The sequence below is a fragment of the Schistocerca gregaria genome, chromosome 7 (genome assembly GCF_023897955.1).
Source record: "Schistocerca gregaria isolate iqSchGreg1 chromosome 7, iqSchGreg1.2, whole genome shotgun sequence".
Lineage (NCBI taxonomy): Eukaryota > Metazoa > Arthropoda > Insecta > Orthoptera > Acrididae > Schistocerca > Schistocerca gregaria.
In genome coordinates, this window is record NC_064926.1 from 381,455,651 (window position 1) to 381,527,739 (window position 72,089).

General features: G+C 41.2%; 1 protein-coding gene across 1 annotated transcript; it reads left to right on the plus strand.

Moving 5' to 3' along the window:
* The first annotated feature begins 21,238 nt into the window (after positions 1-21,238).
* Positions 21,239-45,029, plus strand: LOC126281257 (uncharacterized). The gene is made up of 2 exons (XM_049980056.1): positions 21,239-22,116; positions 44,557-45,029. The coding sequence occupies exons 1-2, from the start codon at positions 21,913-21,915 to the stop codon at positions 44,701-44,703; spliced, it is 351 nt and encodes a 116-aa protein (XP_049836013.1). The 5' UTR covers positions 21,239-21,912; the 3' UTR covers positions 44,704-45,029.
* The last annotated feature ends 27,060 nt before the right edge of the window (positions 45,030-72,089 follow it).

Below are 72,089 nucleotides of genomic sequence, written 5' to 3' on the forward strand. Positions count from 1 at the left end.
ACAGGTGCATTTTGGGCACAGGTTACACTATGGCTAGCTAACTGTAAAGACGAAATTGTTAAGAGACATGGTAAAAAATTTGCCAAATTGTAGAATCGTGTTAACACCTGTAGTAAGCAGAGCTCTTGTAATAATGCTAAGAACGCTCCTCAATTCTATGAGAGAGTAATCAATATGAGAGATATTAGTTTTACTGTTATGTAATGGTTTCAAGTTTAACGTAGAACCTATGGATAGCGATCTTCGTGTTATAGATAATTTAAGTGTTTGTCTTAAAGTGAGCCTTCATTGCACTAAAACTCGCAAAATGTTCAAACTAGTATAGCTTACTATGCTTGTAAAATGATCGAAAAATAATGTTCTACAACGCAGTTTCAAATATATGTCAAAATTTAAAGCACATCAAACATAAATTCAAAAATACTGACGCCCTAATATCAAAAGCTGACACGGGCAACTCCTTAATTATTGCTATTAAAAATGCATACGTGGAGAAAACAGAAAAAAATTTCGAGGACAATGCCATCACACCGATTGAGACAGAACCCACACCCGCGTTGTAAAAAGAGATTAGATCAAGATTCCACAACACTAAAAAACTAATCAGTTAATTTCGTAAAAGATGGCATAAAATATGAACTGTAAACAGCCTATTTTGAGGATTCAATTTGAGCTTCGGAAGATTCATCGTCATATCTGTCCAGTTTTGGATAGTACCAACAGTGTGTATCATAAATTAGCCAAGTTCTTATATCATAAAACAAAACAGATTTCTGTGTTTAGGGAAAATTACACTGTTAAAAAGTCGGTGGACTTAGCTAGTAAAATGACAAATTTAAACTGTTCTTATCGTTCTAAACTCTTGACTTTCAATATCACAAGTTTATACACAAACGTCCCAATAGACCAAACCTTGGATATATTAGTAGCCAATTTTCGTTTCCACAAACAATTATCCATTATCTAACTAGACGATTTAATGGCCCTTTTACATACCACTCTTAAGTACAACTATTTCTCATTTAATGACAGACTGTATTCAGAACCATTTGGCCTAGCTATGGGTCAATCATTGGATAGTATTTTGTCAGAAATTTTTCTAAAGTCTACGGAGCATACTTTTTTCAAAATTACTCTGATTTCGCGAACAGAATAATGTTTTATGCAAGATACGTAGATGATTTACTTTTTGCAATTGAAGGCATCCACATTGACATAGGTCAGATTTTCACAGCATTAATAACTTCAATGAGAAAAGAAGCTTCACCCAAGAAACTGAAACAGCTAATAGAACTTTGAATTATGTTGACCTAACTGTGACAGTAGCTGACAACAAAATAAGTTTTCAGATTTTCTGTAAAGACATTTTCTCCGATAATATTATTCCTGCTGATTCCACACAACCCCAAGCCCACAAAATGGCTTTCTTACACTCAATCACACACCGAGCACTATCTATTTCGCTTTCTTTAGGCAATTTACAAAGTGAAATTATGAGACTTCAATAAATTGCCAAAGACATAGAAACATTACGAGCCACTCGGGATTAGCCGAGCGGTCTGAGGCACTGCAGTCATGGACTGAGCAGCTGATCCCAGCGGAGGTTCGAGTCCTCCCTCGGGCATAGGTGTGTGTGTTTGTCCTTAGGATAATTTAGGTTAAGTAGTGTGTAAGCTGAGGGACTGATAAACTTAGCAGTTAAATCCCATAAGATTTCACACACACAAACATTACGACCTTGTCTACACTAGGTGCCGCTTATAAAGATAACTCCATTAATTTCATCTCTATCCCGTTTATATGCAAAGCCTCTTACAAATTTAAAGTCGCGTTAAGAAGAAGTTAATCCACTCACTATCGATCAATATTAAACTTGATTCGGTTTCATTTATGACATTCCTTTCTCCTTTTAAAATTGCTGTACTTACTATGACTCCCCCCCCCCCCCCCCCCCACTAACGATAAATTGTCACGATCAGGTGTTGACAAATTTACTTGCAGCGACTGCCCTAGTTACTACATAGGTCAGACATGTAGAGCTTTATTGGCTAGATACAAAGACCATTTACCCAAAAAAAGTGGAGATAGCACCCATGGGTCGACATTTGCAGAACATCTAATCCAAATGACTCATGCCCCTAACCAGCTCATAAACAGAGAGCTCCTTAACCAAGAAGCTAAAGGATGCAGGCTAGATACACTCGAAGAAAGGCAAATTTTCAAACACCTTGTTTAAGATAAAGACAGCTTGCTTAATGACCAACTGTAGCTTAAAAATAAGAACTTCTTCGAAGGATTCCAGCCCTTGCTTCAGCTATCATGAGAATGTGGGACTTTCTATGTCACCTGATGCCATTGCCATCTTATCTTTATGTTTACATACGCATCTCAAGTAATCATCATAAAGTTCGTATATAAATCCACTGGCTACACTGTTTTCATAATGTTTCGTGGTGTTGCAAGCACCTATTATCGGATGAATCCATTACTTTGTATGGTCTTCTACCTATGTCAGTAGCTATGACATACAGCCTACATATTTTCTTATGTATTAATTTCTGGTTACATACTGTATATCTAACCGCTGTTTTAAGAGACAATTGTCCTTATTATCATTTACAGGCGTTAATTCTTAGCTAAGTTCCGCACATTTAAGGCACGCTTAACCTTAACTTACAACCTTTTCTTACTAAAGGTTTCCGTACTTCATATAATATGATTTGCCTCTTATAGAACTGTAACTACAGTTATTATGATTCATCTGCCAGTAACATTTATTAGCTGTGCCAACAAATAATGTAATCAATTAATGTTTATTCATACTTACGGTTCAAATTTCTCTGAGCACTATGGGACTTAACCTCTGAGGTCATCAGCTCCCTAGAACTTAGAAGTACTTAAACCTAACTAACCTAAAGACATCACACACATCCATGCCCAAGGCAGCATTCGAACCTGTGACCATAGTGGTCACGCTGTTCCAGAGTGAAGGATCTAGATCCAATTGGCCACAATGGCTCGATTCATACTTATGTACTGTACACTATTTATATGGATTTTGCATTTTATGGAACGGTAAATTCAGTGACTTATGGACTAATGCCATTAATATTATAATAAACTGTTGTAATAAACTATTTTCCATAATAATCTCAGTTAACATTAACTGGTTTTAAGACTGTATGACTCCACACATGCATATGTGCACCCACCAGCTGAGCTCGCTGAATGCTGCTCGCGGTGCAGAGTTACGACTCAGCATGCACGGCCCACCTGTCTGGCCCGTTGTTGTGACCTATTGGCAAAATATTAGTAAAAGCGATGCAGTCTTATGACTATATACTGTAGTACTAATATTTTAAGTTTGACAAAGCCAATATGTGTCATGTTTTAATTTAATTTTATATTGTAATATTTCTGAAGAAGGCTACATTATTATAGCCGAAACCTAGGTAAAGTTTCTTTCCTTATGCAACTGGAGGGTGAAATTTACTATAATTAATCTTTTCCTTTCCTATTCCACTCGCAAATAGAGTGGAGGGAAAAAATACTGCCTTTCAAATTGATATCAATGACGTGGCACCTGGCATATGGAAGCAACGGTTTAGGTATCACCTATATTATTTGGTAGTTTCTTTCGTTACAGTGATATCTTTCACCGAACTTTGAATCACTCACCTATACAGGTAGAGATGATCATCGTAATAATATCAGATGTATAAAATGATACATAGCACAAATTTGATATTTACAACATCTCTGTGCTGTTACCTACAGATAATTCGTACGTGGCGACACATTTGGGTAGTTTAAAGGAGTTCAGACGTGAGGAGCCACTCTAACAGAGGTAGATCTGAGTACCCTGACACGAGTCAAAAGTGACTTTAACATTACAGTCCTGTGATGAAGGACATAATAGATTCTAAGCTGATTAGAAAACATTTTTTATCTGATAAGGGAACACTTAGAGAAGTCATTGCCTATTCCATACTGTAACAGGATATTCACAAAAAGTAATGGTAGTTTAGCGATGTGAAAGGATGTGTATGGCGCAATTTCTTCTGACTTTGAAAATAACTCCTATAAATGGAGATATCTAGATTTCTCATGAGGAATTTGAGGTGCATGGTCAGTATCGTCTCTCTCTCTCTCTCTCTCAGGTTGGGTGAAGTGCATCTCTTAAACTGGGGGGTCTATGTCAGGGTGGAAATGGTTAGAACTATTGTGTACATTCAGGCTGCTGCTGCTTGATTTGCAGTTTGCCATGGCTGGCAGCAGGACTGATCATGAGGAGTTGGTGACCAGACATCACAGACTAGCCCTACCTGATGTGTGGTTAGCTACAAAGATTGTACCAGCCTGTCTGCTCTTGCCCACAGCAACCTCCATCGGTGAGTTTGGAGACACTCATTTACTCTCACAAACAGCAACTAGCCTCTTGAGAAAGACAGAAACAGCAAGTGTGTCTCAAATTTCCCAATGAACAGAATGAAACCACTTGATGCATTGTTTCAGGCTGCAAGAGCAAAGGAGGCTAATATCTGGTCTGTGGTCAGTGTATTAATTACAGGACATTAGGCAGTTTGTGACCTTAGTGGCAGTGCTTGAATGAAGCACATACATATGCGGGACAGCCCAATTGTGGCTACACTTCATACAATTCCTCAGTGCTTACAATTATTACACATAGGTAGTGGGCATGGATTGGGGGGAGGGTTGCATATTTGAGCTCTATCATAGTCGGAGAGTCCTGTCTCCTGTAAACTGATTACATAAAGAATGTGCATCAACATTTTAATGACACAGATTTGAATTTCGTGTAGTGAGATCCTTCCTTTTCAGCACAAACTGAGTCACTTTCTGGCAAACTTTTTCTGTGAGGGTGGGTGAAGGGGGAGGAGAATGGTTGTGGGTCATCCTCTGATGTTAGCATACTGCATAACTTCAGTTGATTCCTGCCTGTCAGTGTGTGCATAAACACAAGATTTTCATACAAGACAACACCTCTAATCTGCAGCAGTGTAATACATAATTAGAGCACATAGTTGATGGATGTGAGTTTCTCCCACTGAATAAATAGATCCCCCTCCCAGAAGCTGATATTTATAAAAATTAGTACATCCCCCACTATATAATTGACATTGACTGCAATTTTGTATCATGAGATTCTTCCTCTTCACCACAGAGTCCTTGTCTGGCCAATTGCAATATAGGGTGCAGAGTGGGTAAAGGGAGGTGATCTATGGGATTTCCCAGAGGGGATTGGTTAGTTAATTGATTGATTTAATTAATTATTCAAATAAATTGATAGCAAAAAAGTGTTTCTATTGGCAATGGGGAGGAGAGATTGTTGGGAATTTCCCAGAGGAGGAGGGTGGTGGAAAGTTGAGGGTTTCTCACAAGGATGAATTATCCCCAGTGGGTCAAAAGTCAACCCTCATGGGGTCCTAAATCAATTAGCATAACAACAGATCATAAATCATCAAGTTTTCCTCCGAATATATGCTTGCCCTATTTTTATACATCCGCCCCAACAGAACACTACCAGAAATGGCTTTGCCCCACTACTACCATGGAAATGCAGTTTCCGACGCCCTTCACTCTACTACCAAGTGCAGCAGCGTTTCTATAAAATTGCCAGTGGTAACAGGCAAACATCATGTCATGAAATTACAGCGAAAATCGATTAGGGATGTATGATGAATACATCTGTTAGGACAACATGCCGAAATTTAGCATTAATGGACTACAGCAGCAGATGAGAGATGCGAGTGCCTTTCCTAACAGCACAACTTGTCTTGTATCTGTGACCATATTGTTTGGACCCTAGACGACTGGAAAACCATGGCCTGGTTGTAGGTGTTCTGATTTCAGCTGAGTATCGACTGTGGCACATATCCTACCCAGTCATGGAACCAAGCTCTCGACAAGGGATTATGGAAGTGGTGATTGCTTCGTAATTGTGGAGCTGTGTTTATATGGAATGGACTTTGTCCCCTGGTCCAATTGAACGTATCATTGACAGAAACGGTTTTGCTGGGCTACTTGGAGACATTTGCAGTCTTTCAGGAACTTCATGTTCCCAGACAATGATGGAATTTTGGTGAATGGCAATGTCCCATGTCACCAGGTTATAGATGTTCACACCTGGTTTGAAGACCTTTCTGGACACTTTGTGCGAATGATCTGTCCATCCAGATCACCAGACATGAGTGCCATCGAACATTTATGCCATGTAATCGAGTGGTCCGTTTGTATGCAAAATCTAGCACTGTCAAGACTTTCCTAGTTACGGACAGCTGCAGCATGGCTCATTGTATCTGCAAAGGACTTCTTGCGTCCAAGCCATGTCGAGTTGCTGCACTATGGCAGGCAAATATAGATCCAATACGATATTAGAAGGTATCCCATTACTTTTGTCACGTGAGTGTAGATCTGTACGCCTACGTAGATATACTGACGGAAATACAATAATTATACTGTCTAAAATCCTTATAATTGATAGACATAATATTTAGAAATCTGATCAACCTGTTGTGTGCATCAATTTCATTGTTTACCTCGCTTATATTCTCACTTGTGTGTCAGAATGCATGCACTCCTGTTGTAAAATAAAACATATGTCCCATGTGCATCCCCATATATGATATAGTAACAAAAACGTTCCAAAGAACTCTTCACCTACAGCCAGTGTACGGTATATACATGTGCTCTGAAGCACAGTGACTTTTTTCATTCCTTGGGAATGGGAAGATACACAATCTGCAAGTTTAAAATATTTAAGGACAAAAATTCAGTACCAAGATTACAAACTTATTTATTGACCACCGGTTTCGGCTCATTACTGAGCCATCTTATCTAAAATACTGCTCACAATGCGACACTCATAATATATAACGCTCGACAGGAATCGTAGTTGCAACACTTAAGAGTGGGCCATTGCTATCCATTGTCTGTACATACATGTGGCAGAATTGCGACTGTAACAACATAATGTTGACAATTTACACAACCAACTTAAATTTTCACTCTAGGACTTTTTATTTAACTGCAACGTCGTATCTCTAAAAAATATGGCGATGTGTTATCAGTGTGAAGCACTAGTTAATAAAGAAAATTTGCTATCTTGACGTAGGATTTTTATCTCTACATGTTTTTCACAGGGACTTGATATACTCATTTTCTGCTTTATATTACCAGTCACATAATACTTACAGCTGTTCGTATAGTCACAACGCACATTCGCGTAATCATACATGATGAAATTTCCACAAATAATTAAAATTACACAGAAACGTGATACATAGATATACACTTGCACGCAGCTACATTCTCATGTCTTTATTCCATCTGCAAATGTGCCACCATCTTTCTGTCTTTTAGTTATGTGTTAAATCACAACCACGCATATTACCATGTCTGTGAAAGTGCCCCTCCATGACAGGCAATTTTGCCGGCCCCAGATCGAATCCACCAGGCGGATTAATGACGAGGGTCGGTGGGCCAGCCAGCCTTGTGGCGATTTATAGTTATTACCTCACGTCCCACCACGTGAGTACCGTGCTGGTAACCAAGTCTGGCCTCAGTTAAACGATATGCAACCATTTAGAAACCTTCTATTCACTTTACCATGAATAACATTACACACAAACAGTAGGAGTACACATATTCAGCTGCGCGGAGTGGCAGCGCGGTTAGAGGTCCCTCCCGTCGAAAGTTCGAGTCCTCCTTCGTGTTGTTCTTAGCGTAAGTTAACAGGATGGTGACGGGAATGGCACCCTGCCACTCTTTAATTTAGTGATGCCATATCAATTAATAACGACGCCAACTACGCACTGATGTAGGACAATAGCACCACCTCTATCATCAGATTAAGCCACCATGTCTTTTACTATTATCTTGCATCCTTACTTATACAAAAACATTCGTCCATAATAGGAGTTCAAAATTACCCCAGGAACTACAAGATAATCTATACTACAATAACGGTCACTGATTTCGAAATTTAATAAAATTTCCCTTTTGAATGGCTTTCTATATGCCCGTGATGCTGTCATTACCACACCAATTCCTGGTAGTTCAATCACGTAGTTTGTTGCAGAATGATTCAGATACTTCTGATATACACTCCTGGAAATGGAAAAAAGAACACATTGACACCGGTGTGTCAGACCCACCATACTTGCTCCAGACACTGCGAGAGGGCTGTACAAGCAATGATCACACGCACGGCACAGCGGACACACCAGGAACCGCGGTGTTGGCCGTCGAATGGCGCTAGCTGCGCAGCATTTGTGCACCGCCGCCGTCAGTGTCAGCCAGTTTGCCGTGGCATACGGAGCTCCATCGCAGTCTTTAACACTGGTAGCATGCCGCGACAGCGTGGACGTGAACTGTATGTGCAGTTGACGGACTTTGAGCGAGGGCGTATAGTGGGCATGCGGGAGGCCGGGTGGACGTACCGCCGAATTGCTCAACACGTGGGGCGTGAGGTCTCCACAATACATCGATGTTGTCGCCAGTGGTCGGCGGAAGGTGCACGTACCCGTCGACCTGGGACCGGACCGCAGCGACGCACGGATGCACGCCAAGACCGTAGGATCCTGCGCAGTGCCGTAGGGGACCGCACCGCCACTTCCAGCAAATTATGGACACTATTGCTCCTGGGGTATCGGCGAGGACCATTCGCAACCGTCTCCATGAAGCTGGGCTACGGTCCCGCACATCGTTAGGCCGTCTTCCGCTCACGCCCCAACATCGTGCAGCCCGCCTCCAGTGGTGTCGCGACAGGCGTGAATGGAGGGACGAATGGAGACGTGTCGTCTTCAGCGATGAGAGTCGCTTCTGCCTTGGTGCCAATGATGGTCGTATGCGTGTTTGGCGCCGTGCAGGTGAGCGCCACAGTCAGGACTGCATACGACCGAGGCACACAGGGCCAACACCTGGCATCATGGTGTGGGGAGCGATCTCCTACACTGGCTGTACACCTCTGGTGATCGTCGAGGGGACACTGAATAGTGCACGGTACATCCAAACCGTCATCGGACCCATCGTTCTACCATTCCTAGACCGGCAAGGGAACTTGCTGTTCCAACAGGACAATGCACGTCCGCATGTATCCCGTGCCACCCAACGTGCTCTAGAAGGTGTAAGTCAACTACCCTGGCCAGCAAGATATCCGGATCTGTCCCCCATTGAGCATGTTTGGGACTGGATGAAGCGTCGTCTCACGCGGTCTGCACGTCCAGCACGAACGCTGGTCCAACTGAGGCGCCAGGTGGAAATGGCATGGCAAGCCGTTCCACAGGACTACATCCAGCATCTCTACGATCGTCTCCATGGGAGAATAGCAGCCTGCATTGCTGCGAAAGGTGGATATACACTGTACTAGTTCCGACATTGTGTGTGCTCTGTTGCCTATGTCTATGTGCCTGTGGTTCTGTCAGTGTGATCATGTGATGTATCTTACCCCAGGAATGTGTAAATAAAGTTTCCCCTTTCCTGGGACAATGAATTCACGGTGTTCTTATTTAAATTTCCAGGAGTGTACATGAACCTGAATCTGGAAATTCCACTTCATTTACTTTTCCCTCTTTAGCATCTACGACTGGTTACATCATTTCAACAGTTTTGAAATTTAATTTTGTTTCTCACAATAATACAGTCTCTCTTTCCCTCCTACTCTCTTCCTCCTTCACGTGCAGATTCTGACATTCTGCTTATGCACCACTTTTAAATAAGTAATTAAATACATTCAGAATCTCCTGTTACCCCGTAACCCTCCACACTTTCTGGCAATACTGAACTGCCACTGATCCCATCCCTCAGTTAGCATAACTAAAATTAGAACTGAATCCACCTTGATTCTCACCTACTATACAGATCTCCTCACTGCTTGTCACTGCACTGACAGCTGCTTTCTTCTCAAAGATACTTTTATTCCTATTAGTACCTCCCCTCAAGTCCTTACACACTTCTTCTAGCCCTTCTGATGAAACTGATGCGTCTGCTTTTCATATCTTAATAGTTTTAGGAAAACCTAAACCCACACTGTTTTCGATTACCTTCGGTTTACCTACTCCATTTTTATCAAACATTCCTATAATACAAACGATATATTGATCAATATTAAACTTGATTCTGTTCCAGTTATTACATTGAATACAAACGATATATTGATCAATATTAAACTTGATTCTGTTCCAGTTATTACATTGCTTTCCCCTTTTAAAATTGCTGTACTTACTATGACTCCCCCCCCCCTCACCAAAAATTCCTCACTACCTGTTATAATATCCATCTCTTTACTTTGAAATACATATTTCTTGTCACATTGCATGCTTTTCTGACCCCACTCACTGTATAACTAGAAGTCCCTGCAACAGTTTGGTTTGTGATTGACTGCTCTGAAAATCAGCATTCAATTGTCCCTCCTGCCTTGCCTGTCTTATCATTACGCCTTCTTCGCTCAAAATTAGCCCACAAAATTTTTGTTCCCTCTTTGGTGTCTACTTCCCCAATCAGTATCCTGATTACTGCCTTTACCTGTTGCTATTATTATAATTTCCTCTGACTCATTTCTTGCCATTTTCTCTCTGCTAAGCACACCTTGGTCCATAACACACACACACACACACACACACACACATATATATATATATATATATTCAATATATATATATATATTCAATGAAGTTAAGGAACTATTTTGTAGTGTAAGTTGGACTATGAATGATTAACCACAATGAAGATTCTGGCACCCTTTGAAGCTGAAATATACGTTAGCACAGCTGGTGGCCCATCCAGAGGAATAAATTTAGTCAACTGCCTCAGAACTCAAACATACTCCCGCTTTTGTATCTTCGTCTATTTAAAAATAATTCTGTAAACTTAACTACGTTTCCTATCCGCAATACTTGTTTGAAAAGACTTTATTTTTTTCCGAAATGTACACATTGCCTAGGTAACATTTTGATTAGCCCCCAACTTCAGATTTATGTCCCTGAGCTTGTTGTTCCAAGTCTTCTAGTTTGATGCGGCTTGCAACGGATACCAGTTCTTTGGTTAGTTAACATTTTCATCAGAGTGTAGCATTTTCACGCCACGATCTCAGCCTTTTATAGGTTGTATTCTAATCTCTGTATTCTCGTACGGTTCTTACCATTAGTACCATGGAGGTTATTCCCTGATATCCTATCATTGTGTCTCATGTTCTGGTCAGTGTTTTCCACATGGTCATTCTTTGTATTATGAGTCAAGCTGATTTTCAACATTCTTTCGAAGCACCACATCTAACCCCTTCAACACTCTTCTGCTCTAGTTTTCCCACTTTTCACTACACACCGCCAGATAATGCGGTGTTCCAGGTGTTCATTTTCACATCTCACTGAAATTAAGACGTGAAAGCAAATGGTTCAAATGGCTCTGAGCACTATGGGACTTAACATCTGAGGTCATCAGTCCCCTAGAACTTAGAACTACTTAAACCTTACTAATCTAAGGACAATACACACATCGATGCCCGAGGCAGGATTCGATCCTGCAACCGTAGTAGTCTCGCTCCAGACTGAAGCGCCTAGAACCACTACGTCACTGCGGCCGGCTGAATCTATACAGGTTGGTCGGAAATTACCGTTATAGACTTCTAGAACTTGTAGAGGGGAGGGAGTAAATCGTATTTTGAATAGGAACCCATGTCCGGAAACGTAATCCAAGGAGACTACAGAGTGTCAAAGTTGTAGGCGCAGGCGTCGGTAAATGTAATTACAAACGGGGTGATTCTGTGATGATGTTACAGACTTTCTAGAACGATGGAGAACAGTAAATATATTAATTTGAAGTAAGGATCCCTGTACCGGAAACGAAAGAGTCTAAAGTTATAAACGAAAACAGTTCTGATACGACAGCTGAATACATGTACCGGTTCTTGTGTTGCGAAGAGTGTAAGACTGCTAACTTTCAGTGGTGTTTGTGTGGCAAAAATGAGAAAAAATGTCCAATAAACGTGGGCTCTACATTATATGCCTGAGGAGTGATGACCATTCGTTCATCTTCGCTAATGTGAAACACATTCATAGCTGTTAAGGTACGCACTTTAGAGGCCACCTTTACTGGACATTTTTTCTCGTTTTTGTCCACACTGCCACAACTGAAAGTTACCGGGCCTACAACGCTGTTTCACATCCACTACAAGCTGAGTCAGAAAGAGAAGTAATTCCGACAAAACATTAGTAAAGACTATGGCAGGAGAGGGCGCTAGGGCATGACATTTGAAGAAAAGTAGCACATGACATTTGAAGAAAAGTAGCACACCCATGTAGGAAACCATGCGTACTGTAACCATGGCTGCGTAGCACAGCGCATATTAGCCGGCAGTCTCTGTGACAATGTATGACTGAATAAATAGTCTCTAGCATGGAAACCATGACTAGCTTAAAAACGCATACAGACCGAAATTTTAACACCTACTGTAAATAATACGAATAATACTATAAAAAAATTGCTTCTGTGTGTGAGGATGATAATACATATCAGATAATCAATAATATTTCAAAATGTTGAGATTAAACAATATTATTTCCTCACACAATGTCTGTCCTGGGAACAATGACATTGGTGGCCGAGGTTCTGCGTTTGCTAAGTATTTTTGCATTAACGTGTGAAATATTGGAATTTTTGCAGTAAAATTGACATGAAAACTGACTTATGGTTCCTTTACGATAAGACTCTCTCATTTTCCATCAGATTGCACACAAACCTCTGCCTTGTCTCAGCCGCTTACATCATTGTTAAAACTACTAAAATAAAAAAAATACATAGACATTAATAAAATATATATTCAAGAAAACTCATAAATTATTAACAGACACTTGCATATAAATAATAATTGTTGCTTGACAGTACATTAATATAAATGAATACGTCGATGCGCCTCTTTAAATCTGCGTGTGTTCCGTGTGTAACGAAAGCCTGGAGTTACGGAGCAATGATAAGGTGCCTCCATACAGAAACATATTATCTCACCGCTCTGAGTAGCGCGAGAGCAGTCAGAGCTGAAGTACACTATTACAACATTTGTTTTCTTTTTTTTTCACCGCAACTACATATTGTTAATTGATTGTACTTCATATCATGCCTTTGACAGAGCGAAGAAATTATATTATCGGTTTCGCGTGCAGATAAGCCCTTAAATCCCCCCACCCCCTTAAATTGCGAGGCTGAGGTACTCAACCTGCAGGAGAGCAATTTATTGAATGAAATTTACTATCAATCGTTATTCATGTGAGATAAACATGACCAAATGTACAAAATTAGGTTTGTTTACATGTGAAACATGACTCAAGGTCATAGAAAAATATATATAATTATTACAAAAAATGAGAAAATACTTAAAATTATCTTATGTCTAAGTCATTGTGATTATTAGGTATCATTAATAAGAAATAAAAATATTTACCTTTCCTCAAAGTAGAACCTAAGCTCTTTGGGATGACAGTCAATCACATTAGAAATAGATCCAAAGTCGAACTTCCTGGCAGATTAAAACTGTGTGCCCGACCGAGACTCGAACTCGGGACCTTTGCCTTTCGCGGGCAAGTGCTCTACCAACTGAGCTACCGAAGCACGACTCACGTCCGGTACTCACAACTTTACTTCTGCCAGTATCCGTCTCCTACCTTCCAAACTTTACAGAAGCTCTTCTGCGAAACTTGCAGAACTAGCACTCCTGAAAGAAAGGATATTGCGGAGACATGGCTTAGCCACAGCCTGGGGTATGTTTCCAGAATGAGATTTTCACTCTGCAGCGGAGTGTGCGCTGATATGAAACTTCCTGGCAGATTAAAACTGTGTGCCCGACCGAGACTCGAACTCGGGACCTTTGCCTTTCGCGGGCAAGTGCTCTACCAACTGAGCTACCGAAGCACGACTCACGTCCGGTACTCACAACTTTACTTCTGCCAGTATCCGTCTCCTACCTTCCAAACTTTACAGAAGCTCTTCTGCGAAACTTGCAGAACTAGCACTCCTGAAAGAAAGGATATTGCGGAGACATGGCTTAGCCACAGCCTGGGGTATGTTTCCAGAATGAGATTTTCACTCTGCAGCGGAGTGTGCGCTGATATGAAACTTCCTGGCAGATTAAAACTGTGTGCCCGACCGAGACTCGGTTTTAATCTGCCAGGAAGTTTCATATCAGCGCACACTCCGCTGCAGAGTGAAAATCTCATTCTGGAAACATACCCCAGGCTGTGGCTAAGCCATGTCTCCGCAATATCCTTTCTTTCAGGAGTGCTAGTTCTGCAAGTTTCGCAGAAGAGCTTCTGTAAAGTTTGGAAGGTAGGAGACAGATACTGGCAGAAGTAAAGTTGTGAGTACCGGACGTGAGTCGTGCTTCGGTAGCTCAGTTGGTAGAGCACTTGCCCGCGAAAGGCAAAGTTCCCGAGTTCGAGTCTCGGTCGGGCACACAGTTTTAATCTGCCAGGAAGTTTCATATCAGCGCACACTCCGCTGCAGAGTGAAAATCTCATTCTGGAAACATACCCCAGGCTGTGGTTAAGCCATGTCTCCGCAATATCCTTTCTTTCAGGAGTGCTAGTTCTGCAAGTTTCGCAGAAGAGCTTCTGTAAAGTTTGGAAGGTAGGAGACGGATACTGGCAGAAGTAAAGTTGTGAGTACCGGACGTGAGTCGTGCTTCGGTAGCTCAGTTGGTAGAGCACTTGCCCGCGAAAGGCAAAGGTCCCGAGTTCGAGTCTCGGTCGGGCACACAGTTTTAATCTGCCAGGAAGTTTCATATCAGCGCACACTCCGCTGCAGAGTGAAAATCTCATTCTAGATCCAAAGTCCTTTGGCGTGACAGTCAATCACATTGCACTCTGAGCTACAACGGGTCACATTAAATGGACTTTCATAAAGAGCACATCTCTTACAATGTTCGATTACATGTCAAATCTAATACATGAAAAATGAAATTACTTACAAATTGCATGGAATTAGACATTGAAAATGAAAGGATCGAAGAACACTTTTTATATAGAGGTATATGTAAGGTTTTCGGGTGTCCAGCCGGATCCGATCGTCGAAGTTCCAAGATATTTTGGCGAAGAACCGTCCCGCCATCATCAGGTGATGCTGATGATGGCGGAACGGTTATTCGCCGAAATATCGTGGAACTTTGACTATTGGATCCGGCTAGACACCCGAGAACGTTGGATACAGCACATTCACCAGGTAAACCTCAGATCACATATCACTGTTTATGTTGTCAATTCTTTACATGTTTCTCCTTCTTATGAAAGTTTGTTTCCATCAAAATACGCAGAGATGAATGTGAAGACCCACAGTCGGATTCACTAAAATTACAGTTTTCAACATGAGACATGATAAGTCAGATATATTTAAAAAAAGGAATCTCTAATGTATTCGTGGTGTACTATGTCGTGGATTTGTACGACTAGAGCGTATTTTCACTCGTCTGTTTGCACACGTCACTTAACATCACTTGTACTTTGTATAGATGATTGAATACTTTTTGGAGCAAGATTGGCTCTGAAGTGAATGGATGGGAATTGGCACATATTTGCTGATTTGGGAGATGTTGACATATACTGGAATCTCCATGGCAGCATTAATGATGACTATGTCCTTCTTGAAATGGCATCTAAGAAAAGGCCTCGCATGGAATGGTGTTCCTTTTGTTCAGCTTGTTCCTCCCCTGTCGTAGTATTCTTCAAGTTATCTTGCTGTACACAGCATCGTTTTATATTAGTTTCTTCCAGTACTTTCAATGATTCGTGATTTAGTGCAAAATATTCAACAACAGATAGAAATTTCTGTGTTTTCATAAGAAAGATTAAGTGTGTTTTGCATTGGCAGAGAGAAATTGTCCCTTTTGCATAAATAACAAATAGTTCATAAATGCAGAATATTCATATTGTCCATTAGTTCAGCTGTATTAGTCATATTGTGATAACTAGTTATACTCTGATGCTTAGTTAATCTCATAGACATTATTATATATGGAAATGACACGATAGTAATATAGGGACATATATAAATAGATAAATGCATAACAAAATACATGGATACAAGAATACAAGAAATAATAGAGCATACAATGTTAAAAATGTTAGAAAAGTTCAGAGTATTACATACATAAAATGTTTGCATTACTGCCACATACAGTGTTTCTTTTTACATTTCTTTTCATGAGGATGTACTTCTCATTAACAAAACAGTTACATATTTGTATCTTTGTCTCCTTGTCTTATTCTGCTTTCCACAAATAAAAGGATCTGCAACATTTAAATGGATTAAATAAGGAAGACGCACTGGCCTGAAAAATACACAACATCAAATGCAACATCTACATTCAATTCCAAGTGAACATTTACAAAATAAAAATATGAAATATCTCAATGAAAAACAGTAGCATATCACAAGCTTTAGTGACTCTGTTATGAAGAGTGTTGTAAAAATGTGTACCTACTAGGGTAACCTAATTTGTGAATATTTGTAATGATGTACCGGTAAGTGTGAGTCTCTCTCTAAATCAAAATCTGTTTTTCTCTCTTTTTTCTCTCAAGGTCATAATCTGTAGGTCATGCTAGGCATGGTGCATGACTTACTTAGCATTTTGTTTCTTCTATTTCTGCTGTAGATGTTCTTAGTTGCTACTGAAATGTTAAATATTCTTAAAACTAAGAAGCTCTTTTGATTGTCTTCAAGCACTTACCTGATTACTGGTAGCTGCTTTACTGCTTGGCATAAAACACTCTAAGATCTTCATGAAGGTATAAGCGTAAAGTTCTGTTGGTTCCGGAGTTGTGTAGCAAATAAGCTCTTGGATGAGGTATATCAATAATTCTGTATGGATTTTCAAACATAGGATGCCACTTGGCATTTCTTCTCAAAAGTACTAAAGACTTCAAGTGTATTCTTAATAATACTTGCATATCAACGACAAAATTTTGTCCTCTCTTGATGGTAGATAAATAATCCATGTTTTCTAATGGGTGGCAATATGTGGTGTATACGTTTGCGTGTAAGGCGAAAAGAGAGTGCTTGGTGAAGTGTATATATCTTGGACATCAAGGTAGTGTTTCAAGTTCTTAAGGGCCCTGTCTACGGATAAGGTCTCTAATTATGTTGTAGTGTAGGCTCTTTCACATTCTGCAAGAGTTGTTCTGGCAAAACCAATGATTTTCATCTGTTCAGATTCACCGATTTTGAAATCTGGAATAGACAACAACCTAGGCCATTAAATGAATCACAGCACGCCATGCAGAAATGTAAGCTAAAATCTGGGTGTTCAAGAATTTGCGAGTTTACCAAAGCTTCTTTAGTTCTGTTAAAGTCATTCTGACACTTTGATCCCAAATCCATATCTTGTGTTTCTTCAAAAAATTTCATAGGTGTGTGCTGTTGGGAAGGTTTTCAGAAAGAAAACAACGGCAGAAAGAACATAATCCAAGGAATGATTTTTACTGTTCTTTAGTGGTAAGGCTAGGAAAGTGTCTGATTGCATCAAGTGTGGTTGGATCTGGCCTAATAGCTAGTTTATAGATTATATGTCCTAGGTACCTGATCTCCAAACAGACAAATTTTGACTTATTAAAATTTACAGTTACTCCTGCTTGTTTAAATCTGTGTAGTGTTGTATCTAGTGTTTCCGCATGTTCTGTCCATGTTCTTGTGGCTATTCGTATGTCATCAACATAGTGTGTAACAGATTCCACCAAATCATCGCGTAACGCAGTATTCAAAGCGGTTATAAATACTCCTGAACGTACATTTAGACCAAAAGGTAATAAAAAAAAGAAGGGTATGACCAGCGAACATAATATCAGTGTACTCCCTGGACTCGGGTGTGAGAGGTACCAGCTAACATGAATTTTTCAAGTGAAGAAAAGTACTTTGCTAACAAATATCGTTGTATCTGTACCTCTACATTCTCAGATTGGGTTATGACTGGTAATATTATGTGGTTAATAGGTCTGGCATCAAGTTCAAGACATATATTTCCATTAGGTTTTCTCACTACGTGTGACGGACTAGAATAGGGTGAAATGGACTGCTCTGTAATTTTCTCTTTTAGCATTTGCTTTAACTCATGCCAAACTGCAAGTCGTAGAGGTAAGGTATATCATAAGGCTTATGGAAAGATATCTGGTGCGGCTTCACTTCGATGGTGTACGTGTAAGTTTGGATCACACCGGGTCTTGTTGTAAATAGATCAATAATTTCATTAGAATATCCTTTAGTTGTGACTTTTCCTCTTCATAGACCGCTTGTCTTAGGCGTAGGTGTGCAGTGTTGATCAGTCCCATGTCCCAGTTACCAAGAAATATTAGATTAATAGAAGATGGAAATTTGTATGAAACATTACATAACACATAATTTTTGAAATCGACTTATATATAGGTTTTTATTTCTGCCTAAATTAGTCTTTGTATGTAATGTCTTCACCAGTTTTTCCATAGAAACCTGTGTGTAGAGGTATTCATGAACGTCGACAGAAAAGAAAGAGGAAAGGGGACAGTATAAAATGATGGCACTATTGAGACATATTGATGTCGAGGTGACATCAACTAAAAAGAGGATTCTAAATATATATGAAAGTATAACATAAACTGAATAACTAGCCTTATATTTGATTTTAGTGTATAATCTTCTATTTTATAGAATAGTTTACACTTTTTATTTAATACAGTGTAAGTGGGGAGGGTTTGTATCGATTTTGAAAGGGGTGGGAAGTGTATGTAAAAGCATGACTAACACTACACACACATCACACCTTTCAGGCAACCCTCGCAGACAGGTCTGACTGATTCTTCACTGTTTGCCGTCCCATAGAGGTTGCTAAGATTTTTCTTCGGGGGCTACGAAGGTGAAGGTGAGAACGTCCGTTCTGTAGGAGACGTTTAACACCATAACACCTCTGGCTTCTCACTCAAGTACCGACGAAGTGGTGATCCTGGGGAAAGGGGGTGCGAAGGGTTTCCTGTCTTGGGGGCTATCTTCCTTCACTTCTTAGATCTTAGAAACCATCTCTACTTTCTCCTTTCTTACTTCTCGACTGAGTACCTATCTATCTTTGCCTTTTTCCATATGAATATACTTCTATCGCTGAAGTCCTCCTCAATTTCCGGGGTTCATTATAGCCTTAACCTCATTGCTCATAAGTCGGCCGAAGAACCAGGATACACGAACACACTTAAGCGTAGACACAATATACACGAAGACGCAAGCAGTGAATGTACAGATTGAAATGTTGTGAGAACCTCAAGTGTTGTAGAGGGAAAGTATGCGCACATAGATACATATGCACATATTGTTATTTGCGGTGACGAAGGAGGAAAAGTTAGTTAAAGTTTACTCAAAATACAGTCCTGGAAATGGAAAAAAGAACACATTGACACCGGTGTGTCAGACCCACCATACTTGCTCCGGACACTGCGAGAGGGCTGTACAAGCAATGATCACACGCACGGCACAGCGGACACACCAGGAACCGCGGTGTTGGCCGTCGAATGGCGCTAGCTGCGCAGCATTTGGACACCGCCGCCGTCAGTGTCAGCCAGTTTGCCGTGGCATACGGAGCTCCATCGCAGTCTTTAACACTGGTAGCATGCCGCGACAGCGTGGACGTGAACCGTATGTGCAGTTGACGGACTTTGAGCGAGGGCGTATAGTGGGCATGCGGGAAGCCGGGTGGACGTACCGCCGAATTGCACCACACGTGGGGCGTGAGGTCTCCACAGTACATCGATGTTGTCGCCAGTGGTCGGCGGAAGGTGCACGTGCCCGTCGACCTGGGACCGGACCGCAGCGACGCACGGATGCACGCCAAGACCGTAGGATCCTACGCAGTGCCGTAGGGAACCGCACCTCCACTTACCAGCAAATTAGGGACACTGTTGCTCCTGGGGTATCGGCGAGGACCATTCGCAACCGTCTCCATGAAGCTGGGCTACGGTCCCGCACATCGTTAGGCCGTCTTCCGCTTACGCCCCAACATCGTGCAGCCTGCCTCCAGTGGTGTCGCGACAGGCGTGAATGGAGGGACGAATAGAGACGTGTCGTCTTCAGCGATGAGAGTCGCTTCTGCCTTGGTGCCAATGATGGTCGTATGCGTGTTTGGCGCCATGCAGGTGAGCGCCACAATCAGGACTGCATACGATCTAGGCACACAGGGCCAACACCCGGCATCATGGTGTGGGGAGCGATCTCCTACACTGGCCGTACACCTCTGGTGATCGTCGAGGGGACACTGAATAGTGCACGGTACATCCAAACCGTCATCGAACCCATCGTTCTACCATTCCTAGACCGGCAAGGGAACTTGCTGTTCCAACAGGACAATGCACGTCCGCATGTATCCCGTGCCACTCAACGTGCTCTAGAAGGTGTAAATCAACTACCCTGGCCAGCAAGATCTCCGGAACTGTCCCACATTGAGCATGTTTGGGACTGGATGAAGCGTCGTCTCACGCGGTCTGCACGTCCAGCACGAACGCTGGTCCAACTGAGGCGCCAGGTGGAAATGGCATGGCAAGCCGTTCCACAGGACTACATCCAGCATCTCTACGATCGTCTCCATGGGAGAATAGCAGCCTGCATTGCTGCGAAAGGTGGATATACAATGTACTAGTGCCGACATTGTGCATGCTCTGTTGCCTGTGGCTATGTGCCTGTGGTCCTGTCAATGTGATCATGTGATGTATCTGACCCCAACAACGTTTCCCCTTCCTGGGACAATGAATTCACGATGTTGTTATTTCAATTTCCAGGAGTGTATGTGCAAAGAGCTGTGTTGGAATATATACTGTAATAATTGTATGTAATATAAGTTTACCTAATGATTTTATAAAATATTACGTGTTCGATTTAGGGGGGGGGGGGGGGGGAATATGTAGAGCTTCGAGAATTTAGGAGGAAATTCTAGAACCACTAGGTCTTCCACTGTTTCGAACACATAGCATTTTAAATATGAGTAGCAGAAACGAATCAGCCGACTGCACAGAGTTTATTTGTGTGTGCAGGTCAAAAAGAACAGCCACGAGGAAAAAGAAAGGCACAGTGGCTGAATGGCTGCAGGCAAGTACTTACTGTACGGACCACAGAGTTTCATGTACGGGCAAAGAAGAACAAGAAAAGTTTATGTAGTATTCTGTGCTTTTTAATGTCTGTGATGATTGTAATAAGACTAGTGGACAGTGGAAAGCAGTTTCCTAAGGATACTTATGAATTGGACTCATTTTGAGACAAGAGATTGTGGAATTACTCTATGTCTTGGTTATGATGGAAGTTATTTTGAGGAAGTGTAAATCATTCTAAACGTTCGGAGAATGAGTTAGCTTGCCGAAGTTATTTTTTATGAACATTTAAAACGTATTGTGATTGAACTGAAAGGTATTCTACGAGTACAGAAATTACTCCAAGAATAGAAAAGTTGTTGGTAAATGCCTTGAACCAGCACCATATCTTCGGAGAAGAAGCTTTCGGGAGATCGACGTAGCGGATTAACCAGAGATGAGGATCGGCTAAAGGCAACTGGCAAGTTAATTGAATTGAGAGAGGTGTGAGTCTTGCACCCCAACACCACATTGTCTCTTGATGTTGTCTAGAGAACGTTAGAACGTGACGACCATGACAGGACCCAAATAAAATGGGAATTTCACGACAGAAACTGAAAGAAGAGATTATGAGTTGCCATAGCAACTGGACATAACAAGATACGAGAGCTGTTTCCAATAGTTGTATTGAGTCCACCAAACCAGGTGAACTAAGTTATGAGTGCAATTGCATAAAAGACTTGAGAAAGTAATAGCGGTAAAATAAGCCACAGAGAAGGCCTCAGTTTTGCCACTAAGAAGATTGGGTGTGGAGAATAATTAGTTTCCACACCCGGACATGGAGCAGACGCCGACACCGTTGTCAGTCACCGACGCCGACTGCCGCAGTTGCTGGTCACCGGTGCCGACAAGGCATCCGCTTGCCGACGGCGACGCTGAAACCACCACTCAGTGTCGCCTGTGCCAGTGTTCTCTACTGGCGCTGATTACACATCCGCTCACCATCCTACCGCTCACCCGCACACCAAGAACACTACGCCGGGTGAGCGAAAACCAATAATTATTTAGTAAAGTTGAATGGAATGTTGAAGGATAAACTGTTATTATAGTTATTAAACGTAGAGGTGAGTTTTTTTAATGATAACAAGAGCTAGGAGTGAAATGAACGGGGATGAAGAACAACAACTAGTAGAACCAGTCACAGTTACCAGTGTGACTAGGGAAACAAACAGTCTTGTCTGAATTAGTAAATTTAACTGAAGCCCAGAATGAAGCTCTGAAAAGGAGATAGACTCAGTCATTCTAGATTAGCTGCTAAGTTAGAAGTAAAGAGTGCACTTTCAACTGCTCAAATTGCCTCTTTGAGGAATAAAATAAGTACTACTTTAAGTCAAAAGATAGATGCACAGAGTGTGACTTCAACTGCGCAAACTGCCTGTTTGAAGAATGAAGTAAGTAATACGTTAAGTGAAAAGCTAGATGCAAAGGGTGAAGCTTTAGATTCTAAGTTTGATGTATTTAATGATAAGGTGGAGAATCTGCGATTAGATTTAAAGAATGTATTAAGTAATTCCTTAATTGTCCAGATGACTCAAATGTTTGCTGACCTGAGCCACAAGCAGGATGTCCAATTTCAGAAGTTGACCCAGAAACGAGAATTCGACATTGAAAATAGATGTAATAATGTAGAATCTGAATTTAGCGGAAAATTAAAACTTTCTGAAAATGTATGTAATGTTAAATTTATTTCCGTAAGACAGGAAATGAATATATTGAAAGATAGCACAGATCGATCTATGGAATTAATATCAATTATGCAATCGAAAATTCCTGGTGTTAGTATACGTTTATACTACACGAAATGTCAGTTCGCGAGTAAATAATGTAGAGCAAAATTTCAAAGAAAAAATAGACAACATTGACATTATAAATGTAAGTAGTCAGGCGGAACATTATGAGCTCATTATAGATCGAGAAATTTCCGAGAGTGTAATCTCCGTAAACGTTGCGACTGTTGCTTTTTCCAAACCTAATGATACTAACAATGTTATAGACACTTGGGCGAGGAATTCAAGCTTGCCCTTGACAAGGTAGAAGACAGAATATCTTTACCTGATGTTTTGTTATATAGTAAAATGGTGATTGCTTTGTTACGGGTAGACTTTGTGACGTCTCGTTTTGTTTCGGATCGATGGTGATGGTTGTCCCAGCCGAGATGACGTGGGGCGGCGCCCCTCCATCACGACAACGCCAGTCTGTAACTATAATAAACACAAACTTCTCTCGCGGTTTGGTTATTTTTCACACACTGTCTCTCAAAACTGATATCGCCGTCTCGATGGAGCAGCACGCCGCAGTTTGTACGCCGCCCTTGGTAATTAAAGCAATGGTTTTCGATGTCTATGGATCTTCTCCAGTTATATATATAGCGACTGAACCACTCGATATCGCGAAGACTTCCTTGATCTGAAATGAGAACCAAAAGTCCTTTGGGTGTTAGCGACAGACTTCTCAGTCTACACGAACTTGCTGACTGTACTTCTTATGCCCGGTTTGAGAATCGGAATTCAAATGTTGAAAATATAATATCTTGAATCATCAATCTACCACCCAAACCGATATCAGATCATGATTTTTGCGAGGATATTGACTTTTTAATTATTATTCCGTCTTCAAGGTGTCGCTACGTCGCGTATTCAACAACTACACGACGTAATTACAGAGATAATATACCCTTGAGCAATGTTCAGAATGCGTCGTATTTCGGTGCAAGCTTATTGATGTTTACAGTTAAATTGTCTCTAAATCACTTTTCACATTTATGTTATCCGAAGAATCAGTTAATTCCACAAATACACTTTAAATGTCCATTAAAAGATATATGTGACACGAAGAATTATAGTTGAATTAAAGTTTATTGTTCTTCGTAATTATTGCTCCGTACACTGAGCACACACACCGATTTTCCATTCAGGGGATTGCGTGTGTTAGCATCAGCAATTTTGAATCTGACGAAAGCTTCTGACAACATGGCCAAATTGTAAGTTCTTCGTAATTGCGTTCATCTGTTGCCTACTCAAGTCTAATAGTTGAGTTTATGTCGGCGAGTAGTCTCTTTCGGTGTCCTCTAATGTTCGTTCCTATTAAGTATCACGAAGGTCCACGTTATGTAACCGACTGTATAAATTGTGTTGTTATACCGAGTTGGGACTGAAGAACCTCTTAGTGGTTTCATAATATGCTCTCTAACGGCAGTTGGATTCCGATTTCGTAAATTCGCAGTTACATCCATAACAATTAGCGCCCGATGTAGATGTAAGTCGACCGCACGCTCACCTCTAGTTAGCGATGATCTTAAATCCCGACATCAACGTAGAGTTAGAAGAAGTTCTTCAGTATTTAAGTCACCCACGCGCTCCGCTTTATTCAGCGAGGATCTCGAATCCCAGTATCAGAGTCAGTTTGGTCTTAGTTTTGCCTAAGCTGGTCTTTGAGAGTTACCAAGAAATATCAGATTAATAGAAGATGGAAATTTGTATCAAACACATACGTTTTTACGATTTTTAAGATACAATATAAATCCGATTCCACTGTCAACCTCTTCCGCTATCCACGTACATTTAGGTATTTATTTTTGCCTACATTAGTCTTTGTATGTAATCTCTTCACCAGTTTTTCCATAGGAACCTGTATGTAGAGGTATTGATAAACGGCGAGGGAAAAGAATGAGGAATGTGGACAGTATAATATGATGGTACTATTGAGACATATTGATGTCGAGGCGACATCAACTAAAAAAAGGATTCTAAACGTATATGAAAGCATAATATTAACCGAATAACTAGCCGTATATTTAATTGTAGTGTATAATCTTCTATTATTATAGAATAATTTACACCTTTTATGTAATATGGTGTAAATGGAGATGGTTTTTATCGATATTAAAAGGGGTGGGAAGTGTATGTAAAAGCATGACTAACGCTACACACACATCACACCTTTCAGACAACCCTCGCAGACAGGTCTGACTGATTCTTCACTGTTTGCCGTCCCATAGAGGTTGCTAAGATTTTTCTTCGGGGGCTACAAAGGTGAAGGTGAGAACGTCCGTTCTGTAGGAGACGTTTAACACCATACCACCTCTGGCTTCTCACTCAAGTACCGACGAATTGATGATCCTGGGGAAAGGGGGTGCGAAGGGTTTCCTGTATTGGGGGCTATCTTCCTTCACTTCTTAGATCTTAGCAACCATCTCTACTTTCCCCCTTTCTTACTTCTCGATTGAGTACCTATCTATCTTTGCCTCTTTCCATATGAATATACTTCTATCCCATATGAATATACTTCTATCGCTGAAGTCCTCCTCAATTTACGTGGTTCATTATATCCTTAACCTCATTGCTCATAAGTCGGCCGAAGAATCAGGATACACGAACACTCTTAAGCATAGACACAATATACACGAAGTCGCAAGCAGTGAATGTACAGATTGAAATGTTGTGAGAACCTCAAGTGTTGTAGAGGGAAAGTATGCGCACATAGATAAATATGCACAAATTGTTATTTGCGGTGACTGTTCTACAACACATATATGTAAGTACCGAAAAATATTTAGATGTGTAAGAACTATTATGATTATTGTTCTTAACTGGTGGCGGTTCTACATCGCCCATTATAGTAGTAATAATGACCCCATATCACATATATCCCTAAGTGTAGAAAACCTAGGAAAATTCTACATCAAGAATGCATCAAGAGGATACGTGAGTAAGGAAAGAGGACATAAGCCATAAGGGAAATTTTTAAACAGTGTCATTCTTTCAAATATTGTGACGACGTGTAGGATAGTGGGACTCTTATAACCCAAGTAACCATAAAATATATTGAATAACGGATGTAGGCATTGTGTACGCTGGAAGCGTAGAAGTTGTTGCTTAACGGAGGACTCTAGGATATGAAGTAAGATATTACAGAGAGAGTATGAAGCGTAAAATATATTTTAATTTTACCAGATAATATTCAATTATGGTGTACATAAAGATGTACACTGAGGCAATGAACTATGAAGCCTCTTCAGGAACGAGAAGGAGGGCACACTCATCATTTATTAGATGAATAGGACCGATAGGCAGACCCAAGAGAGGCTGTCCTATACTGTGAGGAGAAGGGCACCAAGAAGGGGATTGACCAGCACCATAGATTAGGAAATTAAAAGGAGCATACCTACCAAAATGGAAGGAGTAGGATCATTCATAGAGTCAACCCGTAGATAAGGTATAGGTACTGTGCCTAAAAGGAAAAGGGCAGTATCGTGACAAAAGACACACATTTTTCAGAAATTAGTCTGGTAAGTTTGCACTCTCCATTCTGCTGCCAGTGTCAGATTGTATGCTTAAGAGTGTCTGAAAGAACACTTTTATTTGCCCAGAGTTCTTCCAGAGTACGAGAAACTGTAGATAATTAAATGGATAAGAACTAAAGAAAGACAATAAAAAAAAAACAGTACAGAATGGTAGTGTAAAGAGCAACCATAATTAAGGGTCTGTGAGATCTGGAGTTTACGATTTGAAATTGAGAGATTCTTAACGAATCCTAAATATTGGGAAAACTTATCAGAGTACCATTAAATATTTGATTTTGATGTCAACCTTAGTGTAAGAGTAGGTTAAGTTAGTTAAGAGTAGGAACAGTTAGTTAAATTTTACCCTAAATATGTACACAGAGCTGTGTTGCAATACATACTGTTTTAATGATATGTGATATAAGTTTACCTAATGATTCTTTAAAATATCACGTGTTCGATTTAAGGGGGGGGGGGGGGGAATATGTAGAGCTTCGAGTATTTAGGAGGAAATTCTAGAACCACTAGGCCTTCCACCGTTTCGAACACATGACATTTTACATATGAGTAGGAGAAACGGATCAGCCGACTGCACATAGTTTATTTGCATGTGCAGGTCAATAAGAACAGCCACGAGGAAAAAGAAAGGCACAGTGGCTGAATGGCTGCAGGCAAGTACTTACTGTCCGGTCCACAGAGTTTCGGGTACGGGCAAAGAAGAACAAGAAAAGTTTATGTAGTATTCTGTGCTTTTTAATGTCTGTGATGATTGTAAAAATACTAGTGGACAGTTGAAAGCAGTTTCCTAAGGAAACATGTGAATTGGAATCATTTTGAGACTAGAGATTCTCGATTTACTCTATGTCTTGGTTATGATGGAAGTTATTTTGAGGAAGTGTAAATCATTCTAAACGTTCGGAGAATGAGTTAGCTTGCTGAAGTTATTTTTTATGAACATTTAAAACGTATTGTTATTGAACTGAAAGGTATTCTACGAGTATACAAATTACTCCAAGAATACAAAAGTAGTTGGTAAATTCCTTTAACCAGCACCATATCGTCGAAGAAGAAGCTTTCGGGAGATCGACGTAGCGGATTATCCAGAGAAGAAGGTCGGCTGCGCACAACGGGCAAGTTAAATGAATTGAGGGACGTGTGAGCCTTGCACCGCGGCACAACACTGTCTCTTGATGTCGTCTAGAGGACGTTAGAGTACTCCTCCTGCCGTACCTGTAGTGGATGATAGCACAGTTTGTTTCTTTTTGGATTGACACACAGCCAAGTTTCCTTGTTCGGTGTACCTCAAGAACAGTGTGTGTGTGTGTTTCATGTGCTGTGAATCTGGCCGTATTACTGTGTGGTGTGTTAGTGTTTGGTGTGTCAAACAGTAATTATATGCGAAGCTGTCCCCTAAATATTCCTCAGTCATGCCCTGGGCACCATAATGACAGCGTCTAGTTTAACTCTTGGGTAGTGACATTCTTCGTGTCAATGCTAGCAGGAGGTGGCGTTTCAATTTGCATGTCAATTATAGATACCTGTGGGTATTGGCGTCGCCGTTCTCTGGGTTGATTTTGGTGTTGCTGTTGTTTATGAGATGGTGTCGGCATGTTGTTGTGATTTGCATAACTGTTCTGGTGTATCGGCTGTGGCTTTGGCTGCCAGTGTTGACTGTAGTGAAATTGATTATGTGGATAAAAGTTTTAGTTTTGCATGAGGTTTTGTGGTGCTGTGTTCAAATGGTTCAAGTGGCTTTGAGCACTATGGGACTTAACATCTGAGGTCATCAGTCCCCTAGAACTTATAAATACTTAAACCTAACTAACCTAAGGACATCAAACACACCCATGCCTGAGGCAGGATTCGAACCTGCTCCCGTAATGGTCGCGCGGTTCCAGATTGTAGGGCCTAGAACCTCTCTGCCGCCCCGGACGGCTTTGTGGTGCTGCGTAATTCGTATTGTGTATCTACCACTGTTTTCTGTTTAATGATTGTTCATTACGGAATTTGTTAGTGTTTTTTGTATTGGTTATGACTTGTTCTCGGATTGAAATTATTAAATTTTCGTCTTTTGTAGGGATTGCCCCTGAGTTGGTAGTTGTTTTGATAACCGTCGTTATTTGCATTGTATTGTGGCGGTGAGATTTGGAAACAGTTCTGTGTATTTTGCAGCTGTAAGAAAGAAACCTTTGACTACGTGCCTGAATTGCGTTGGCTATGCTGCAAGTTCTGCATATCCGCTAAGTAAATATTATGTTTTTTGTTCCGGGACTGGCGTTATTGGTTCTCTTCGTAGAGCAAATCAACACCGTCAAATCTTTCTAATAGCTATTCTTCGTCGTTGTCAATGAGATGGAATAATTTTTCTTTTACGTCAAATGGAAATTTGGATTCGAGTGAACGGATTGTCACGAGGTGGGACTGGTTCGTCGAGGATGTGGATCATGTTGAGGTATTTCGCAAAGTACCGTCTCAGGTTTCCGTTTTCTGGGTTGAAGTCATCAGGTTCCATCACTTGTTCCCTAATTGGTTCCTGAACAATCTCTGGCCAGTATCAGTTCAGGAATGCATTTTCTAATTGCTCATATGTGTTACATTTGTCATTCTCCTTGTATTCCCAGTTGGAGCTTCGCCCTGAATGTAATCAACGATGTGGGAAATTTCCTTTCTATCGCTCCAAGAGCGATGAAAGGCGTCTTTGAGTGTTTTGAGGAATATCACAGTGTGAGTAGAATTATTTTCTGGAATAAAGGATTGAAACGTCCTTTGTTTAAACAGGCTTCCTTCTTCCTTATAGGAATTGCGTCTGCTGCCATCAGAGAATGTGTAGCATTATTGTGGGTGTTGTGAATGTATGTCTTCTGAGCAGTAATTGTAATTGTATTTTGGTGTCATGTGTTGGTTCGTGTCACTGTCCATCTTCGGAGTTCCTGTGTTCTGCTATTCATGGCGATAAAACTGTTCGTTACCAAATCTTGTGTTGCGTTTTCATGTATCAGATCGTTGTGTAGGTGAAGGATTCTACGGATTGTATGCATATATTTGTTCAGATGTGGTATATTATACTGATTATACTGTGTGGTCGATCACTTCTTCCTGTTTTGAGATGTAACCAATCACTGTGTGTTGCACTAAATTTCTCTTTCAAACTTCTTTGGAAATTTTCTTCCTTCTGTGCAGCCTCATTCCGAAATTGTTCACTGAAGTTTGCAAAGTGTGTGTCACTTTCTTTCTGTAAATTGTCGTATATATGTGAGTGTACCTCATTGAGTTTAGATTCAACATCATTCACTATGGCGTTTCTTGGTTTGTGCGAGTATTGGTCTTAATCTGAGTCACCATACTTTCACAGACTGTGACTAGGTCTTTTAACTGATGTTTAACGGCATTGACATCTGATAACGTCTGATCATGCTACAAAGTAAGCTATGAGAATATCTCCGACAAGTCGTTTACTGGCTTTGTCAAACGACTGTTCATGCTGTTAAGTAATCGCGTCAGTCTTTCTTCGGTCTTTGTTAGACTGTTTGCATTGTCTTTTACAAAACGCGAAATTCATTTGTTATTCTTTGTCTGTTTATCGTTTGGGTCGGAAAAAACTTTCATGATTGTGTTCAATATTGCGATAAAATTTGTGTTAGCCAATGGTGCTGTCCGCACCGCGTTATTAGCTGAGGCAAGTAAGCGCAAGTTTGGTTCGGAATTTGATCTTTCTGAAGTTGACGGCAAAGGAATGAGATTATTTCTGTCACAATCTGATTTTCTATTTGGTTATTCACGGTGCTGTATGTGTCGGTGTTGGTGTGTGTATCGGTATTCACGTTATCGCATTGCTGTTCCATGTTTGATTGTTTTCTGGTTTTCAAAATAATGAAAAATGTGAAAAGAAAGTAATTCAGTTCGTAACTGTGTAAAAGTGTGTGTAATCGCTATAATAAAGGCACCGATGCTGTTAATATGAATAAATGAAACCAAAGCTTCGCAAGCAAAATTTCAATCTTCCTGGCTTATCGCCATGGTGTAAGAGATGAACTTCAATATGGCCATTTTGTGCACTGAAAAGAACCTATTGTTTTAGCTGATAACTATTGTTGTAGTTTCGATGCACTTGCGAATTGTCAGAAAATGAAACGAAATAAAAGTGAAACGAATCTGAATTTTGAATGAACTCAACACTGAATCTAAATATTGATTGTGCACACTGTAAACTGAATGATAATGGGCATATGATGCGTCTTAACGTAATCTGGAATTTGGACCCGCAGATTGAAATTTTGGTCAGGTCATATCCGGGATTTCTTGATTGTTTTCTAAATAATGGTTGGTAATTGTTCCTCCGGCTTTTGTTAATTGACATGGAAAAGAGAACAAATGGTATAATATGTGTAACAAAGCCCTAACACGCAGTCGCCAACATAAATAATAATATTAATGATTTCCTTCTATGTATGAGGATGAGAATACAGATCAGATAATCAATAAAATTTCGAAGCGTTAAAATTAAACGATATTATTTCCTCACACATTGCCTGGCGTACGAACAATGGCACTGGTGGCTGAGGTCATGCGTTTGCTAAGTACTTTCGCATTATCGTGTGAAATGTCGGACTTCGTGCATTAAAATTGCCAAGAAGATTGACTTTTCTTTCATGACTCGACTTTAGCACTTTTCATCAGATTGCATATAAACCTCCGTCATCCCGCAGCCACTTACTTGTTAAAACTTGTTAGAACTACTAAAATGAAAAAAAAGTCATGGGGATTGTGGTGACACCGCCAGACACCACACTTGCTAGGTGGTAGCCTTTAAATCGGCCGCGGTCCGTTAGTATACGTCGGACCCGCGTGTCGCCACTATCAGTGATTGCAGACCGAGCGCCGCCACACGGCAGGTCTAGTCTAGAGAGACTCCCTAGCACAGGCCCCAGTTGCACAGCCGACTTTGCTAGCGATGGTTCATTGACTGCCGACGGTCTCATTTGCAGAGACGACAGTTTAGCATAGCTTTCAGCTACGTCATTTGCTACGACCTAGCAAGGCGCCATATTTAGTTACTATGTCTTCTGAACAGGTAATATTGTGACTCATGTACCGTGAACATCGATGTTCATCATTAATGGATTAAAGTTAAGTATCAAACTAATTACGTCTGCTTTCTGAATTCTAATTCCTTGTCATGTTCCAGACCTCACGTCAGTATAGTTCCTCCCTTCCAACGCCAGCCGGCGTGAGCTAAAACCTCGTGGATTTCGTCCTCCCCTAGTAACACGGTGTTGGCTGTTCTGCCAACAAAACAGGGAGTAATGAAATTTATACTCAAGAAATCACATACATTATTAACAGACACTTACAAATAAATAACAATCGTTCCTTGGCAGTATGTTAATATAAATTAGTACGTCGATGCACCTCTTTAAATCTGCCTGTGTTCAGTATGTAACAAAATGTCTGGAGTTACGGAGCAATGACAAAATGCGTCAGTACAGAAACAGATTATCTCACCGTTCTAAGTAGCGAGAGAGGAGTCAGAGCTGAAGTACATACTTTAAACATTAGCTGTTTTCCACCGCAACTACATACTGTTTATCGATGACGCTTCATATCATGTCTTCGACAGCGCGAAAAATTATGTTATCGCTTTCGCGTGTAGATGTGCCCTTAAACTACGCAACACCAAATAAGGAGAGGAGTGTGTCCACGTCTGTATCACTTGTTCCCTAGGCCGCCAGAGCTGTTTCGAGGCGATCTACATCCCCAACGAGTTGCACAGGTAATCTCTCTGTTCACGCACCAATATTTTATAATTTGTAAACCTGCGTTAACAGAAACCCTACCCTTCACCCAGAGAACACGCAACTTTATTTTAAAATACTGCAGATCCACAAATACAGATGTGGGAATTAGGAATGCAGTTACATTTGTTCACTCTATCATTAATTCGATCTGGCTTATACACAGGAATACTTCTCCTTTCTCCAGTTCTGCTACTGACGCCACCATGTGAAGAGGGGTAGAAATGACAACACAGGCAAGTTAACTACCATAAATGTCACCTGATGGAAATCCTTCAGTCTATTTGGCTGGTATGCGACGCAGCTCGGAGGCGACAACGTGGAGATGCTCCTAACACAAAGGCGGCTCTGCAGAGGTCGCTCGGCAAGTAAGCTGTGGCACAGAGGCTGTGGCAGAAGAGGCACTATGACTCAGCAGCAGTGGCACCGAAGCGCTCCGCCCCGGAGTCAGCGTTACGGAAATGCAGCAAAGAAACTGCGATACTGGCTGACAGCTGCATAAATGCAACTTCCTTGGGAGTGTTGTGGTTTTCGAGTTATTCTAAAAAACTTACAAAAATAACCTTCAAATAGGTTTTTCTTGAATAATTCGAATATCAAATCCTCCAGCGAAAAAACAGCCCAATACCAGTTCAGCCTCATCACATTTCCTACAAAAGTGTCATCTTAATTTTTTCTGTACGACTAACGGTCTGAGTGAGAGAATATGAAAATCTCGCACGTGGTTTTTAAAATTGTTGCAGACTAAAAAAAAGCTATGGTTAGGGGCGGCCGAATAACCCTTTGTATATTAAGGCACGGAGTGAATCATTTAAGACGTAACACTTATTTTGGTTCATGAACAGTTCCTGGTAACGAAATGAGTTTTCTGGCTAATTACAGAACGTTAAAGTGCAAGTACTTTGGTATATAATAAGGTATTTCAACTATTGTATCGATCGAAATACTGAAGCAAACAAGAATTTCTTAAAAATAAAATGAAATACCTTTTTAATGGCATCCGAAAACGGTTGAAAAGACGAGTATAGTGATATAATGCTCGTAAATGCTGAGATTCAAACTCTTAGCAAAGTAATCAGAGAAATACTCTAAAATTAGAAGGCGACGTAGCCAGCCAGCTGTTACTCTGTAAATACAGCCAAGCAGAGCTCTCATACGAGCTACGTCGTTATATGCAGCAGTACACTTTACTAACATAAATCTCATTTTCTACACGACATGCGAAACATGTATAGGATCAGCTATGAATTTTGTATATGAAACACAGCGTGTGCCACTTTTTGGCGCTCAGATGGGGCTCTGGGAAACTATCTCAAATGTGTGCACATTACCAAGTTTTTGTGGAAACAACTACAGTTTTCGCGTATATATATATATATATATATATATATATATATATATATATATGTGTGTGTGTGTGTGTGTGTGTATGTGTGTGTGTGTGTGTGTAACTCTGCGAATCTGCGAATAGGGCTGTTTGTCATTATGAAATATGAGTGACAAATCTTCTTGTTTCGACCCTTACGAATAACTAACAATGGGGAAACTGTAGTTGTTTTCACAAAAACCTGGTAACGAGCACACATTTGAAATAGTTTCCCTAAGACCCATCTGATGCTCCAGAAGCATTTGCCGGACAGCAGATGAATTACTTTCAGAAGCATACAGGGGTCTCCATGCAAAGACAGATCACGTATATGCACCACAGTCCTGTTCACTAAAATCATGTTGTTTGTCATTGTGGTATATACCTGATCCATCATCGGCCGCTGTGGCCTAGCGGTTCTAGACGCTTCAGTCTGGAACCGCACGACCGCTACGGTCGCATGTTCGAATCCTGCCTGGGGCATGGATGTGCGTGATGTCGTTAGGTTATTTAGGATTAAGTAGTTCTTAGTTCTAGGGGACTGATGAACTCCGATGTCTACTCCCATACTACTCAGAGCCATTTGAACCATTTTTTGTACCTTATCCATCTTTGCCCGTAGACTCCTGTTTGCTTCTCATGGTAAACAACACAGTGCTCGACAAATTCGTCAGTTAATCTGAAAAAAATATTTAGTTCTTTTAAAGTCATTCCCACACAGTTTTCGGACAGGAGGTACTCGAAATTGTAATTAGACCGGTAACACGTTAAACTAAATACATACTTTATTCACACTAACTGACGACGTCTCACACAAAATATTAAAATTTTTTTGTAGTTTTACACTTTACTAAAGTATATGCTCTGTTTGTTAACCATCGACTGCTAGGCACACACACACACACACACACACACACACACACATATAAATATATATATTCGTATAAGATAAAGTGTCTTAGTGTCTTAACTATTCTATCGCTCTAGATATTTTTTATTATTGGCATTCATGATCTGTCTTTGCCTGGAGACAGCTCCTGTATGCTTCTAATGGTAAATCACCGCCTGTCCGACAAATGTGTCTGTAACGTTGTTGTTGTGGTCTTCAGTCCTGAGACTGGTTTGATGCAGCTCTCCATACTACTCTATCCTGTGCAAACCTCTTCATCTCTCAGTACCCACTGCAACCTACATCCTTCTGAATCTGCGTAGTGTAGTCATCTCTTGGTCTCCCTCTACGACTTTTACCCTCCACGCTGCCCTACAATACTAAATTGGTGATACCTTCATGCCTCAGAACATGTCCTACCAACCGATCACTTCTTCTGGTCAAGTTGTGCCACAAACTTCTCTTCTCTCCAATCCTATTCAATACTTCCTCATTATTATGTGATCTATCCATCTAATCTTCAGCATTCTTCTGTAGCACCACATTTCGAAAATTTCTATTCTCTTCTTGTCCAAACTATTTATCGACCATGTTTGACTTCCATACATGGCTACACTCCATACAAATACTTTCAGAAACGACTTCCTGATATATAAATCTCTTCTTCAGAAACGCTTTCCTTGCCATTGCCAGTCTACATTTTATATCCTCTCTACCTCGACCATCATCATTTATTTTGCTCCCCAAATAGCACAACTCCTTTACTACTTTAAGTTTCTCATTTCCTAATCTAATTCCCTCAGCATCACCTGACTTCATTCGACTACATTCCATTATCCTCGTTTTGCTTTTGTTGATGTTCATCTTATATCCTCCTTTCAATACACTATCCATTCCGTTCAACTGCTCTTCCAAGCCCTTTGCTGTCTGTGACAGAATTACAATGTCATCGGCGAACCTCAAAGTTTTTATTTCTTCTCCATGGATTTTAATACCTACTCCGAACTTTTCTTTTGTTTCCTTCACTGCTTGCTCAATATACAGATAGAATAACATCGGGGAGAGACTACAACTCTGTCTCACTCCCTTCCCAACCACTGCTTCCCTTTCATGCCCCTCGACTCTTATAACTGCCATCTGGTTTCTGTACAAATTGTAAATAGCCTTTCGCTCCCTGTATTTTAACCCTGCCACCTTCAGAATTTGAAAGAGAGTATTCCAATCAACTTTGTCAAAAGCTTTCTATAAGTCTACAAATGCTAGAAACGTAGGTTTCCCATTCCTTAATCTAGCTTCCAGGATAAGTCGTAGGGTCAGTATTGCCTCACGTGTTCCAACATTTCTACGGAATCCAAACTGATCTTCCCGAGGTCGGATTCTACTAGTTTTTCCATTCGTCTGCAAAGAATTCGCGTTAGTGTTTTGCAGCTGTGACTTATTAAACTGACAGTTCGGTAATTTTCACATCTGTCAACACCTGCTTTCTTTGGGATTGGATTATTATATTCTTCTTGAAGTCTGAGGGTATTTCGCCTGTCTCATACATCTTGCTCTCCAGATGGTAGAGTTTTATCGAGACAGGCTCTCCCAAGGCCGTCAGTAGTTCCACTGGAATGTTGTCTACTCCGGGGGCCTTGTTTCGACTCAGGTCTTTCAGTGCTGTGTCAAACTTTTCACGCAGTATCGTATCTCCCATTTCATCTTAATCTACATCCTCTTCCATTTCCATAATATTGTCCTCAAGTACATCGCCCTTGTATAGACCCTCTATATACTCCTTCCACCTTTCTGCTTTCCCTTCTTAGCTTAGAACTGGGTTTCCATCTGAGCTCTTGATGTTCGTACAAGTGGTTCTCTTATGTACAAAGGTCTCTTTAATTTTCCTGTAGGCAGTATCTATCTTACCCCTAGTGAGATAAGCTTCTACATCCTTACATTTGTCCTCTAGCCATCCCTACTTAGCCATTTTGCGCTTCCTGTCGATCTCATTTTTGAGACGTCTGTATTCCTTTTTGCCTGCTTCATTTACGGCATTTTTATATTTTCTCCTTTCATCAATTAAATTCAATATTTCTTCGGTTACCCAAGGATTTCTACTAGCTCTCGTCTTTTTACCTTCTTGATCCTCTGCTGCCTTCACTACTTCATCCCTCATAGCTACCCATTCTTCTTCTACTGTATTTCTTTCCCAATGCCTGTCAATTGCTCCCTTATGCTCTCCCTGAAACTCTGTTCAACTTCTGGTTTTTTCAGTTTATCCAGGTCCCATCTCCTTAAATTTCCACCTTTTTTGCAGTTTCTTCAGTTTTAATCTACAAGTCATAACCAATAGATTGTGATCATAGTCCACATCTGCCCCTGGAAATGTCTTACAATTTAAAACCTGGTTCCTAAATCTCTGTCTTACCATTATATAATTTATCTGAAACCTGTCAGTATCTCCAGGCTTTTTCCATGTATACAGCCTTCTTTTATGATTCTTGAACCATGTGTTACCTATGATTAAGTTGTGCTCTGTGCAAAATTCTTCCAGGCGGCTTCCTCTTTCATTTCTTTGCCCCAGTCCATATTCACCTACTACTTTTGCTTCTATCCCTTTTCCTAGTACCAAATTCCAGTCACCCATGACTATTAAATTTTCATCTCTCTTCACTATCTGAATAATTTCTTTTATTTCACCATACATTTCTTCAATTTCTTCGTCATCTGCAGAGCTAGTTGGCATATAAACTTGTACTACTGTAGTAGGTGTGGGCTTCGTATCTATCTTGGCCACAATAATGCGTTCACTATGCTGTTTGTAGTAGCTTACCTGCATTCCTATTTTCCTATTCATTATTAAACCTACTCCTGCATTACCCCTATTTGATTTTGTGTTTATAACCCTGTAGCCACCAGACCAAAAGTCTTGTTCCTCCTGCCACCGAACTTCAATAATTCCCTCTATATCTAACTTTAACCTATCCATTTCCCTTTTTTAAGTTTTATACTCTACCTGCCCGATTAAGGGATCTGACATTCCACGCTCCGATCCGTAGAATGCCAGTTTTCTTTTTCTTGTGTCTGTAAATACTACTCGAAACTGTAATTAGACCGGTAACACGTTAAACTAAATACATACTTTATTCACACTAACTGACGACGTGTCACACCAAAAATTAACTTTTTTTTGTAATTTTACACTTTACTGAAGTATATACTCTGTTTGTTAACCATCGACTGCAAGGCACATTTGGAACCGCCGTTCGAGAAATCGATGAACATATGAAATAACATTCGATGGCCGTTGCATGCTGTGGCGATTCGACGGTACATACCGTCTGATATAGTTGGAGCTTCATGATAAATTACATCTTTCAGTGCACGCTATAGAAAGCGATCAAGACCAATCTACTCAAGAGACCTCAACCTCACCAGCCATTGTGCTGCAACTTTCCATCCTATCCAACGTGCGGGAAATTATTAATTCAGTACTTTCGTTCCAACATGAGAAAAGTGAGCACAACCGTGGGATCAAGAGAGTCTCACAATGGAATTTCCTATGATGTCGCACGATAGATTTAATCTTCATGGCCGCTGTTGCTGTACCTTACGAAGCCAGGGTGGATTTTTAGTTGCACAACACCGCATGCTACGCAAATTTGCATTACCGTCGACCGTAAGCATCGCTTCGTTGGTAAAAGGCGCTAATTGGAAAATCCTGGTATCGTCATATATGCATTGCAAAGCAAACCAACCAAATTCTATACTACTTTCGAAATAACGTCATCGGAATACCTAATGTTATGACAAACGATAAAGGCAGAATTTATACTGATGAAAGCTGAAAATGACTCCCTTTGGCTGATCCACCATTCCTTGATAATAATCTACTACTATAGTTTGTGAGCGTGTGGATGCTATTCTGTCATTCTGCGCAACGGATTAATCTGAGATGTACCCATTACTCTGTGGCTCCTGCAAGATGCAGTTTCCACCCTCAAACTGGTACAGAAGTCAGACAGACGCTCCTAACGTTGTAAAGAGAAATGCCTGAAAAACTTTCAGCAATAAATATCTTCTGGAGTTGGCTGCTGTAAGGAAATGACAAAAATTGACAAAATTTCTTACGTAACTAGTGGAATACGTGGGTGCTGGAGTAGTGCTAGTCAGTGTAAGAAAAACATGAAACTAACGAAGATTATTATGTATTTTTTCAAAACTCTGAGAACTCACAATGGCACTTTTAGTTATGAACTGAACAAGTTATTTCCGGGTACTTTTCGGAATGTGAAGCTACCTCTTAAGGATAGGATTCGCTAATGAAATTTATATACAAAGTTTAAGATTGTTATTGACTTGGCAGAACGGCTGAGAGGTGCACCTACTCAACTTGAATAATTATCCGTTAGCATGTTGCTAGGTACGGTCGAGGCTGTCGAGTGTGAAATGCAGTGAAGTGTGTTGTAGAGGAAATATGGGGCTCGCAAGAGATTTATTGCACAATACCGTAAGCTGTAATGACAGCTCTCTGCACCGCTGGCTGCTGACAAATAAAATGACTCTCGTTCTATCTGGATTGACCTCCGCCAATCAAACTCTCCCTACGTCTTGATGCAGTCAAGGACTCCTATTCGCCCATACTCTAACTAGTGGCTTGGTACACCGATCAGATAACCAGTCCACCGCGATTCCACTCAAAAATTCGCTCGCAGCTGTTTAACTATAACTCTGTCCATTCACACCGCAAGTGTGGGGGCCAACACAGTGAATAATGCTTAATCGGAAGGACTCAATTAAGAGTCGCACTCCGATTCGCTCTCGACAGAAGTAGTCTCTCAGTGAAGTACTGAGGAGAGACTTGTTCCTCGCTCTTTGAGTACATGTACAAGCACACAAGCTCTCGTTACGTGTTCTCGCTCCATGAGCGACAACCCGTATGGCCCCACTCCACGCCAGAAGTGAAGGGGTATACCTTTCGGTCTCTTCCATTTCCTCTTCAGCTCAAGGCGTCAGGAATATCGTTTGTCAATTAGCATTGCTCTTCTAAAACGGGAGAATGACGTTTCGTTTAAGCCGACCAATCCGGAAATTTGTAGCATCGGCGTTTGATGTTTGCTGTCTCCCTGTGGAAACCTCTGAAACTGCGTGCTATGTTTGTAAAGAATGCGTAGGCTGGGTGCTCCCACACAATGTAGCGGAATTTGCTTTTAGGCCTAACACGGGGTCGTTCTTCCTTTCACTCGGGCAAACGCTGTCTGCTCTACGGGCAGTCGGCGTCTGACGTAGATAAGCTGACTCGTCTTCTGAAGGGACCAGCCTCCCGGCGTGCGGTCTGCCTCTCCCGAGGTAAAAGCTCCTCTGACCGTCATGCCTGGAATGTGTGTGTGTACGCCAGCCTCGAGTATTTCAATCTCAGTGCGCACTTGCAATTTACTAGTTACTTGCATATCGTTTACATGAATTCATACAACATTGGCCTTATCTTATCGTGTTTGGGTTCGAATGAAGCGTCTTGATGTGCGGAATATGATTGTGAGGGCGGAATATGTAAGCAGTGAAGGTCAGGAGACCAAGATGTCTTACAAGTGAACCATCTAGAAGTAGGATGTCTAACTTCTCATTGGTGTAAATATCTGCATACAAGGAACTTTGAAGCAGCTGCCTATAGCCGACATAGTTCTTACGTGTTCTGCATTGCAGAGTAGTAAACAGTCGAAAGGCTTCACTCAAAAACGTAGACGGGCGTGAGCATGTTTACAGCGCTGTAGCCAAGTTCGGCCGACTTGTCTTTTAATTTTAGAATATTTGTCAGATTCTTTCGCGAAGAGATTCAACCTCAACATTAATATGCATTATATCACAGTACCCGCCTTTTGTAGCCCTTCTGGATGCCGTTAAAAAAAGTATACCATTCTGTTTAAAAATCATTCTTGCTTCAAAATCTCGATCGATATAAGAATTAAGACGCCTTACCACGTACCAAAGAACGTGCCACTTAGAATAATGTCATTTGTCTGTGCCCACATTTCGCTATCTGGAACTGTTCACGAAATAAATGCTTTGTGCCCTTAATATTAGCACAATTCTGTACATCTTATTGCAGATAATTTGTTAACTGTTTGGATTGTTGCATAGCCTAATTTTTTGCCAGTTTTTATGTGGTAGGTTGTGGATTGTTTAGTATTTACCTAAAGGTCTTTGAATAGTGCCATCAAAAATTTCAAAGGGCAAGTCTGGTGTGGGATGAAACGCTGTCTAAGGTATCATCAGTAAGGGGCATCAGTCCTAGATACCCGTTACAACCCTGTACGATCCTGCTGCAAATCTGAATCTTCATTAATTGTACGTACACTGAATCTGATACAAATTTATTTCGTGAACTTTGTCTGCTTGACCTACAAACCAATCATTCCATATAACAAACAGTCGATAATGGCGAATCTTGGGTTTACTTGACCTTACGGAAAATCAAAGTCGATGGTGCTGCCTTTGATACTCACATCTCTGTTGAACTTCTGCCTTCTGTTTACCCCGCTTGCTTATCACAACAGGCACCGGCACGCGCAACTTGAACCCACTGAACCTAGCTGCAGCCTAAATGCTCGCCCCGTATGACGTCTCACGGCGAACTGGTTACAATGTATATTGTACAGCATGCAGGAATACGTGTCTGTTATGCTCACCTTCACTTCATTGTAAATAACAGTAGCAATTACGTATATGGTTAGTTTGTGATTAGTTTCTCTGCTATCCTGTCTGTCTCAGTAATTTCCGACTTGAATACGAACATTACACATAGATCAATTCTCAATTTTTCGTTGGGTTTGGCAGTAGAAGACCACCTCTCACGTCTGTGTTTATTTCATCAACAATGTTTATTTCCTCTGCTCAGTTCTTTTACTGGCCACCCACTCATTGTCTTCAACTGTCCAAATTACGAACGCTCATCAACGTATTCTATGATACAACTGTTGATGTGTGCTGTCTTCATTTACGTGTGTTCATTCCACCTTGTTCTAGCCCTATTATAATTCTTTTTCTGGCCTTAATCTATTAAGCTCTTCCTTTATAGTGTGGGAGTTTATCTGCAGTAGAGGAAAAAGCACAGTGTCATCGGCAAAGCTTTAGTTCTTAATTAATTTTGTTTTATGCCTACCGTAGCGCTTTCCAAGGCATATTACTGTGCATATCTCTTCGTCTCCCATGACCGAAGTGTAAGTTGGTGAAGAACACTTCATTAATTCTTTTCGTCTTACATACCCCATTTTGAGAACACTCATAGTATGTTTCGGTATTCTGATGAGATGGAATAACGTTTCGTGACACCTCTTTGAATTCTTAATTTCCCGCTATACGGATGAATTCTAACGGGCGTTGTAACATTAATGTTCATATTCTTTAGTATCTGAAACCTGTTGAATTAACGATTTTTTTTTGAAGAACTGTTGGTATATATTTTGTTGAAACTGAAGTGTATGCTGTCAATAGTTTTATAAATCATAGGCAAAGTGGTAACTCAGACTCATTAGATCGGTCTATAGTTTCATTCACAACAATGCGAAGCAGTCATTTCTAAAGTCATCTTGTCCTTGTGCTCATTTAAATACTAATGTTGTTTTCTACACATATGCTAACTAAATGCTTCAGTGAATAACTTATATGATATGGAGATGAAACTGCTCACTCAACATACTTTTCCTTTTCATGGGTGCCTGCTTTTTGAAAGTATAAGAATCGAAACATTGTTATAATATCAAGAAGCTGTCTTCTTTTCCACAAATTCTGCAAATTAACCAGTATTACACTTTCTCCAGGAAAATTGAGATAAAACTAGTTTGTGTCAAGAAATGTATGATGCTAGGCTAATAGCTTATTGCCTCTGTTGAAGTTTGGTGTGGAAGAAGCGACGAAAAACAATATGATTTCGAAGAGGAATGAAAATACCATGGTGTGCAATGGAAAGGGTAAGTATCGCAGACCCCATATTTCCTTGAATTCTTAGTGACTGAGTCAGAGTTCGTAATATCCTATTACTATTTGTAGTAGAAAGAGAAGGAGTAAATTATGAAAACTACTGTACGAGGAAACGGAGTCGGATCTGGAAAAAGCAGAGAATACTCAGTAATACTGTTTCAATAAGGTTTAATTATTCAATAGCTCGCGATGTTTTTGAAAATGAGATAGAACTTAGTACTGAATACATACTTTATTTCTTTTCATGTCTAGCTTTCGTGTGCTGCATTTCTTCCAACTCGTCCATGTGCTACGTAATGACAGATGCTTTCCTATTGTCTGAATACGGACATCGTGAAGAGCCGCATTAACACTGTATTTTCCTTTTTCTGAAAAAAATGTAGTCTTCTTCTTTTTGTGTTTCGTCCAACTGAATACTGCTTCACAAAATACACTCGGTAAACTCAAATAATTTTATTGAATCTCTTCGCTATGGAGCTGCTCACTATTCAAACGACTTGGGGGAAATAGAGAACAGACGATGCCACCTTTTAATATCTTCAACGCCTACACTACACTTACCAAGAAGAAAAAATAATTTCCGAGAAAAATTTAAGACACAAAAACGAAAAAATTACTTAAAAAAGCGATGTCTCTTAAAATCTGACTACAGCCTTTTATTACAGAACATGTGTGCCAAACGCTAACCAAATCTACCAATCAAAGGAATGGTGAGGCGGATGAAACAGAAGCGTAATTGACGACGTGTGAATTCTGAGAATGAGAACACATACCGACTGCGAGTGAGAACACTTACCGATTTGCAACCAACTTGACACACAATTTCATGCCGTTAAAAAATCTTTTCCAGCCTACAACCCCAGCAAAACGACGCAAGGAGAAAATAGTATCCCTTACTTCTTTTCCGCTGTTCATGCAATAACACTACCACGTAAAGAATGACGTTATAATTTTTACCTCTTTACTGCTAGCTGCATTCGCAACACATTTTGCAGACAGTATGCACATACAGCACTGAATGTAACTGCAAAATTATATCATTGCATGGGTCGTACTTCAAGATATATGACGTCATAAACAGTGAGACGAGTGAAAAACTGCCGCACCGTGCATGACGTTAAAATTTATTACTACGTTGCTACTAACTCAGTTCGTAGCATATCTCGCAGAGAGTATCTACACATGACACTGCATGTACCTACATTATTATGTCGTTGTACGAAACAGTTTAGGATGTATGGCCTCAAACATTAAGCACAAATCAGGCGCTTCGTGGGACAGGCGTGGACGTACAGATTTAAGACTGATTAATACCTGGCAACCCCAGATTCTTCTGTTGGTAAAGTAACACTAGTAAAGAAATACCTTTGTTGATTTTAACCATGAACTCTCTCATGACATACTTGGTGTATTAAAGGTTTTCACAGCACTTGACTCATTATCCACCAATCAAAGTCGAGCTCTGTACACTGCATGGAGCCGTCATGGTCCGGAGATCAACCGACTACCCTCATAATGGCAGTGGATTATATTGTCCACAACTGAGGTAGTTTTTTTAATTTTTTTTACAGCGAATTAATGCGACGACAGCATCGATAACATTTAATATTTGACTAATCTTATGTCTTACAAGAAGCAGAGTTAACAGTCCTGAACCATTTCTATGCAACACACTTTATAAATCACCGTAACAACAAACCGAAACTCTCATTTCTTGCGAAGTACAATCAGCCTATGGCCTAGAAACAGTAATTAAATCCAGCAAAGAAAAGAAAAAAAAGGGGGAAAAGAAACACGACAGCCATGTCCCGCAGGCCAGAACAGGATTAATGTTTTGAAAAGAGGTCTCTGCGTAGTATCTGAAACGTAAAAATTAATCATTTCTTTAATGTTTCAATCCGTCCGCTTCAAACAGGACTGCATGAAACTCAGTAAATAAATTTCATAGACTGATTTTGGGACACTGGGCATTTATTTGGTGAAATATGGATGTGGACACCTGAAAACTCCACAAGAAATAAGTAACATATTTTGAAGGTGATGTACGAGCAAATCCACGATGGCCACAAGAAGAGTACGGATTGACTGTAAGAGATTGCTGAGAGTTAAGTGACAGCTTTCCCGTTTCTGTGTTGTAGGTGCCTGGCAGGTTGCCTACCAAACGGATGGGAGCCCAGAGCGCGCAGCGTTGCGCGATAGCGCAGCGGTTATTGGGAAAAGTTCCCGCTGGTCCGAAAAATGGCCGTCACGTGCCCCCGCTCGCTCGCGCCCAGGGAGGAGATTGATTCGCCGAGCACGATGGATCGCACCCGTCTCGCTACCACGGCGGTCTCCACCGCCACCTGCTGCATCTAGGCGACGACATTTCTTACGCGCAGAAAACCGGCGAGCGCTCCAGTTCGAAGGACGTCTCACGGTTTCTTCTGTAAATGGCCAACATTATTCAGGTGAACAGGTTCGTACCGTTTCCTCGATACGAGGACCAGCTACGCACAGCTCAGCACTTCCGAAAAAAAGTCCTTGTAAAACACCTTACGGTAAATGAAGTAAACTGAAAGATGTCGATCTTCAATATCATTATGCATAGTTTAGTAAATAAAATGTCTGAAAGTTCTTCAAAGTTTTAGAATCTAAAAGAAACAGCTTTTAACAAGTATACACCTAAAATAAGAGTAGAATTCATATGAGAATACAGTATCTTTAAAGAGGAATATAAACAGGGATTCGGCTGCTCCTATCCATGTGTTTTCTGCAACCCACAACACGTTCAAATATCACGTGCAAGACTTTTCATATTATCTCGCTATCTACCTGCAAACTACCAGCCCAATAGAGAAAATTGGATGAGACCTTCTAGTAGGAAATTTTATTATATGCATAACTTTTCTCTAGAGGATGTAGTTTTGGAACTATCGAAGAAAAATGTGCAGAAGTGACTTTCAAATGCGTTTCTCTTGAATAACTCGAAAACCGTGGCCTTCACCAAAATCGTAGCCCAGTATAAAATTTAACAACATTAACGTATCTACAAAAGGGTCCTGTTAATTTTTCCTGTAGGACTAATCGTTTGTGTGTAACAACCTTGACAATATGACAGTCTCATGGGCAGTTTTTGGAGGTATAGTGGGTTGCATAAAGGCTGTCGGCTCAGCTAACCTGTATAGCATTTTGTACGTTAATAGATAACTGCTTCTTAGTGAACTGAAATTTATGAAGGTGGAAAATGCTTATACGTTCTCATTCATTAAAAGAAGACTGAAGTGAGATCATTTGGTGTTAGTCTGTATTGTAAAGAAGTGTTACTTGTAGCAGTGTCTAGTAAACTAGATCTAAAAGTTCTGTGACAACTGTGTAAAACAGACTAAAAGAAAAATATGCATGTGCAGGAACATAAACAGTGCATCATACATAATTAAAATAGACTTAGAACTTTTCCCTGGAACCATCCGACATAGCGAGTTTCGATGTGGTTTCCACGTTCGTATGAGTAACTCTGGTGGATTCTCTGCAAGGAGTTAAACTGAAAGAAGACATCCTACATCGGTACAAACATTTGCTGGCCTCTTACGTTTTATTCAGCTTGCAGTACCTTGAGAGAACTGACGGTGTTACTATGGATAGACCTCTGTCTCCCACTGCAGCTAATGCTTTTATGGAAGAAAGTGAGGACAAAGCAGTTCATCTAGCGGTTTTAAGACATAAATATTTTTTGGAGGATGTAGATAAAACTTTAGTTTTTTTCTATTTTTAGGAGATCTAAACTCCCTCCCTCTGAGCATTTGTTTCACCATGGGAGAGGAGAAACCTGGAGACTTCCCTTTTCTTTACGCCATGTTTCGTATAGAAGAAGATGTCTCCATGGGTAACAGTTTGTTTAGTAAACCACCACATGCCAACCTGTGTTACGCGCTACGAACTGTTGTCCAAACATAACTGCATATTATGGACACTCCTGCTCAGAGCAGGAACTATTTCAGATACAAAGGGCTTGCCAGCAGAGCTGTGATATTTCACGTCTTTGCTTGTTAAGAACCAGTACTATAGTAAGCAGATTCTCAGTTCACTTCAATCAACACACGACAAACCTCAAGAGCAGCAACAATTGGAGACCTCCATTAGGATGGTTTTCCTGATTCCGTGGTGTATCCTTCAAGACTGGCAAGATATTTGAGTAGCACCGATTTAAATGTGTTTTCTGTCTTCCAGTGCTAGTGCAAAGTACTCCTGGAAGAACGGATATTACGGAGACTAGACTTAGCTACAGCATCGGGGATGTTTACTGAAAGAAATTTTCATTCTGCACAGTGTGCACTGATATGAAACTTCCTTAGAGATTACAACTGTGTCCCAGATGGAGATTCGAAATCGCGGTCTTTGCCTTTTGTGAGCAAGTATTCTACCCACTGAGCTACCCAAGCACAATTCACGCCCCACCCTCACAGATTTTCTTCCGACAGCACCGCAGCTGAGGGGCAGAGGTCCCATGTTTCAGTATCGGTCTGGCACCACAGTTTTCTTTTAGGTGTATCTGTGCCACTGGGTGATAGTTATTGTTCTGAGACCATAGAGCCTGGGCCATATGTACAAGAATGTACAAATGCCACTGATTTTTGCGACGTCCAGAAAACTATACAAGGTTATTCTAAGGTAAATGCTATGGAGAATGCATAAGAAGCTGTTGATGGTGTTAATTGTGTTGCGAATGTTTTGGAGAATGAAGTAGTACAGAGGTACTTACTTTCGAGACATACAGATTCGCCACCATTCGGAGTCATACCGCCTTCTCCAAAGAATGGAGGGAGGAAGACAAGAAGGAGAAAAAATGCTTGAAAAGCAAATGATCGAAACAACAAGACTGAATCCTTTCAAGAATGTGTGCATAAGTATCAGGTTAAATTTGATGATACTTACGTCATTAGTAATCAGGGTAGGAGAAAACATAATTAAATTAGTCTTAAAAGTTAAATACGGATAGATATTATTTCATCTGTAGGAGAGACAGGCAAGTGTTGCATAATTGCAAGGTTTTTTTGTCATGAAAACAGAACCACCTAAACTGCTTACAATTTCACTAAGACTCAAAGCAAATGATGTTAATGTGCTAAGGAGGAAAGAAAGTTGGTTGTTGAATGAAAGAGAATAGGTAAGGGTGAAACTGCAATGCGTAGTCGACCAGCAATTAGCTATAAAATGAGAGATATACTGGAGCTGCCCACCAGTATATTGTGTGTGGAAGTGCTGTAATTAGTTATTGTGTAAGCATAGTGAATGGGACAACACATCTCCACTGTCCCTCGCATGAAGAAATCTCTAACACGTCCTATCCTTTGCTGCATGGATATCCACCCATCCACGTTCGTTAAGCTCCTCCAGCTTCTCAATCGCCATGGTTTCTACCTCACTTTCCACATCTGCTTGCCTTCCCGCTACAAGGATCCTGTACCAACTAGTCAAATACCCACATCTCCTCATTCACAATGAACACCTCCAAATATCCTACACCATCCTTAATCTCGACTAAAGCAACGCTATTGTGCCTCCTTTCCTTTCCAAATGAAGTGAGCCACTGCATCTCTACCTATAAATTGCACAAACCCTTCCGAGTGAGGTGACGCACTGGTTAACACTCTGGACTCGCATTCCGAAGGCTGAAGGTTCAAACCCGCGTCCAGCCATCCTGATTTTGGGTTTTCGTGATTTCCTTAAATCGCTTCAGGCAAATGCTCGGATGGTTCCTTTGAAATGGTACAGCCAACTTCCTTCCGTAATCCGATGGAACTGATGACCTCTCTGTTTCGTCTACTCCCCCAAACCAACCAGCCTACCCATCACGTGCTCTCACAAAGAAATTTCAATAATCTCCCTCTCCAGGACCGTGAACCACGCCCTAACATATACCCAACCTACGAATACTGAATCCACACACTCTATCTGTATCCAAAGGGCTCCCTCCTCGTTCTCCTCCCATACAACACCTCCTCCTTTTACCCTTCCTTGTCGATCACCACCCTCTTTTCCTTTCAAATTCATAGATACCAATAACAGCTACCATCTCTCTCTCTCTCTCTCTCTCTCTCTCTTCCCCACTGCTGTATCATCATGACCTCTTACCAGTCCTCAGTCCTCATCAGCACCACTCTGCTAACTCCCTCCTTACCCAACACCCTTTTCGTCAACAATCTACCATCCTAGGGCAAGTCTTTTTCCAGTTTTAGTGAAAGTGTGCAATGCTCCATTTCCAATTAGCAGTTTCTGTCGTGTTCAGTGTTTTCTAGCATTAATAAAGTATTTTTAACTGTGGCGTCTCCACACTTTTACCACTGTTTTTAAACTATTCATGCAGACAGCATTACTTCTTAAATTCTCCCATTAACCTCACCTTTAAAAAAATTTAAATTATAAATATGTATTTTTGTTTTGTATTTGGCATCTAAGTTGTCTACCTGCTGAAGAGCGGGTTGATTGTGCCACTACCAGTCCCCCCCCCCCCCCCCCTCTCAATTGCCTGGGGCAAGATGTGAAGAAAAAAATAATAAAGAAGAGAATACTACAGTGGAGAATCACCTTCCAGAGAAAGCATGCATGTGGTGTGCGGACCTTGGCTGTCCGCAGCTCTTTGATATTGGCAGTGGGTCTATCTTGGCGAAGCGAGGGGCTGCGTGTGTTTCCAGCTGCTTGACCTCCCTTTGGTCTTTATGCTGTAATACGGTGCTGGGTAGAGCTTCATAAGTAAGCCGATTGTGAAACGACTTCACTACAGAATAACGGACTGCAATAGTGAACAACTTGTACGTTCAACTACGCCATTCTGGTTGGGTGGACTTGAATTTTTATAGATGTTGTCCGTTAAGTGGTGACCGCTGCACGTCTTTAGTGTCCCATTCCGCCCAATTTTTGTACTGGGGATAAGCGCTGATGTCATATGGTATATTGTTAGTAATATAATACCTGTAAGGTGGCATTTTGTTGCACCATGCAAGACCGATTACGCTATTTGCAGTCTGATTTGCTTCCATGACTTATTTGTTGAAGGCATTTTTTTCAAAATTACCTCTTGCTTGCTATGGTACTTACTAGAAGATCCTTTGTTTCAGACCTCCCCGGTTTTTCTATTGTGTTGAGTGACGCTTAACAGAACGTACTGAGTCGTTCCTGGCAAATTAGCCTAATGTATTAAGCTCAACTAATTCAGCTTGTTGGCCCATACTCAGAAGGTATTCTCATATTGTTGAATGAATGTTCATGGGTTTCAGCACCAACGTCGTACGTCAAAGTGAGGAAAATTTACTAAGCATGTTTTAATACAAAAATGACAATATTTTGAGCAACACTAATAAAAATATGTGTTTTATGTACTATAATTTCTGTCCAGGTGATAAATTTCAAAATTTATTCTATCAAATATGTTCAGAACTACTTAAAGTGACGCCTTGCCTAATTGATCGTGTCTGTTGTCTTGTGTATCAATGGAGCAGCATTAGAATATAAGGGTGCGGTCTTTATAGTTTTGAGTATATTATGTTTAATTTCAAGTGTCCTTGTGTATTAACTTTGCCAGTGGGTCGAGATAAGAAATAATTCCGTCCAAAAGACAATTAATTGAAATGTAGTGAACTTGTTAACAGTTGGAATAATAATTAGGGCAGTTGCTATTTTCTGTGAGACCAAAACTTCTGCTTTCTTTAAATAAAAATTTGTAATTCTATATTAACTTCAATTACTAGAATATTGTTTTAATATCTGATTCTTTTATATTGCCAGTTCAGTTCTCTAGGCCTAATGTTGTTCTGGTGGGTTTTCGTACATTTAATGTCTTGTTTAAAATCTCTGTATCTGAATTGTGGAACGACTTCACTGCAGAATAACGGACTGCATTGGTGAACAATTTCTACGTTCAACTATGACATTCTGGTTGGGTGGACTTGAATTTTTATAGATGTTGTCCGTTAAATGGTGACCGCTGCACATCTGCATATTCATCTGGTGCATACAAATTGACTTCATCCAAAGTATACCAAACCTATCTTACTCAGAAAGTTTTGGGGCTGTTTGCCGTTAGAAAATATTTGTAGCATTTCGAACATAGACCCTTTTGAGGAATTCAAATAACGTAAATTTGAAGTTAATCTGGCACCAGCACATATCATACAGATATTAGGGCCATTCAGTGTGATTTTAAAGTGAATAGATTTTTATGTGGAAATTTGTTAATCGAGTTTATTGTAGATGTAATGATCTTCAAGTTTTAATTGAGGGAGGACTGCGGCTTGTAATGTTTGTGCGTTTTTTTGTGCTTTTTAACTGTATGTTTGCCAATGGTGCCTATGGGAATCGTTTGTATGAAAATTATTTGATGGGATTTCTTTGTAGTTTTCACTCAGTTCTGTTTGATACGCGTGCTAAACCCGCAGGGCGAAACAGGTGATTAGGATTGTGAAAAGCTCCAAATAAGGAGTAGTTCAGGTTCACTCAAAATTGTAATTTATTATAATTTAAGAATACATTTACAACCAATGCGGCACATAGTCGAACCTTTACCAAATGAAACTCTTTCACGGCTGAATTCCTCCAAACAAGAAATCTTAAAAACCAACAAGATGAAAATGCAATTAAAATAGTAAATAAAATAATTAAGAAAACATACATGACAGCCAGGTGGAAAGTCTCAAGGCAAAGCAAATAGAACAAACATATGAAAGGTGCAATACCAATAGCTGAAGGCCACAATTAAGATTCAAAATTTTTAAGTATATTACCATAATCTTTTAGAGGCAGAATGCCGCAATGTTTAAGCTTGAAAGATAATTTTAAGAATAAAATTGCAAGGCTGAAAGCTCACAATTAATTTACCGATTTCTTTAAAGAAAAGTATAACCATAGGTCTTAAATTTTTAAATAGCTGGAAACAGATAATTAGACACCGGTGGAAAAACAATAAAGACAACGGCACTCAGCAGCCTCCAGGCAGGTCGGTCTGTCCTCGTTCACTTAGGTGAGATAGTTGCTGAGCGCAACTACACTTGATCCATCGGAATGCAACCATGGGACAGCCTCGGACCGACCAACACAACGACTTGTTTGCCATCAGTCAGTACATGAGAACTCAAACATAAAAGGTTACGAACGTGATAATCCAAAATGATGTATGTATTAGCTGTGAAAATTACACACCATGTTGGACAGCGACAACAGGTGAAGAAAGAACGCTGCCTGAAATAACGTTAGTGGCCAGGGCAGGTAACTGGAACCATAACGGTCAGAAGGAAGAAAATTCTGCTGGTGCACTCGAATTGTAGTCAAACAATATAGTTAATTGCACAACAAGGTGGCTAAATTTCAGCAATAGAAACACTCAGTGTTGCTCACAGGAGAACCTCCCGAACAGCGAACCACTGAAACGAACCATACAGCATGGATGGACGTGGCTTGGGTAGTTGAAACCCCTACTCAACTTTGTCGTCTGGGTCGGTGAACCACGAAGCTCGTAGCGATCGGACAGTTCCACACACACTCGACACTGCGCAGGGACCGCCAGCGGACCCAGCTGATTGCACTGTGCGGAGATCCAGCAAGACGGCGCCCCAGCTCAAGTGATGCGTGGCGGCAATGGTCAGGCGAGACATGTCGACACAGACCTCACTGCTGCTCCGACCCGACTGCACTAGTGCCGCATTGCAACTCCCGACTAGCAGGTCGGACTGCACTCCAGAGGTGTTCCAACTTACTGGCAGACCCGAACTCGCGACCCGAACCCGCAACCAGAAATGACTACGACAGACAACGACCGGGAGGTAATAGCCGTAGATCAAAGATAGCACAGGAGTGGATATATCGGTATGCACTGCTAGCGCCGCTCACGGTCAGGCAAAGCAGCAACTCAGTGACAGTAGTAATTTAAATTAATATAGTGATATAGTGAGGTGGAAATACGTTGAAAACAGGGTGTAAAATACATGATGGCGGGAACACGAGCCAAGCAAGGCTCACTGTTCAAAACTAAATCCTAACAGGCTCACTGCCGTTCAACTTAAATAAGAAAAAAACCTTAAATTTTTTATAGTTCGTACAAATGAAAACAGGAATAATATAACTTTGGAAAGATCTCAGTAAATAAAACTTGTGAATAATTGTACAAAATGGGGAAACAAGGAGAAAATCAATGTGATGCAGTTGCCACGAGCAAAAGAGTTTGTGCAATGGGCATAATGTCTCATTATAAGTAAAGCTTATGTTGTTCTGGATAATCATAAGAAATTTTCGTAACCAATGTCTTGTATCAAGGGAGAAGTATTACGCCACAGAATGAATCTGTTGAATATGCTGAAACTTTTTAGTACTGTGCCTGGCGAGCTTCGAAAGGGAAGAATAACTATGGGTCGGAGTGACAGTTGTAATATGAGCAAGACGTACGATGTACTTAACGGACGTTAGGAAACAAGGCGAGCATAGCCACACTGACTCCGAACGAGGAAAGCAAAATCGCAAACGTCACAGTGCTACATAACAAAGCAGTATGAAATAATACTTGATAACCGCAGTGCTAGGGTGCCATTGCTGTAATCAAACGGTGCACGAAGAGCTGAGATAGGCGACCAGGAATTAATACTGAATAACCACAGTGACGCATGGAACGCTGACGAGACCAGTAAACGATGGCATATGCGATCATAGGCCCAGAACCGGCGCATCGTAGTACTTTAAAGAAAGAAGCTTTTGGAGCTCAGACACACATCCAGTCATGTTGACATTTTGTCTGTTCGCTAAAACTTGAGATAATGATGGGCTACTGAGTGAAACCACAACAACTTGATCGATGACAATATGCCTGTCACCAAACTCCTCACTTCAACTCTGAGGCGAGGTCAACTTGATGTTTTCCACAACGGTGGTTCAAAAATGGTTCAAATGGCTCTGAGCACTACGGGACTTAACATCTGAGGTCATCAGTCCCATAGAAGCTAGCTCTACTTAAACCTAACTAATCTAAGGACATTACACAACACGCAGCCATGTCGTATTATACAATCCTGGAAACGGAAAAAAGAACACATTGACACCGGTGTGTCAGACCCACCATACTCGCTCCGGACACTGCGAGAGGGCTGTAGAAGCAATAATCACATGCACGGCACAGCGGACACACCAGGAACCGCGGTGTTGGCCGTCGAATGGCGCTAGCTGCGCAGCATTTGTGCACCGCCGCCGTCAGTGTCAGCCAATTTGCCGTGGCATACGGAGCTCCATCGCAGTCTTTAACACTGGTAGCATGCCGCGACAGCGTGGACGTGAACCGTATGTGCAGTTGACGGACCTTGAGCGAGGACGTATAGTGGGCATGCGGGAGCCCGGGTAGACGTACCGCCGAATTGCTCAACACGTGGGGCCTGAGGTCTGCACAGTACATCGATGTTGTCGCCAGTGGTCGGCGGAAGGTGCACGTGCCCGTCGACCTGGGACCGGACCGCAGCGATGCACGGATGCACGCCAAGACCGTAGGATCCTACGCAGTGCCGTAGGGGACCGCACCGCCACTTCCCAGCAAATTAGGGACACTGTTGCTCCTGGGGTATCGGCGAGGACCATTCGCAACCGTCTCCATGAAGCTGGGCTACGGTCCCGCACACCGTTAGGCCGTCTTCCGCTCACGCCCCAACATCGTGCAGCCCGCCTCCAGTAGTGTCTCAACAGGCGTGAATGGAGGGACGAATGGAGACGTGTCGTCTGCAGCGATGAGAGTCACTTCTGCCTTGGTGCCAATGATGGTCGTATGCGCGTTTGGCGCCGTGCAGGTGAGCGCCACAATCAGGACTGCATACGACCGAGGCACACAGGGCCAACACCCGGCATCATGGTGTGGGGATCGATCTCCTACACTGGCCCTACACATCTGGTGATCGTCGAGGGGACACTGAATAGTGCACGGTACATCCAAACCGTCATCGAACCCATCGTTCTACCATTCCTAGACCGGCAAGGGAACTTGCTGTTCCAACAGGACAATGCACGTCCGCATGTATCCCGTGCCACCCAAAGTGCTCTAGAAGGTGTAAGTCAACTACCCTGGCCAGCAAGATCTCCGGATCTGTCCCCCATTGAGCATGTTTGGGACTGGATGAAGCGTCGTCTCACGCGGTCTGCACGTCCAGTACGAACGCTGGTCCAACTGAGGCGCCAGGTGGAAATGGCATGGCAAGCCGTTCCACAGGACTACATCCAGCATCTCTACGATCGTCTCCATGGAAGAATAGCAGCCTGCATTGGTGCGAAAGGTGGATATACACTGTACTAGTGCCGACATTGTGCATGCTCTGTTGCCTGTGTCTATGTGCCTGTGGTTCTGTCAGTGTGATCATGTGATGTATCTGACCCCAGGAATGTGTCAATAAAGTTTCCCCTTCCTGGGACAATGAATTCACGGTGTTCTTATTTCAATTTCTAGGAGTGTATTTTGGGGCAACTCTTTCCATTCCAAAAGGATATTTTTGGCCCAGAAACTGGCGCTTTGGGCAATAAGTGGTGCAAGTTCATGAACCTCTTGTCGACCCCTGTTCAAGAATCTGAGTATTTTGACATTGATCTCTCTCTCTCTCTCTCTCTCTCTCTCTCTCTCTCTCTCTCTCTCTAGCTTATTGCCAATAATAAGCAGCCTTCACTCAGTTAATACTCGGCAGATATTAAGCCTGCATTTGGATCGCAGTTCTTTGCTCTTCTGCAGTAAGGTGTGCAGTATACTGCTACATCCATTGCTACATCCATTTTTAATTAGCTATCACTCGATTTAAATGTCAGGAAGTCGTTCCTGAAAGTATGTGTATGGAGTGTAGCCATGTATCGAAGTGAAACATGGACAATAAATAGTTTGGACAAGAAGAGAATAGAAGCTTTCGAAATGTGGTGCTACATAAGAATGTTGAAGATAAGGTGGGTAGATCACGTAACTAATCTGGAGGTATCGAATAGGATTGGGGAGAAGAGACGTTTGTGGCACAACTTGACTAGAAAAAGGGATCGGTTGGTAGGATATGTCCTGAGGCATCAAAGAATCACAAATTTAGCATTTGGGGGCTGCGTGGAGGGTAAAAATCGTAGAGGGAGACCAAGAGATCAATACACTAAGCAGATTCATAAGGATGTGGGTTGCAGTGGGTACTGGGAGGTGAAGGAGCTTGCACCGGATAGATTGGCATGGAGAGCTGCATCAAACCAGTCTCAGGACTGAAGACCATAACAACATAACAACACAACAACATCACTCGAATTCTAAAATCTTAGCAGGAATCCTCTCGCTTGCAAATCTGAACTGAAGAGTTTCCTCAGGTGTCACTCGTTCCATTCTGTAGAGGAGTTCCTTGAAAAATTAAGCTGATTTTTGTTGTATTGTTGATTGCGTTTACTCAAATTTATGGACTGACTTTTTTCTGGTTCATAAACATTTTATTTTGATCTGTTATACTCTTACGTTGTAATTTCATGTACTGACATGTTCCATGACCTTGGAGATTTGTTCCTCAGTTTGGTCCTGAGCGACTTGATGTGTAAATAAATAAACAAACAATTGTTTAGGGGTTCGTAGCTCTGTAGTGGGGACCGCAGCAGAGAGCTCGCAGGGTGGCGAGCCTCTGCCTCCGGCTGCGGCGTGTGCCGTGTAAGAGGGGAAGACCGCGGGGATGGAGAGCGGCGCCAACTATTCGGCGCCGGAGCCCGTTTAATTAGGGGCGTGCTGAGAGCCGCAATCTGCCCCCGGCTCCCGAATGCACCGCGTAATGACGTGCCTGCCAAATGAGTCGATTGCTTCCCGAAGCCGTCTGGTCGAGAGCTGCGTACAGTCGTGGCCGCCTCTCAGTAAATGAGTTCGGACGATCTGCTGCTGCTATTGGCAGTGGCAGTTTGCTTCAAGTGAGGCAGCAGGCGGACCCTCCGAGTCAGTGTACGGAACACGTTTCGTGCAATCTGTAGCGTGAAAACACACCTAGCACAGATTGTACCCGGGACCAACATACTTTTAAATAGCGTATTGCAGATTGTTGGTGTGTTTCATGACGTCTAGATTCATACCCCCGGGATCAACATACTTTTAAATAGCGTATTGCAGATTGTTGGTGTGTTTCATGACGTCCAGATTCATACCCAGCTAAGCAAAGTCTGTGCTTTCAGAATGTCTCACACTGCAGGTCTTTAAAACTGCAAAACCAGGAAACATAGAACATTCCGAAATTTTATTTATATTAAGTTTACAGCATGGTACGAAAAATGCATTATTGTATTTGGAAGTGATTTGGGGGTAAATACTGCATGAATTTGGTACAAAATGATACCACCTCTGTCACCAAAAATGAATCTTGTCACACCTGACATCGTAATTGCCTCAATGAAGGTAACATATGACCTGAAGCTTACCAAGGATGCACAAAACGCCACCATCAACTTACTAAAACTTTGCTAAGTCTTTCATACTGTTGTTGTTGTGGTCTTCAGTCCTGAGACTGGTTTGATGCAACTCTCCATGCTACTCTATCCTGTGCAAGCTTCTTCATCCCCCAGTACCTACTGCAACCTACATCCTTCTGAATCTGCTTAGTGTATTCATCTCTTGGTCTCCCTCTACGATTTTTACCCTCCACGCTGCCCTCCAATACTAAATGGGTGATCCCTTGATGCCTCAGAACATGTCCTACCAACCGATTCCTTCTTCTGGTCAAGTTGTGCCACAAACTTCTCTTCTCCCCAATCCTATTCAATATTTCCTCACTAGTTATCTGATCTACCCATCTGTTCTTCAGCATTCTTCTGTTGCACCACATTTCGAAAGCTTGTTTTCTCTTCTTGTCCAAACTATTTATCGTCCATGTTTCACTTCCATACATGGCTACACTCCATACAAATACTTTCAGAAATGACTTCCTCACACTTACATCAATTCTCGATGTTAACAAATTTCTCTTCTTCAGAAACGCTTTCCTTGCCATTGCCAGTCTACATTTTATATCCTCTCTACTTCGACCATCATCAGCTACTTTGCTCCCCAAATAGCAAAATTCCTTTACTACTTTAAGTTTCTCATTTCCTAATCTAAATCCCTCAGCATCACCCGACTTCATTCGACTACATTCCATTATCCTCGTTTTGCTTTTGTTGATGTTCATCTTATACCCTCCTTTCAAGACACTGTCCATTCCATTCAATTGCTCTTCCAAGTCCTTTGATGTGTCTGACAGAATTACAATGTCATCGGCGAACCTCAAAGTTTTTATTTCTTCTCCATGGATTTTAATACCTACTCCAAATTTTTCTTTTGTTTCCTTTACTGCTTGCTCAATATACAGATTGAATAACATCGGGGATAGGCTACAACCCTGTCTCACTCCCTTCCCAACCACTGCCTCCCTTTCTTGCTCCTCGACTCTTATAACTGCCATCTGGTTTCTGTACAAATTGTAAATAGCCTTTCGCTCCCTGTATTTTACCCCTGCCACCTTTAGAATTTGATAGAGAGTATTCCAGTAAACATTGTCAAAAGCTTTCTCTAAGTCTGCAAATGCTAGAAACAGAGGTTTGCCTTTCCTTAATCTTTCTTCTAAGATAAGTCGTAAGGTCAGTATTGCCTCACATGTTCCAGTATTTCTGCGAAATCCAAACTGATCTTCTCCGAGGTCGGCTTCTACTAGTTTTTCCATTCGTCTGTAAAGAATTCGTGTTAGTATTTTGCAGCTGTGGCTCATTAAACTGATTCTTTGGGATTGGAATTATTATATTCTTCTTGAAGTCTGAGGGTATTCCGCTTGTTTCATACATTTTGCTCACCAGATGGTAGAGTTTTGTCAGGACTGGCTCTCCCAAGGCCGTCAGTAGTTGCAATGGAATGTTGTCCACTCCGGGGCACTTGTTTCGACTCAGGTCTTTCAGTGCTCCGTCAAATTCTTCACGCAGTATCGTATCTCCCATTTGATCTTCATCTACATCCTCTTCCATTTCCATAATATTGTCCTCAAGTACATCGCCCATGTATAGACCCTCTATATACTCCTTCCACCTTTCTGCTTTCCCTTCTTTGCTTAGAACTGGGTTTCCATCTGAGCTCTTGATGTTCATACAAGTGGTTCTCTTATCTCCAAAGGTCTCTTTAATTTTCTTGTAAGCAGTATCTATCTTACCCCTGGTGAGATAAGCCTCTACATCCTTACATTTGACCTCTAGCCATCCCTGATTAGCCATTTTGCATTTCCTGTCGATCTCATTTTTGAGACGTCTGTATTCCTTTTTGCCTGCTTCATTTACTGCATTTTTATATTTTCTCCTTTCATCAATTAAATTCAATATTTCTTCTGTTACCCAAGGATTTCTACTAGCACTCGTCTTTTTACCTACTTTATCCTCTTTTGCCTTCACTACTTCATCCCTCAAAGGTATCCATTCTTCTTCTACTGTATTTCTCTCCCCCATTCCTGTCAATTTTTCCTTATTCTCTCCCTGAAACTCTGTACAACTTCTGGTTCTTTTAGTTTATCCAGGTCCCATCTCCATACATTTCCACCTTTTTGCAGTTTCTTCAGTTTTAATCTACAGGTCATGAGAAATAGATTGTGGTCAGAGTCCACATCTGCCCCTGGAAGTGTCTTACAATTTAAAACCTGATTCCTAAATCTCTGTCTTACCATTATACACTCCTGGAAATTGAAATAAGAATACCGTGAATTCATTGTCCCAGGAAGGGGAAACTTTATTGACACATTCCTTGGGTCAGGTACATCACATGAGCACACTGACAGAACCATAGGCACATAGACACAGGCAACAGAGCATGCACAATGTCGGCACTAGTACAGTGTATATCCACCTTTCGCAGCAATGCAGGCTGCTATTCTCCCATGGAGACGATTGTAGAGATGCTGGATGTAGTCCTGTGGAACGGCTTGCCATGCCATTTCCACCTGGCGCCTCAGTTGGACCAGCGTTCGTGCTGGACGTGCAGACCGCGTGAGACGACGCTTCATCCAGTCCCAAACATGCTCAATGGGGGACAGATCCGGCCATGGTAGTTGACTTACACCTTCTAGAGCACGTTGGGTGGCACAGGATACATGGAGACGTGCATTGTCCTGTTGGAACAGCAAGCTCCCTTTCCGGTCTAGGAATGGTAGAACGTTGGGTTCGATGACGATTTGGATGTACCGTGCACTATTCAGTGTCCCCTCGACGATCACCAGAGGTGTACGGCCAGTGTAGGAGATCGCTCCCCACACCATGATGCCGGGTGTTGGCCCTGTGTGCCTCGGTCGTATGCAGTCCTGATTGTGGCGCTCACCTGCACGGCGCCAAACACGCATACGACCATCATTGGCACCAAGGCAGAAGCGACTCTCATCGCTGAAGACGACACGTCTCCATTCGTCCCTACATTCACGCCTCTCGCGACACCACTGGAGGCGGGCTGCACGATGTTGGGGAGTGAGCGGAAGACGGCCTAACGGTTTGCGGCACCGTAGACCAGCTTCATGGAGACGGTTGCGAATGGTCCTCGCCGATACCCCAGTAGCAACAGTGTCCCTAATTTGCTGGGAAGTGGCGGTGAGGTCCCCTAAGGCACTGCGTAGGATCCTACGGTCTTGGCGTGCATCCGTGCGTCGCTGCGGGTCGGTGCCAGGTCGACGGGCACGTGCACCTCCCGCCGACCACTGGCGATAACATCGATGTACTGTGGAGACCTCACGCCCCACGTGTTGAGCAATTCGGCGGTACGTCCACCCGGCCTCCCGCATGCCCACTATACGCCCTCGCTCAAAGTCCGTCACTGCACGTACGGTTCACGTCCACGTTGTCGCGGCATGCTACCAGTGTTAAAGACTGCGATGGAGCTCCGTATGCCACGGCAAACTGGCTGACACTGACGGCGGCGGTGCACAAATGCTGCGCAGCTAGCGCCATTCGACGGTCAACACCGCGGTTCCTGGTGTGTCCTCTCGCAGTGTCCGGAGCAAGTATGATGGGTCTGACACACCGGTGTCAATGTGTTCTTTTTTCCATTTCCAGGAGTGTATAATCTATCTGATACCTTTTAGTATCTCCAGGGTTCTTCCATGTATACAACCTTCTTTCATGATTCTTAAACCAAGTGTTAGCTATGATTAAGTTGTGCCCTGTGCAAAATTCCACCAGGCAGCTTCCTCTTTCATTTCTTAGCCCCAATCCATATTCATCTACTACATTTCCTTCTCTCCCTTTTCCTACACTCGAATTCCAGTCGCCCATGACTATTAAATTTTCGTCTCCCTTCACTATCTGATTAATTTCCTTTATTTCCTCATACATTTCTTCGATTTCTTCGTCATCTGCAGAGCTAGTTGGCATATAAACTTGTACTACTGTAGTAGGTGTGGGCTTCCTATCTATCTTGGCCACAATAATGAGTTCACTATGCTGTTTGTAGTAGCTTAGCCACATTCCTATTTTCCTATTCATTTTTAAACCTACTCTCGCATTACCCCTATTTGATTTTGTATTTATAACCCTGTATTCGCCTGTCCAAAAGTCTTGTTCATCTTGCCACCGAACTTCACTAATTCCCACTATATCTAACTTTAACCTATCCATTTCCCTTTTTAAATTTTCTAACCTACCTGCCCGATTAAGGGATTTGACATTCCACGCTCCGATCCGTAGAACGCCAGTTTTCTTTCTCCTGATAACCACATCCTCTTGAGTAGTCTCCACCCGGAGATCCAAATGGGGGACTATTTTACCTCCGGAATATTTTACCCAAGAGGACGCCATCATCATTTAATCATACAGTAAAGCTGTATGCCCTCGGGTACCAGCACAGCAAGGCCGTTTTGGTTATTGTTACAAGGCCAGATCATTCAAACATCCAGACTGTTGCCCTTCCAAGTACTGAAAAGGCTGCTGCCCCTCTTCATGAACCAAACGTTTGTCTGGCCTCTCAATAGATACCCCTCCATTGTGGTTGTACCTACGGTACTTCTATCTGTATCGCTGAGGCACGGAAGCCTCCCCACCAACGGCAAAGTCCATGGTTCATGGGGGAGGTCTTTCATACTACCGACTTCGAAATTCTACTTGTCAAATTCCACAGCCTAAATCTCTCGCAAAGTCTTGCCAGCAGTGCGTCACAATGGACGCAGGCAGGTGTACCCCAGAGTTAGGCATCACGTTGTAACGTCCTACCGGTCAGTGAGTAGTTACAAATGGTTTAAATACCTGTGAATATCTTGCCTTCAGTGTCCCTTTACGACTGCATACGTGAACTAAAATATGCTTGTTTAATTAATACATAATACTATATTGGATTTCACCACAATGATGTAGACCACAACTGAAGCTCATGCTCAATCTTCGGTGTAATAAGCCGTGTTGTTACTGCTGCATCTAACCGATGGTAGCACATACCACACTGGCGATTTTGAATAGTCCAGATGCAGTAATTTGATGGAAATGCGTGTGTGAAATGCATTGCATTGTTCAACACTAATACTCAACAAAGTACGAGTATAAAGTCACATATTATTCTGTCATTCGCTTTATTAAATCAAACTGTTTAACACTCCGAAATAATCCGTCACTGCACTCTCCTAATATGCTGTTTTAGACAACGTCCAACACATGAATTACTCTGTTGTAAATCCAAACCTGAATCATGCACCAAGAACTTATCTCAACTGTTCACTCAGATCTGTCCTCTAGTGGGTCACACACTCATCCGCAATAACAATACTCGAGGCCGAGTATTTATACTCTTCCTAAAATGAGCTAATGCTTACAATAATGCAAAAAATAATTTATAATATGAAAGAGTTTAACTACATTATCCTACACTCTATAATATTCCATACTTTGCTAGAACAAGTTTAAGACATTTTCTAAACACATAAATATAATATTGAAATATAATATTGATATTGCAGAAGTAAGCATTCTAATAATGCTAAACGATCAATTATCTATATTTTGTTAATTCAGCTCGAGATCTAATTCCTACCATTTACAGATTAAGAGATCGAAATATATTATTCTTTAATCTAAACATTTTCCCTGTATTAATTTTATGAGTCTAATTTTGATTGTTTATAGTACAAAGGAATTGTAACTACTATTTTTTGCTATTGCTATTATTCTTCTAAACGCGTTTTTCCTATTATCGAAGAGTAACTGAATTTAATTATAGCTGGAGATATAAGAGTATTAGTCTAGTAATACATAATGCAGGGGTTGTAACAATAAGCCTGGAATGTTTCAATGTCCTACATTGTTCTCATCGTATGTCAAATATGTCTCAACAATTGCAAATACAGATGTATCAGTGCAAATTCCACATGTACACTGATGACCCCCAGTTGCATCTAAGTGCTAAATCAATAATTCTACTACCGAGAATCTTAATACCGACCAGTGTGCACTACTATAAATTGCACCAGATATAAAATTAAAGCTCACCCATCCAAAATATCAGCGGTACTAGTTGGTCATTCCAGACTTATTAGCCTGAATATTAGGAAACCACTGTCATTTCAACCCTAAATGACACAACTAGCAACTTCTTCCCTCAACAAAAAACCTAGAAGTACACTGAAGCGCCAAAGGAACTGGTATAGGCATGCGTATTCAAATACAGAGATATGTATATAGTCAGAATACAGCTCTGCCGTCGACAACGTCCATATAAGAAAACAAATGTCCGCGGCAGTGGTTAGATCGGTTACTGTTGCTACAATGGTAGGTTATCAAGATTTGAGGTTCAACTTGGTGTTACAGTCGGCGCTCGAGCGATGGAACACATCTGCGAAGTGGCGATTTTCCCGTACGACCATTTCACTATTGTAGTGTGAATATCAGGAATCAGGTAAAACATCAAATCTGCTTCCGCCGGAGATCCTGCAAGAACGGGACCAACGACGACTGAAGAGAAACGTTCAGTGTGACAGAAGTGCAGCCCTTCTGCAAATTGCTGCAACTCCCAAGAATGGATCATCAACAAGTGTCAGCGTGCGACCCAGTCAACGAACAATCATCGATATGGGCTTTCGGAGCCGAAGGCCCACTCGTGTACCCTTGATGACTGCACAACACAAAGCTTTACTCCTCGCCTGGTCCCATCAACACCGACACTGGACTATTGATGACTGGAAAAATGTTGCCTAGTCTGACGTTTCTTGTTACAAATTGTATCGAGCGGATGGACGTGTACGGGGCAAACAAATGAATCTGTGGACCCTGCATGACAGCAAGAGACTGGTCAAACTGGTGAAGATTCTGTAATGGTATGGGGCGTGTGCAGTTGGAGTGATAGGGGACCCCAGATACATCTAGATACGACTCTGATAGATGACAAGCACGTAATCATCCTGTCTAATCAGCTGTGTCCATTCGTGACCATTCTGCGTTTCGACGGACTTGGGCAATTCCAGAAGTACAATACGACACCCCACACGTCCAGCTCCACGAACACTCTTCTGTATGTAAACGATTTCGCTGGTTACCAAACTCAGCAGACATGAACGTTATGGGGCATATCTGGGGTGCCTTGCAACGGCTGTTCAAAAGAGATCTCTACACACTAGAAATCCTACGGATTTATGAACAAGCCTGCAGGGTTCACAGTGTAAATTCCCTCCAGCCCATGCCAAATCTCGTTGCCGGACTTCTGCGTGCTCGTTGGAGCCCTACACGATATGAGGCAGTTTCTTTGCCTCTGCGGTGTAACAACAAATCAAAATGTAACTCGTCCGAAGCACGTAACTGCAGTATGCAAGCGGACATCAGCTACTCCGCATGCACTACAAAGATATAAAAAGTTTTTCCCTCTTGACTTGAAGAACAAACTAGTACATACATTTCCACTTCCAATTCTTGATTACAACGATGATATCCTGCAACTTCTTTGTCAGGAAAGCTCATGGTGCCTGTTATAAAATGCCTTTGTGCCTTATGTCTGCGACGTTTGATTATACTTCACCTCATATGCGCTGCTATCTTGGCTGCGTGCAGACAGGTTCCGTGACTTCCATTGTGTCCCTCATACCTCACCTCGACCTTATCGCTTTTGTCTCCATTACACGGCAGAAACAACCATTCCCATCGGAACAAAATCCTTTCTGTCCGACTCTATGGTTCAGCAACATTAACGAAGTCTTCTCAGTAACAGCAACCCGACTTAGTAGTAGCCTCTCGAATTATATTTTAGAACTGAATAAAATACCAAACTTTAGAAGATAGTTAATGACATATGTAGTAAAAAAGAGTTTCAAAAGGCTTTAAGCACTATGGGGTTTAACATCTGAGGTCATCAGTCCCCTAGACTTAGAACTACTTGAACCTAAGTAACCTAAGGACATCACACACATCCATGCCCGAGGCAGGATATGAACCTGCGACCATAGTGGTCGCGTGTTTCCTGACTAAAGCTTCTAGACGCCCGACGTTTAAAGAATATGCAGATGCACCTGTAACGAAGACGCTCCTGCGGCGAGTCCGAGGATAAGTGTTTGTTTACCCACTACACAGCCCGGACTTGGCTTCTCTGATTTTCATCTGATCACATGAAACGCTGGCTAGATGGACAGCATTTTGACACAGACAGGGAGCAGCAGACTAGCACAGAAAACTGACTAAAATCAAAGACGGCTGCATTCTATGACAATGGTGTTGGAAAGTTGGTACCACGCTAAGGCGAATGCGTAGTTCGGGGCGGCCACTATGTCGAGGAATAGCAGGAAGGTATAGCTAAATCTTGGAAGCAATTTTTTTCATTTTCACTGTGATTTCCATTTTGCCACCGATCATGCCTTGAGGAAAAGTTAGACCTCGTATTTTCCGCACAACATTTCTTTCATGCGCAATATCTACGGCTGACAGACCATTCCAATTTTCGTAGTTTCTATAGATTCCTCAAGGGTGTTATTGTCGCTATTTTGCTCTTCTTCCTTGTGCGCTGTGTCTTTGCAGAATGTTGGCGATGATCACGAAGTTTTCAGACCGTAATTAAGCCAAAGATTAAAGTTGTGTGTTAACAATTTTTTTTGGGCTCTTGTAATGTTTCATAAAATGATAAAGTTGTATGTTCAAGTGAAACTGACAGCCCCATACTTAGCCCCTTTCCACATTTTAAACTCCTGTCCTGTCCTGCGGGTTTAGCAGGGCGTCTCAGTCATATTTAGAATAAGGGTAATAACAAAATTCTAAATAGCCGACAATGCAATTTAATTACGGCAAATACGTATATGTTCTCACTGTGGTTCCTGTTAGTTGGTTCAAATGTCTCTGAGCACTATGGGACTTAACATCTTATGTCATCAGTCCCCTAGAACGTAGAACTACTTAAACCTAACTAACCTAAGGACAACAATGCCCGAGGCAGGATTCGAACCTGCGACCGTAGCAGTCCCATGGTTCGGGACTGCAGCGCATAGAACCACACGGCCACCGTGGCCGGCTAGGTTCCTGTTGTCCTCAGTCAGAATTACCTGCATCTATGCGTAACTACTGCAGTCTGAATTGATTTGAACCTTCTTACTGTAGTCAGGTGTTGGTTTGTCTTTAAAATTTCTTATTATCTATTGCATTATTACTCTGATCAATACCAATAGTCGTTAAGTGAAATCAAATTAAGCAGAATTATCAAATACCAGTTACAACGTAAATAGATTTGGAAACCGAAGCTGTTAGAGATCAACGCACGTTTCACGACAGGTAAGAATTTTAGGGCATCAAAAAACTCTGTTAATTTGCAAATATCCCATGTACCAAGGTAAAAGAAGAAGAAAATCTGTGTCACGGTACACGTTGTTGCACGACCATCAAAATACAGTTTTACAATCCACGTCGCCGTACACTAATGTTAAGACTACACATAATTTTATTTGCCTTAAAATTCTGTAAGAAGAATTAACAGTGTATTCCAAATAGCTTTAAGATATTGTATAGCACTTCAATGTGTAGAACACGTAATATTTACTAACGCTGCACAGAACACAACCTTATCTCTAGCAACTACAAGAACTGTATTGTTAAACATAAAAGAGCTTTACCACCACTGCAAGAAAGAGCAGTACATACTAACCTATATGTGATGCTTGACTTACTCAGTCCGATGCACTGTCTTAAGCTTAGTACTTAGGTCACGTCCACTAGGCAAGTACGGAAAATGTAACTCGCAGTATATATATTATAAAGCTACCCACAATGATATTGCACTGTATGTTTCTAAGAAAAGACGGTACAAGAGATGAAGGGAACAGAACAGCTGAAACAAAAGTAATATTAAAAGACTAAGAAATCCAACTCATTATATATCACGTTGCCTTCAGCTCAAAACCCAGTACAAAAACAGATATTCTCAAATGAAAAAGGAAACTTTCTTCAAAACTTGCTGCTCCCTACAGACAGGTAGAAAATCCGATATTATAGAGTTACGAGCATCACAACATACCGACTAAAGAGAACGATTAAAGCCTCCAAGTATCATCAAAGTTTTACAGTCTCATCCGAAAAAATAACAAGGTACGAATAAAATAAAACAAGTTGCAAAGCCCAACACTATACAGATCTAATGCTGTTTCATGAATTTAATCATGTGAAATATGCCTGAGGGAACAAACAAGCGAATCACCTACCAGGACGTGCTTAGAAGTAATGAATCCGAATTTTTGGCGTGAGAACTCAGACAGCTTTTTAGATAAAAGAAACTTTACTAACATTCCACTTCTTCATTCTTCATGTCTACGTATTTATTTCTCAACATCGTTGCCCTGACGATGAACACATTTTCTCTCAATGGGTTACCAGCTTCTTGACAAAGTAAAGAGGTAGAGAGGTTAATACGAAGTGACAAGTTACAGGGACCACAAAATGAAGTATACTTTAACACCAGCTTATTATAGAAAACAATTAAAATATTAGCAATGAGATATTACACAATAAAATACAATCTTAGAAATGCGTGGCATCATCCCGATTTGGAGAGACCGAAACCGAAGATATCAAAATAATTCAAGTATTCAGCAGTTGCAGCGCGGCTATTAATCACCGTACGGCGTTGCTCTCTAACAGACAGTTCAGTAACAGATGCGTCTTATCAAGTGAATCAACTGATCAAGAATATAATAATGCTTTGAAACTGCATAAACGGCTTAAGAACCATTTATAAATCTCTTCCATGGTGAAGTTAATATAATTTTAAGTATCAAGCAGAGCAGGAAAACTTGTTAACTGAAAGTTACAGGTGCTGAACATCAGTTATTCAAGGAAAAAGTTACATTCAGCAACTGCAGAAACGCCAACCTCGATGAAGTTAAAACCAACTCAAAGCACTTAAATTTTACACACAAAATTTCACTAAGAACCACGATGCCTCGATCATAAAGACCAATTGACAGGGACTCCGATTACTGTCAAATGAGCAGATCTTCATTTCAAAAAACTTAATAGCGTTTACACCATATACCGGATAACACGGCTGGCCGTCACGAAACAAGCTTTACAACTGACGAAGATGCCATAAGATTTACATGAAATTTAGTTAAAGTAGCGGATATTCATTAGTGACTATTTGAGTAATCTTAACGTCCCATCTGAATAGGTTCCTTGTGCATGTAGATTACAAGGATAAATATAGAGTGATTTGTGGCTGAATGGCAAATATACACTAAAGGCCGCTTCTAAACATTGTTTCTTGGATTTACGTAAGCGGGATTTAAAAGAAGGGAGTTTTATGAAGTCATATGCATTCGGAATACAAAACTTCAAAGCAAGGCAAAAGCTTGAGCTCAGCGTAGCAGGTAAGTAAACATCGGTAACAGCCGACCAAATATACAGATGGAATGAGGAAAGTCCGGAGGGCAGGAACGGGAAATAAACGAATCGTAAGACGACATAAAAGTTTTCTGTGTATGGTACCGGGTCATAATGTATAAAACTACTGCCGCTGCTGGATAAAAACTAACATTTCGGCCACGGCTGCAGCAGTAGTATTATATATTATGACGCTGTACCACACCGAGAAAACTTTTCTGCCGACTGACTCTGGCCGCGGAAGTCTACGAAATTGTAGAATCGTATGATGTTATTACACAGGCAGATAGCTGGAAAAAAACCAACAACCAATAACGCGAAATTACTGGAATCAGGTAGGCAATTGTCTCATCAAAACTACAGAGGTGTGTGGGTGTCTTATAAAATGTTTTGGAGAGTGCCATCAGAGCAACTAAAGTATCGACAAATAATGTACTAAATAATAGCTAATCAGTTCTGTAACATACACTTACGGGCAGAAATAAAAACTATTCTGAAAAAAAGACAAAACACTAATGCATTAAAAAAGTTTCACAAACACAGAAAAAGTTGCACAGCGTTCTAATCCAGTATTGTATGTCAGTGAATAAAGCCAATTTGGGTATCACTGAAAGCATTAAATACTATTCTACTAAAATCTCAAATCCACCATTGACTTTAAGAAAGCTGGCGCACAATGAATAGATAATATGCTAAATAGGTGGCCTATAGTCAGCCTTAACAGTAAGTACGTTAAACAATATTTTACTAAATTACGAGACGTAGTTAAAAAGAAACGGTCACCAGCCCAGTTAGGCAAAGTTGTCACTAGTACTACTACGCCTCATCAAGAAAGTTAGCTATTGGAGTTGACTTTAATTGATAATGAACTACTATTTTGCAGATAAGATCAAGACAGTAGCATCATTTACCAAGTACTGACCAATGATTTGACTTGAACTACACAGAAGGAGTATTAAAACATTTAGGCAACAACAGGCTTTCAATAATACTACCAGCTGTACTTTACAGTAGAAAGATGATGATAATTTCTGGTAAATGATTACTAGCAGTGAAGAACTATTGAGTTGAACAATAGGTCCTATGGTCATTTGAGTTACAGGAAATCGCTGCTATTGAAATAGTTACGAATTAATTGTATTTTTGTATTGGTTGTTACTCTATTTGCAGTTTCAAGGGACATTCACTTCCTTATTTAGCTTAAGTGGAACGTGTGATACCTGGATCTAGTAGAGTTTGAATATTTGTAGCACGTTACTGATTCTTGATGCCTGTTATTCTTATACGACATTTAAATCATGCTCACTATTTGGATGGGGACCCAGAACTAATTTATGGGTAGATTGAGATCGTGACTGGACGCTTCAGTCACAACACTATTAGAGAAAACACTGTTAACTACATAATCCATGAAATTGTAAACACTATTATTTCATCAAGAAAAATCTTTGAACTGAATACTTTAACTGTCCATTCATGAAAACTACTTGGAGTGTTTCGAAATTTATAATCAGTAAAGAATTATGCAGTTTACAACTCAACATCGTTTATTATCGGAAGGTAATTGCTTTTCATTTCATTAAAATAGGATTATGGGATTAATCGCAGCGCTTGGTACAAGAATCTGTCTAGGCAAACAAGTAAGTATAAAATACGATGCCTCGACACAAGCATTATCGAACACAAACTTATTACTGAAAATGGAACCACATAACTGATGCACATAATTATACAGTACTCAATCGACAATTGCAGATGAAACTGGTGACAGTGTCGATCTCCTGAGCTGTTCAAAAGCTCTGGAAATTCTCTACTTAGCCCCGGTTTCATAGTACAGGGGAATCCTAAGCCGAATTACATCCGCATCCGAGGCTATATGATAAAATTTTGCAGTTCTTCTCGTCTGTTTCAGTTCACACGATGCGCACACTTTGTCTTCTACCCACCGACTGACTTATGTCACACAGGAGCCTTGCAGTTCAACCACCACATCCACCTTTTCTATTCCCGCCTAGCCAGTTCCGTTGCGGATGGACATCCCTCCAAGTCCTAAATGATTACAAACCTACTTTCCCTATGCACGCACCAGCATTAGAATTGCATTTTAAACATTTACGTTATCCTACAGCAAATTAATTTTGAATTTTACATTCATAGCTCAGTTAAAAATACATAAATTATCATAAATAACGAATAACACATTAACATGGATGTTACTTCAAAGAGCACGGTTATACAAAAGTCACATTAAGTGAAAAACAGACAATGAAATTAGATAACACCATTATAGTTAAAAGCAATAATAGCGTTACAAACTTTGCGTAGACATCTGGTCCCACATACCCCCGGAAAACTCATAGGGACTTTTCGAACCCTGTGCTGGTGTATTTTGTTATATAGGTGAGACAAAACCTTATTATGTAGATGAGCATTATGATTTGGCTCAACGATGTATGCTCCAGCAGAATAACGGTAAGAAATTACGGCAAGAGCACCATTTGGGTGCTGAGGTCGGTAGGTCTATCTATAACTCATTAACAGTTCAAAATAAGTACTTATCCTCTTTATGGAAACCACGAGTTCAGATTGATACCAGTAAATTTTTTGTTGATAATCGACTATCCACTGCTAACTTTCATTGCGTGAGGTAGGAAAGCTCAGTTGCTGTTCATAAATTTGTTCTGATAAAGTCTGAAATGTGGACGACAGCAGCACATTTGATGACTCCATGGTGTAACGGTCATACCAGATGACGCAGTCACCATCAACTTATTTATGTAGCCAGAAAATGCTGTTGAGAAGAAGCCTTTTCCATTTTAAATGTAGAATTTTCTTGAAAAGTTACAAATAAGAATTAATTGTTCGTCTTATCCATCAAAAATGGTTCAAATGGCTCTGAGCACTATGGGACTATGCATCTGAGGTAATCAGTCCCCTAGAACTTAGAACTACTTAAACCTAACCTAAGGAAATTACACACATCCAAGCCCGAGGCAGGATCCGAACCTGCTACCGTAGTGGTCGCGCTGTTCCAGACTGTAGCGCCTAGAACCGCTCGGCCACTCCAGCCGGCACGAGTGTTTCGTTAATCAAATTTCCATGCCAACATTGTAAAACGTTGAACATTGTAACAACAGTGAAGGTCTGTAGTTCCGTACGAACATTCAGTGTGTGAAAATTCGAACTCGATTCGAAGATCATTTGAAATACTGGTAGCTGACCAAATATAGGCAAACACTGTTATTTATGTAAATATTAAAGTTACAGATGAATAACGAAAGGCCGCCGGCCGCAGTGGCCGTGCGGTTCTAGGCGCTACAGTCGCAGGTCGCAGGTTCGAATCCAGCCTCGGATATGGATGTGTGTGGTATCTTTAGGTTAGTTGGGTTTCATTAGTTCTAAGTTCTAGGCGACTGATGACCTCAGAAGCTAAGTCGCATAATGTTCAGAGCCATTTGAACCAATAAAGAAAGGTCATATGCACAGGAAATCACACATTATGTTGTTTTACGGACTGTATGTCAAGTGAACAGCACATATAATTGCTCTGGAGCCTTGTGTTTTGAAAGGAAAAAGGTATTTACGGGAAACTGAACACGTTCAAGGCTTTTATATTATTGACGTGATTGCGCACAATACAATCTAAATATTTTGTTGTAGTTGTTGCGGTAATTGTTCTAGCAAAATACTGATGAAAACTGCGAAAATAGAACAAGCCTTCAGCGATCTGCAGTTCTCATAGTGGGAAGACGTACTTCGGGAAATGAACTGTGTAACGACTGTATTATGTAGAAAGACAAGATACAGCGAAGTCACTTGAAGTGAGACAGCACGACAATTGCGTGAAACGATACACAGAAACTACGGTAAGCAT

Bases quoted from the DNA above. Each gene is read 5' to 3' on its own strand.
- LOC126281257 (XM_049980056.1), top strand. From the start codon at position 21,913: ATGGAGCAGACGCCGACACCGTTGTCAGTCACCGACGCCGACTGCCGC. The intron at 22,117-44,556 runs GTGAGCGAAAAC...TCTGTGTTGTAG, and splicing joins CACCAAGAACACTACGCCGG to GTGCCTGGCAGGTTGCCTAC.